This window comes from Castanea sativa, chromosome 4 (genome assembly GCF_040712315.1).
Source record: "Castanea sativa cultivar Marrone di Chiusa Pesio chromosome 4, ASM4071231v1".
Taxonomy (NCBI): domain Eukaryota; kingdom Viridiplantae; phylum Streptophyta; class Magnoliopsida; order Fagales; family Fagaceae; genus Castanea; species Castanea sativa.
Window position 1 is genome coordinate 28577923 of NC_134016.1, and position 72089 is coordinate 28650011.

The window sequence follows — 72089 nt, forward strand, 5'->3', positions numbered from 1 at the left end:
AGGGGTCCTACTACTTGGAAGCCCTGGACGGGCGAAAGTTAGAGCATCCTTGGAACGTGGAACATCTACGAAGGTACTATCAGTGATGAGCAGGGACGAGGGAAGTCAGTGGCAAAATTACAGTTGTGATTTGCGTGTTTGCTTATATTTACTTTTGCTTTTACTACTGTTATGGTGTGTTATGAATAAAAGTGCACTAGTTCTTAAACTTTTGCACTACTTACAAACTAGCTTATGAAAGACGATGCTATGTACTTGAGTATCTTAATAAGGCACTAGCTTGTAAGCATGTGCCAAGTTTGTGAACAATGTTCATGTAATAATATGGTTTGGATTTTTTATGTATTTGAATTCCAGTTTCCCTGATGATACCCACGGATGAGGCAAAAGCCTCAGACAAGTAAAATCTCTGGACGAAGACAAACTCGTCTAAGATTTCCTTCAAATGAGGATAAAGCAAAGAAAAAATGCTAAGGCATGCTCGTCCAAGCTTTCCTTAAAAAAAAAATGAGGATAAAGCAAAGAAAAAATGCTAAGGCATTCTCATCCAAGTTTTCCTTAAAAAAAAAATGAGGATAAAGCAAAGGGAAAAATGCTAAGGCATGCTCGTCCAAGCTTTCCTTAGCCAGGGCCTACTCGTCTAAGAAGGAGAGTAGGCATTAACACATGCATCCCAACGACGAGCATATGGTTGAGATGATTATGAACTCGCGAAAATACTAGTAATTGCCTAAAGAGCAGGCAAAATGATCATCATCGCCCTAAGCTAGTCGTCCATAAGGGCATCATGTAAACAATCACCCAACACTTGGGAACATTGCTTAAAAGGAAATTGAATAAGAAAATAATACACAAACCCGTCCATGGAACAACAATAATGATAAGCGAAGATAAACATTCATTAGACAATAAAGGGTGAACGACCACCATCCAAAAACCCTTAAGAAATAAGCCTTGAAAGGCACTGTTTATAAGCTCGTCAAAAGTACTCCAAATGAGACAAATGTACTCTTATACATTTTTTTTTTTTAAAGAAAGAAAAAAAAAAGAGACAGGAAGAAAACACTTGAACAAATAATGAAAATCTTCAAATAGCAGGCATCAGGCATCAGGGTCGTCTTCAGCGGGCTTGGTCGAGGCATCGTCTTCAACATTCACATCTTCAGAGCTAGTCTGAAGAAAAGAACTGGTAGCACCTCCTAGTTGAAGGACGATGGGGCTGAAATCAACTTCTAGATACTTTTCTTTCGCCTCCATGCGAAAATCTTCAAATCTAGCTGCATAGTTGGCGTCCAGAAGGTCCGTGAATTGCTTCGAAGCCTTAAACTCCTCCACAGCTTCGCCCTTAGCCCCCGCAAAGGAGTTGCTCAGCTCATCGATCTTCCTCTGAAAGTGATCAAGACGAGAGTCTTTTTCCACTACGTCAGCCTTTAGCTCCTCGACGAGGTTGAGCAAACCCTTGGCCTCGTCCTTAGCCTTAGCAGCAGTCTCAGCCCAGCCCTTGCAATCATCTTTGACCTCCTGGATCCTCCTCTCCAGTAGTAGCCTCGTCCTGTCCAGCTCAGTAGCCTGCCTGGACGCAGCTATAAACTTGGACATGGCCTGCACAAACATAAGAGTTTTCGTATTAAGCAAAGTCAACAGTCGTTAAAGTAAAACCAGTGATGAGAATAAATACATATCACTTACCTTGAAAAGATCGTGGACACCTGAGTGTTCAAAATCTTTCAAGGACATGTTGTAGCATGCAGCCACGTCCTCGGCAGACACTGCTTGTTGAAACCTCTCCCAGGCCAAGCCTTCACTTTCAAGAAGGTTGGGCGCAACGTCACCAAGAGGTTGGGACGAGGTAGGGATGCTGGTTTTGGACGGAGGAGGGTGAACAGGCTCAGACGACTCCACGTCGAAAATCTGGACGGACGGTGACTGAAGAGGAGGAACAGGGATAGCAGGAGAGACGACTCCAGGCTTGGACGACCTCCTATGCTTGGCTCTCTAGCTGGGGAGGTTTTCAAGATTGATGGCCTTTGACAGGCTCCTCTTGTCGCCAGCAGCAGGACGAGCCCTAGTCTCGGTGTTTTGCTTAGGACGCTCGTCTGCGACTCCCTTGCCTTTGTTTTCCTTCATTGTAGCCATCCCTAAAATAAATAATAATAATAATAAGTGTAAAAAAAAAAAAAAAAAAAAGGAGAGGAAGTGCAAGATGAGAACTCACGTTGACGGACTGTAATTTCGTGGGCTAAGGCTTTTGGCGAGGGCTCGGGGCCAAGTCCCCAAGTCGCAAGATGCTGGAGAGTGACCAAGGTATGGAAGTCCCTCTCTGGGTGAAGAGGAGCCTTCTGAACGCGTCCTAGATAGAACTTGCTCAGCGACGGCCTTCTAACACCTGCAACAAGGACGAAGAGATTAGCCCAGAAAGATATGTAATAAAGGTGATGCTATGGTAGTTATGAGCATACCTTCAAGACGAAGGTTCCCTAACTCTCCTGTATATGGGGGAAATGAATCCCTGCTCACATCAACAAGGCGTCCTGCCCAAAAACCTGAGACGAAGAAGAACTCCGTCTTCCAACTCCTATCTGAGGTAACCAAAGATTTTATTATCCTACAGTCTTTTCTCCTGGCCGTGAATTGATAAAAGCCACGGGATTGACTAATTTCAGAGGGTTTATAGCAAAAAAGGAACTCGTCCACGGTAAGAGGACAATCCCCTTCGAAAACCTCTCTCCACAAAACTTGCATAGAAACAACTAGTCTCCATGCATTAGGATTTAGTTAACATAAACCTATACCTAACGTAGTAAGTAACTCCCTAGCAAAAGCGTTAAGAGGAAGCCTAAGACCCCCTAGGAGATAGGCTTCGTAAACCCCAATGCCAAAATGAGGTTGGCAACACCACTCATCACGGACGGCCAATCTAGGATTTAGCTCGTCTGGAATTTGGTACCAACTTCGAAGAGATGCTAATTTTCTCTCATCCGTCCTGGCCGGGACCCCTACAGCACAGCTATAAACCGTCTCAACCTCGTCCTTCTGAGTGGACAAGGGCGCACTAGAGGGGCCAGCCTTAGACCCTGACATCACTCTCGTCCTAAACTCCTCCTGGAAAACTTCTAAGGGAACCCCAGGAACCCCAGAAACATACTCATCCGTAGTATTGCCACCGCTACTACTGCTATCACTACTAGAACCACTATAGCTAGTTGTGTTGCGATACTCGTCTATCTCCCTATTAACACTATTGCTAGATGAAGAAAAAACCTCGGACATTGTAGAAATGTAAGGGAAGTCTAAAGACGAGCGTAGAGAAAATACCTGGCTCTAGACGACAGAAACTAGGGACGCTGGAATACTCCTAGACGAGGCAACGGACGAGAGATGTCAAACAAGGAAATTTGAAAAATGGAGAGGGTATGGGAGGAAATCCACTATTTATAGGCGTTGAAAAGTAAGGCCTGAAACGAAATATCCAATCAGGGAGAACCACGTGGCAACTCCCTCAAAAACTCAAATCGACATGACGGTTAACCAAGTAAGTGATGACACGTGGCACAATTTGGTGGCCGTTAAAGCCCCACCCTCTACCTTGAGGCACGTGGGATAATATGTTGAAGCGTGTCCAAAAATCGAAGAGCTTTGGACGACCCTTAAACAAGGGGGCAACTGATGGGGTACTGATTTTGCCCATCTCCAAGTCGTCCATAAAGGTCGTCCGTGGCCCGTTTGGAATTGTAAACACCCTTCGAAACCTACTTGCAGCTACCTCGTCCAGGTAGGAAGAGCTCTGGACGAGGTAGGCACCACCAGAAAATAGACACTCGTCCAAAGCGCGGATAACCTCGTCCTGAAGGAGTGACTGTTAGACGAGGCAGCCTCTGCGCCTGTGCCGAAACATACTCGACTAAAGAATTCTAGGACGAGAGTATCATACTTAGAAAAATCTCCGAATATAACGCGGTAATTCCTTATCCCACGCATAACTGCCAGGTATCCGTTGTGGAGACAAAAGCATAACTTCTAAACAGTTATGCAAGTTACGTTTGATTTCTACCTCTCCTTGAATCCAGGAGAAGTTCCAATTTTGGTAACCGCCTATAAGAACACTATATAAAGGCTGTTTCAGACAAGGCCAAGGTATGTTCATTTTATTACTCCAAAAAAGTTGGAACTCAGATAACATAGAGAGAAAAACTAACTTTGCCATCGGAGGGTTTTTGGCCGACAGCCCCGGTCGCCTTTGATTCGCTTTTCTTTCTTTTTCAGGCCGCAGAGAGAACCAGTAGTCCTTTGAAGTCCGAAGCATCCAGCGTACTGATCTTCTTTGCATCATCAAGTATTATCTATACTACTAATAACAAGATTCTCCTGTTTGGATTTCATTATTTTGTGTATCAAAATATTCTCACACAAATTTTTAAATTCTCTAAAATACCCATATATTTTAGTTAAATATTTTTAAATTTAAAAATGCAAACAGGTTAAAAGAGTAATTTACTATTTGTTAAAAAGTTCCTAAATTTTAGGTTTTTTCTTTTCTCTTCTCCATTCTGAATTACTACTTTTTATTTTAAATTCAAAATTTCAACCTTTTATGAGTTTATCACACACATAACAATTAAAAATTAACAAAGATAATGGGAAATATAAGTCATATTTACTAATTTTCAAAATCCTTAATTTTAGATAAACTTCTTCTCTCCCACATACCCACGTTCACCACTTCCAAATCTCACGTTAAGGCTTCATGTTTTCTTTATCTTTATCTTTTTTTAAAAAAAAAATTAATCCAATCATCTTTTAACCAAGTGTTTCTTTTTTATTTTTTAAATACTCAATCCTTATTACATCTCATCATGCTATTAAAAAACTACTCATCCTTATCCATCATCATCTAAATTGCTCTTCTCATAACTTGCCACTAATCTATACTACTAATAATAGGATTCCATGTTTGAGTTTCATCATTTGCGTATTAAAATATCCTCACACAAATTCTTAAACTCTCTCAAATACCCCTATCTTTTAGTTAAATAATTATAAATTTAAAAACACAAACCGGTCAAAAAAATAATTTACTTTTTTAAAAAGTTCCTAAGTTTTAGACTTTTCCTTTCTCTTCTCCAATCTAAATTACCACTTTTTATTTTAAATTTAAATTTTCAAAATTTTATCAACACTCATGTAGAGAAAGATCCTAAAAATTAGAACACTATCTCTATTTTTATTTTAAACATTATTCCACGATACCTTACCTCTTTCTTAAATTTATTAAAAAAAAATAGAGAAAGATCAAGAGTTTCAATTTCAATGCCTCTACATGAGAGTTGGAAAAAAATAAATCAAGAGTTTCAGTTTCATTATATAGTTATAAAAACCGTATCAAACCATTAGTTAAACCGTGAACCAAAGCATTATCCGGAATGGTTTGATGTAAAATACCAAATATGCAATGACCCATTATCAAATCGAGAACACTGACAAATTGCACGGATTAATTTTTTTAACCCGCAAATAAAACCAAAAAATACCCTATATTTACTAAACTATTGAAAATTGAAAAGATAATCTGATAAAGACATAAAGTGATAAATATTAAAAACTAAAAGACTAAAGAGATAAAGTAAGAGTTGTGCGATGATATGAGAGTTGAGATTAATGACATTAAGGGTCCGTTTGGATGCAGCTGAAAATTGAAACTAAAAACATTTTAGCAAAATAATTTTTAAATGTTTGAATAGTATCGTGAGACCGATTTTTAATGAAAAAAAGTTGCTGAAAAGTGAAGTTTGTGGGTCCCGTGAACAATGCACGGGACCCACGGATGTGATGAAAAGGGACTGAAAAGTCAACAATATACTGTTACTGTTCATGAACAGTAGAAAAAACGTGAACACAAAAACGCTCAGTTAAACGCATAATCCAAACAGGCACTAAGAGATAGTGATAAGACCAAAAGAGATAAAGAGATAGTGATAAAATTATAGGTAATGTGGGTGATAAAGTGATGAACTTAAAAAAAATTTAAAAAAACGGAAGAACTTCTACAATAAAAGAGTCAAAGATTTTCAAACTAAAAAGTAAGAAAGCAATCCTACAACCTACTCCAGTGAATCAATGAACCAATTCTTCAGCCGGGTCAACCTTCGGTACAGTTTTTATAACTATTTCAAATAGTTTCCTCCATTCATATCAGCCACTAACTCAAGTACAAATAACTAATTAGAAGGAAAAAAAAAACTCATGTAGAGAAAAATCCTAAGAATTAGGACAATATTTTTATCTCACTTTTAAACATCATGATACTAAATCCAAAATAAATAAATAAAGGAATAAAAAAGAGTCATCACAGTTCATCAAGAAAAAAGAGTCATCACACACACAAAGCACGTGTGATAAGGCTATTTTTTTTTTTTTATATATGTTCTTATGAAAATATTGTACCAATCTCCTTCACTATTGAGAAAGCAAACCATCAACTACCCTATAATCTGTTTACTCACAAGCCTCTGTCAAAAGGGGTGCATGCGCGTGTGGATGGGGCCAATGTAAATGAATAATCTCCTTTAGATTCATAATCCCTCTTTTCTTTTTTTCCCAATTCCATGGTGAATTTTTTTTTTTTTTTTCCTTTAGGAATATGAAGACAAAGTGTCTCATCATTTCAAATTCTAAATAACGTGAGACTATATATCTTTAAATTTATAAAATTAATCCAAAATCATGAAATGGATAATAAGATCCTTTTTTTCCAAACAAGATCCTTTCCTAGTTCAATACTCAAAGGTGTTGTAATGGATAGAAACAAAAAGGTCTGCTTCAAGTTGGCAAAGATTCAAAGCCTAATTCACTCCTCCTTTTTTGTCTTTTTCTTTTTTTTCACTTCAAAAGTCAAAAGATTAATAAAAGTTGAAGTATAACCTAAGATAAGAGCATCAACTTTCATTAACACCAACTCTTCTTTGTCCACCAATAGCACAAACCTCAACCCCACCACAACAAACAATGGATCCCCCACCTCTTCCACCTCTCCCCACCACCATCACCACAGCCCCCACCACCAATACCGCTACCAATGCCAATGCCAATGCAATCCAACTCAACTACCCTGACTCAGTAGACTCCTCTCCCCGGTCCCGTGGCAATGCCGAAACATGGATTGATGAACATCTACCCCCTCTCCCAAATGCCAAGCTCCGCTTCATGTGCAGCTATGGTGGCCACATCATCCCCCGTCCCCATGACAAGTCCCTCTGCTATATCGGCGGTGAGACTCGTATGGTGGTGGTCGACCGCCATTCCTCCCTCTCCGACCTCTGCTCCCGCCTCTCCCGTACCCTCCTTGATGGTCGTCCCTTCACTCTCAAGTACCAGCTCCCAAACGAAGAACTTGACTCCCTCATTTCTGTCACCACTGATGAAGATCTTGACAACATGATCGAAGAGTATGACCGTACAACCTCTGTCTCTCCAGTAAAACCTTCACGTCTGCGTTTGTTTCTCTTCTTCTCAAAGCCTGAGACTGTTGCTTCCATGGGGTCACTCCTCAACGATTCTAAGTCCGAGACATGGTTTGTTGATGCACTTAACAATGCTGGGATACTCCCTAGAGGTCTATCTGATTCAGCTACCATGGGCTGTGTTATAAACCTTGATGGGGTTCGTGGTAGTGACTCTTGCAATGATTTGGAGGCTGAGACTGAGGCTGAGATTCATACTAATACTAACAATAATAAGCAGGTGAAGAGTAATGTTCATGATTTGCACTCCATGGCTGACTCACCTTTGGTGGAGAATACTTCATCATATGGATCGACTTCTTCGTCTCCTTCAATGTCTAACTTCCCTCCTATTCGTGTTCGTGTTGAGGATCAGAAGGTTGGGATGGAGGAACAGTTTGCACAGGTTAATTTTGCGCCAAGTGGGTTGAAGCAAGATGATGGGTTTGGCCTTTTGAATGCTCCTGTTCCTCCACTTCCTACAGCTGTGGCTGCTGCAAGTACTACTGTGGCATCAACTGCAGCTATTCATCCTATGGTTGTTCGTAATGAGACTGTCAATCGGGTTTTCTCCGATGATGAAAAATCGGATCATGGGGTGCCAGTTGGGTTTCGAAAGCCTCCATTGCCACTGCAGACAGCGCATTTGAAGGCGGGTTTTGGAGGTTATAGTTTGCCTTCACCGGATTCGGTAGCCAGGTATTGTCTGTTACAATTTCTATTAACTCTTTACCTGGATTTTGTTTGGTTCTTTGTATTGCTCCATGTATTTCAATGATAGTCAATATGGGGACAAACAAATGTGTTGGGGTTACTTAAAACTTTATGTTTTGTTCACTGTGGAGTTTATTTATTTGATGTTAAGATCTAAATGATAATTTTCATTCAAACATAAGGGAAGATTGGAAATTAACCAATTCCTTATTACTCTTGAAAATAATAATCTAATTTTGAAATGGTTATTTTGATTGTTTTGACTATCTAGTGATGGTAGCGTTGCATCTGCAAGCTCCGTCTCAATACCTGTGTACTATCAAGACCAAGTTCCTGTTGTCCCTAGAGACAACCGAGGTCCTAATAGCCCAGATACAAAAAGTGACATTCCAGATTCAAGTTCTCAAACCCAACGGCAACATATTCAGGATCCTAGCTACATATCCCAATTGGATCAGCAGCAGCAGCAGCAACAACAATTTGTTCATGCTAGCAGCACGCATTATATGCCTCACCCTGCCACAAGTCCAATGCCAATGTCATCATACTATCCAGTGTACACTTCGCCATCACAGCAGCAACTTCATCATCCAATCGATCAGCAATATCAAATGTATGTAATGTCCGTTTCGCAGGCACAACCATACAACATGTCTATGCAATCTAACATGGCTGACACTAGCCGCCCACTGACGCCTCCAAATCCAGCAGCTTACAAGGATGCAATTCCACCCATCTACCCCACAAAGACAACTACAACTGCTAAGCCAGAAATGGCTGCGAGTGGATACAGAACATTAGTGACACCAACTCAGCAATTGGTTCAAGTCCCATGTAACCAATTTCAGCAACAATATGTGGGGTATCCTCAGATGCACCATCCATCTCAGTCCATAACTGTTGCTTCATCTGCCAATCCTAATTATGGTTTTGAATACACCAATCCTCCAAATGACCAAGTGTATTACACTCATCAAGCTGCGCCATTACCTCCTCAATACAAAACCATGACAGCAGCAGCAGCAGCTATAGCATTATCAGATGCTTCAAAACAGCTGCCAACAGACTCACAGCAGCAGAACAGAACGTCACAACCACTCTAATTCAAATAGGCAAATATAAACAATTTTGAGTGTGGTAGATTTTGGGTTGGACTTTGGTTTCCTTCTTTCATTCAAGGGTACAAATATACTTTCTGTTTCTCATATGTGATGGATAAAAAGGGACTGAATCATCTTCATTTTTCTGTGCTGCCATTTCCATGGAAAGATTTAAAAATGATGGTGGTTGAAGCATCAGATCATAAGGTAAAAATCTCCTTTATGTTAGTTTGTTCAATCTATGTATCACAATAAGTTATATTGAACTAATACAATAAGGGTCTGGCTTTAATTGAAGTTGATAAGGTGCTTGTTAATTATGTACCTCTATTTTATTTAATTTTATCATTTTAAGATTGTATTTTGTTTTTAATAAGAAATTAAATAAACAGATAAGGATGAGATAAATAGTTAGATTAGTCTTTGAATAAATCTTATTTACTTGTAATTTTCTTTTGAATTTGAATATTATGCTTTTCTTGTAATGCCAGCTATTTATGGCATAACGTTGAATAAGAATGCAAGCCGAAGAAATCTTATTATTAAGTGAAAATTCACTTTGAAGTTTGAGGTCAGGACTCATGAAACTTGGAGGGCTTGGTTCTCATAAAGCAACAAATAAAAATTGTGGGCATAATACTGCCACTGTTAACCAGGGATAATAACAATTACAAGATATGTGAGTACGTTGATAGCATTTGCAAAAGAGATTAAATTCTATAAGAATGTGATGTAAAACCTATGTTTTATTCCTCCAATTCCAACATGCCACAACATCTTATCATATATTTAAGAATAAGCACAACCATATTTAACCAATTATAATACCCATATAAATCTAACCAAATTAGGAGTTTATTGACGTATTATTAGGTGTGTTAGGATGTATTGAATTTTAAGTCAAATGTTGATCTGAAACCCAATCCTTACCAAATTCGAACTGTTTGCAAAATATTTATTTCTCTTTTGTAACTTGGTGAGATCAGTAGAGTGGCGTGGTAAACAGTGTGGCAAGCGAGCTCAGCAACATGGCATGGTAGATAACATGGTCAGATCAGCGGCATGGTGGTTGAGAGAGAGAGAGAGATATGAGGTGTTAGAATATATAGAGGTTCAAGAAGAAGGAAGCAAAGAGGTAAAGGCTGAATCTGAAGAAGAAAGAAGAAATACTGCATACAGCCCAAAGCTACAGATCGTTTTTGTGTATTAGTAGATAAACTACTTGTCGTTTTGTACAGTGTTAATAGAATTAGTTAGCTGGTAGTTTAGACAGGTGTTAGCTTCCTATTGGTTGATATTTTTGGTTGTTAGTTTGTTAGACTTTACCCGTGTCTCTCTGTTCTTCCTATATAAGAACCAGAGGTTACTATTTATCCATACACGAATTCATTCAGATACAAACTCTCTCTTTTTTACTCTCTCAGTCTCTCCATCGTTGAAGTTTGTTGTGTGCATGAATTCTAACATGAGGAGAGAGCAAAGTTTAATAAAATAAGAATAAATAATTTTAGCAAATATTTATGATGGTGTTGTAGAAAATACCAAAATTTTTTGGCATTTGGAACATCTGATGTTTATGTAAAATGTGTTTTGTGTTTGGTGTGCCAAATACTAAAAATTTAGCATTTGGCATATGATGCCAATGCTCTAACAAAATTTACTTTGCACTTGAATAAATAAAATACATGGATTATTAATTTAACAAATTTACACTTTTTCCTACCACCAATTAATTACATGCTTGTCAATCTTAAACTTTATGTATCGTTTGCAGCAAATTGAATTAACATCATTTGAAACAATAAGAGCATACATAATTACATATCCAGATATCCTATATAACAGCAAGTAACAATAAGATTATTTAATACCAAAGAACAGTTTACCAAAAAAAAAAAAATACAAGGAACAAATCCTGAGAACGAAATTGAAAGTTCAATGGTAGTTGTAACTCTATATTATATTACACCACTTATTATTTCTTTATTGGATTTGAATTTTAACAAATTCACCGTTGCATTAAATTCTATTTTTATAATCTACATGCTTGCAAAATTTCAAGATGATCAGAGATCAAAAACTATGTGATCAATCATGTGTTTAAATCTTAAGTTATATATATATATATATATATATATATATATATATATATATATATATATAATTTTTTTATATATATATATATATATATATATATAAGACTTAAAAGCACTTTACGTCGTTCCTAAGCCTCCCATTTTAAGATTCTGCCATGTGGATTTTTGCACATGGGATAAAGTGGATTTTTTAGTTAAGTAGCCACATAGCTAAATCTTAAAAGGGGAATCTAAAGAACAACACCTAAGGTACTGTACATAAGTTTTATCCATATATGTGTGTGGGTGTGTGTGTGAGAGCGCGTGTATGTTTGAGATTTAGATATAGACTGCAAATTGAAATTTTAGATGCCTTTGCAGTTTCAGATGCCACAAGCTCAACAACTTTTATTCTTTTTTGACAATGAGGTAGAAAAATAGTGCACAAATCTGTGAAGGATTTAATTGCTCTTAATCTTAGTGATTTAAGATCATTGAGAAAGCAAAATCTCAACTTTTTTGTCAGATATCTCAAAATAAAATAATGAACACAATATGATCTCATTAACTATTTTGTGATCATTACTACATAAAGACCAGTTTTTCACTTTCATCGTTCCTTCTTGATCTCTCCCAAATGATCTAAATTTTCCTCTTCTTAATATTCTTTTATAGCAATTAAACCTTTAATTAATCATAAGTACCAATTGCTTTCATTAACATGAAATTATATTAATGTTCATCACAATGCTAGACCCTTATGTTACATTGGAATTCTACCTCGAAAAAAAAAAGGTGTGTACAACTAGATTCTTGATATTTGCTATGACAGAAAAATTTTCAAAGCCGTAAAGCAAATCAGTAGCCTCTAATATCTGGAAAAGGGAAATCATAGAATAGGATTTGGCAAACTATTCTCTCTAAATATAGGTAAAAGAATGGGTTAATAATACAAAATCATTAGTGTTGCTTTTGTCAAGCTCTTACTTTGGCTTATGCTATCTATTATTGACCAGTTGGTGGCATAAACTAAAGCTCAGATACATTGAGAGTAAAAAAGGGGGAGAACTAGACATATTCCTTTAACAATTGTTCAATCTAAACTTTCATTGATACAGTCAAGTGTGAAATTGATTATGTGATTAATTATGTTCTAATTACATGCCAAATATTCAACCTTAAATATGTAGTTCCAAATTGGGATGACTAAAATATCAGTATTTTATTGTTTGATTAGCAAGAGGTTTCAAGTTTCAACAGAAAGCAATTTGATTGGAAAATTGTAGCCATCAAAGTTCTCTTCTCTGTACTCAAATGAGTGAGATTTGGTGATGTGATCATTTGATTAGTCTAAACTAAAACTCCAGCTTTCTCTTTTATTTGTAAGCATATTAATGTGGATTTGTACACTATTATCATGTAGATGGATATGGTAGTGAAAGGTAAATTCCCCATATGCAAAAACTCTAATTGAAGCCACATAGAAAATTTTAGATAACACAATAAAAAAATAAGAGCAACATTCAATAGAACAAAGAAAGGATGCCTAGTAAGTAATCAAGGCAAGAAATTTTGTAAATTTTGGTGTTTGTGATAGTTACAAATCTAAAATTAAATAGAGAGCATAGAGGAAGAGAGAGCACATAAATTACATGGTGTTGATACCCGTTTTTTCATCTATTGTGGGCCCGACAAGAGGAGTCCAAAATCCTAGTAAAAAGCAAGGCCTAAGGGCCTAGCAAGAAAGTCGAGGGCAAGAAAAATCAATGGGCCAAGCCCAAAGGTCCAAGACGAACAAGAGAAAATAAAAGCCTAAGAAAGAGAAATGTAAGAGAAAGCAACATGCAACAAAATGCCCTAGAATTGGATAATAAGTCGGACCTAAGGATGGCCCAAAATCCCTTGAATGGGGGACGGAGCAAGAAGGGTGACCTCTATAAGGGGCATCTTTCAAGAAGGGTAAACTTGGGCCAAGCATAGCCCAAATATCATGAGGAGAGGACAAACAAAATAGGTCTTTCGTAGGACGACCTAAGCAATTTGGGCCTAAAACCCTTTTTGATCCAGTATAAAATATTTGGCCCATAAAGATCCAATTCCCTTTGTATAAAATATAAGAACTACCCATTGTTTTCAACAAAGAAGGCATGACAAAAACAAAAGAAAAGAAGAAAGAGAAAGAGAAAGAGAAGTACACGCAAAGAGAAAAAATGTATGAAACAAAGTAACACCAAGATCCAAGACATGCGAGCAAGAAAGACAAGGGTCTTACCCTTTTGCATCCCTAACCACACAAAAGAGGTAGGACCTATTGTCATGGTCTTAAAAACTAGATCATACTAGCTGGTTCAACTGGTTCAATCGGGAACCGGGTACTGAGTCAGTTCGGTCCGGTAAAAATGTCCAGAACCAGTAAAAGTCAGGAACCGAAGGCAACCGATTTTTCCCCAGTCTGGTTTTTAAAACCATGCCTATTACTGATGAAGCTTAAGAGAAGTGATTTGGTAGAGAGGGAGAAAGACCTTAATTTGGAATCTTGCCAAGGCTCCTGTTCTAAAAATGCTTTTCTGAATAAGCATCATTACCATAAAAGGAAGGGCTAATGGAAGTCATGTAATGCACATTTAGGAATCCAAACAAAGAGCATTAATTGCCCCTTTACCGCTTTAGGAGGAAACAGTTAGGCGATCTCGCAACAGATTAGGATCTACCCAAAAAATAGGAAGACCACCAACTTTGAAGCAAACAGAGGCTCCTTGACTAAGTTGAACAACAGTAAGAAATGTGGGTGGTGGAGCCTTATGGTCCAAGTTTGATTAGGGAGAAGAGAAAGGGGAAAAATAGGGAGAATTGTTATTCAAATTTGTGTATAAAAAGGGGGATAGGACTATGAACAAGTAGATGGAAATCAAGGTAGCCTAATTGGAGAAATGAAAGAGAAAAAAAGAAGAAAGAAAGTAGAAAGTGACATCTGAGAGATACTTAGAGACGTTTATGGTAGAAAGTGACAGGAGAGAAACACTTAGAGTACTCATGGCTAAATAGCAGAAAGTTAGCATGCATCGCTAAATGAATCTTTCCCTCTCCTATTGAGAACTATTTATACCTTCTGCAGGCTATTTGGACTAATACTCCAAACTACACAACTTTCATCCAAAGTTGGTAGTAAGGCTATGTGAGTTGGTGTTAAGATCTTCTTAGTCTGTTTTTCTACAGAGAGCATTTTACAAATTCTTATACTTATTTGGCACCTATTTTCATATTTATTGATTTCCAAACACTTTTTGGGCTAAGAATTATTGGGTTATCTTGTGTATTGTTCTTTGTTGTATTGGAGTGTGTTGTTTGTGCATAAACTGGATTACAAGGCCCATCCTGCAGAGAGGGTCAGGCCTAATCTCCTCAAGCTTGAAAAGCCTTAGCCTAAGTTTGTTGACAGCACACAAAAAAAAGGCACCCACATATGGTTTGATCATATGGTCTAGGTCAAAGAAGGAAAGTTTTTTATGGCTACATTTTTACCATACTGAATTACATATTACAATGAACCCAATGTGAGATATTTATAGGATATTAAACTAAATATTAACCATAAATTAACTCATAGTTAATAAACTAGTAGTACAAGCAGAATACTTTGCTTGGATGCCAAGAGCCTTTAATCTCAATTGACATATCTTTGTTTGTCTAACAAAGACATCCCAGATTCAAATCTTACCTCCCCCATTGAAAATATTCAATTAAAAAGAAATAACTACTTTGCTTGTGCACCAAGTATTGGACTTGGATTTTGACTAAGATTATGCTTCTCTCTTCCTTTATACTATCTATCTTTGACACCCCCTTCAAATTCAAGGTGAGAGTTTAAAGACAACTAGAATTTGTAGAGAAAGCTAGTGAAGATGAAGATGCCTTGAATATGACCATAAATTCCCAAAATGGATGGAGAATAGACCATGTAGATTGCAAAAATTTGACTTTCACTCTTACATATAGTTAAATTTTTCAAAAATATATATGGATTGCGCTCCTAAAACACCTCATATTTCATATATAACCTTATTGCATTAGTTAAAATTTTATCTTTGGCCCCCCATTCTTGAAATTCTAGTTCTACTCTTGTTTATGACATTGAACAATACCAATGGATGAATGCCAGAAGACAATAAAGGCCTAAGAAGGTTGCATCAACGAACAAGGAGGAGTTGCTATGTAAACATGTTCGGATAATTGAATTTTTTTATTATTTTTTGATCATTGTAGTCTTTTGATGAAGATTTATTGTCTAGTCAAATTATAATCTTTTATGATATGATATGATACGATATTTTGTTTACTTTATTGTTGCATTCTAGTTCTTGAGTTTGTTTAGGGTCTTTTGTTATAGAATTGAGAAGGAGGGAGATTGTTAGGATATTTATAGTATGTTGGATAAGTTATGTGTAAAAAATTTTACTTGTAATGTCAAAATTTCATTGTAATTGTTTCTTAACTTATAAGAAAGCTATCCATGGTGCATATCAAGGAAATTCAATTAAGTGAAGTTGGGACCAGTCAAGCAAAGCTATACAATTCAAAATTCTATTAGACAAAGAGTTTCTTCTAAAACTCACACAACATTCAGTCAAGCGAGTCTGTTATGGAAATTCACAAATCGGGATTTTCTTGGTTGTTTGTATAGCTAATCACTCCTCAAGTTTTACCCATATAAGAACGAAATTAAAACCCTAATATCCGTGAGACAAAAAGCTTGATGGCCAAAGACTGTATCGTGTGAAAACCTAACCAAGTGCCATCTATTTCTTCACCCAGTCCAATTGACCAATTTTTGAGAGGAGATTCACACCCACAACACAAAGATCACTTTATTGATATTAGAGTGTTGCTAGAAACCATAGAGGCAATGATCAAATCTTCAAGTAGCCTTGGAGTAATGAAGAGATCGATTTGCAGTCAGCGATCGAATTATAGCGTTCAAAAATTGTGAAGACAATGGCTAGATTAGTAGTTGCAGTAAGAGCAAGAAGCTTAGATACAATGTATACGGAAGGTCTTGTAAGTTGGTAGTATTGCAACTTTTTCATAGTGGATTTGACGAGCTAGGCATGGCCTTCAAGTGTTTTTCCTTATTGGGTATTCACTTCCTGAACAATCCATCATCTCTTGTGTGTGTGAGATTGTTCATGTGATTGTTTGATTTACTGATTTATCTAAATAGCACAATAATCAGATTAGTTAACTATTTGGACTGTTAATTGCAAAATCGATATAATTTGTAGTAAAATGTGCATAAGAGTCTAAAGGTAACTTTTGGATTCCGTAAAACACTCAATTCTAGATATTCTATTTGCCTATGTGGGAATCTAATAACATGCATAGCCTTAAAAGAAGCTCTGTGTTGTGTGTCAAGTCCGGTAAGCACGTTTTATCCCCAAAGAAAAAATTCCAATAAGCACGTTATTTTGTTAGTTGATCTTCGAATCTTGAAATATTCACGTGCATTTTTCTCAAATGAAAATGTTTCTAACAGTTAACCTACATTATAATGACAATAGAGAGACTATCTGGTGCGAGAACTTAAGAAAACTGTATATTGAATATAATTTGAATCACATTTTGAAAAGTACAAAAAGGATTTGAAGAAAACTATATATTGAATCACACTCACAATAATACAAGGGGTCACAATCTAGTGTTATTTGAATTAAATAAATTCAAGAAAAAGCTTTAATCAATTTAAACACTGTCTAACGAACAGTCGTTTTTTCTTATTTTATTTGAAACTGAGACAATCTCGAACAAACAGAATTATCTGTAAACCAGATGTTTTCTTTATTGAGCGATTTCTCTACCTCCCTCAACTTCAAGTATAAGCAGAATTTGTACAGTCCAGTTATTATACCAAAAAAGTCATCTAAATTTTTTCCATCTTACTCAAATAAGTTTTCGTTGCATAGTGTGTACAAATACAAACTGCCCATTATAAATGAAAGCATAATTTTTTTCAAGTTTTAAATCATGATTAAAAGTTGTGTTTTTAGTTATAATGGGCGATGAATGGCAACGGAGTGGAGCAGGGTCAAAGGATGAGGATTTCATCCACACTCCGCAAAGTTTTATCTTACTCCATCCCCACCCCACCCCACCCCCCCCCCCCCCACATGATAGGGCAAACTTCCTTTCTACACCCTCATCCCTTAAAACACTATTTGTGTCGATTTGCCTTGCCCCACACAGGTTACAGTTTTTTTTTTTTATATAAAATCGATTTCAATAATATAAATATACTAAAAATTATAAATAAATTTATCACATCAAATAAAAACTAATTTTAAGTAATAATTGAATAATATTATTCAAAGTGTTTAATAAGAAAATATCATAACCAAAAAAACAAGTTTTAATATATATATATATATATATATATATATATATACACATTTAAATACTTTTTTTATAAAAGAATATGCATTTAAATACTTAGTAATACAAACTAAGTTTTTTTAACACCAACAGTTTAATAGTACATAAAAACTCCTAATCTATATATATAATAATAGGTAAAGTTGAGAGAAAATCTAATTAGATTTCAAATTAAAATCTAATTTTGTACCACGTGTTCCATCTAATCTAAACTTTTAAATTTTTGTGCCAAATGAGTTAATTCAATGTAAAAATTAGATTTCAATTAGAGTTTAATTTTACAACATGTGTCCCAATTAATCTAAGTTTTTTTAATTTTTGTGTCAAATGAATTAATTTAGTGTAAAAAACAAAGAGTCTAATATAAATAAACCATAAAAATACATAATTTTGGATTGATTTCATATTTATGAGCCTTTTTTTTTATAAAACTAAAAACAATTCAAGTTTATAAGTCATCTATATATATATATATATATATATATATATATATATATATATATATATATATGTCCCATCTAATCGAAATTTTTTAATTTTTGTGCTAAATGAATTAATTTAGTGTAGAAAACGAGGAGTTCAATAATCATATATCTAACACTATATATAAAATTAGAGGAAGAGAGAGTTTGAATAATTTTATATTTATGAGCTTTTTTTATATCACAAAAAACAATTCAAATTTATAAGTTATATATATATATATATATATATATATATATTAATAGGTAACATTTAGAGAAAATCCAATTAGATTCTACAATTAAAGTCGAATTTTGCGCCATGTGTCCTAAATTATTTATTTTTAGATAGAGTTTTATTTCTTAATTTTGGAATCAAATGTGGGACCATATCATAAATATTCAGTCAAGTGAGCTATTGTGTACAAAAACCAAAGAGTTTAGAATTAATAAACATAAAAATATGTAAAAAAAAATGACAATTTACATTTTTTACCTAATAACATTCTTAGAGCATCCACAGTAGTGGAGCTAAGAAATTAGCTTTTTAGCTCTACAAAAAGTTACTTTATCTATTTTACCTATTCACTTTACAAAATATGCTACAGTAGTGGATCTATTTTAGCTTTCAACACAATAAAATAATATATCAACTACAATAAAATAATATATCCCCCACAAACTTCTCATATTTTCTTAGAGTTTCTTGGTAGCCAAACATAGCAACCCACACCCAACACAGCACAAACATCCACCACCACCACCACCAATCCATAGAAAAAAAAAAAGAAAAAAAAAAAAACCAAATCCTCAATCTAGACCAAACAAAATCACCAACTGGAGACAAACCCACGCGTCGATGCTACCCACGCTATCAACATCCTCGCCGATGCTTTGGTTTCTAATTACGCTACATCCCTCTCTTGGCTTCGATCTCATCACTCTACCTGTGGGTCTGAGGCGGATGGTGGATCGGCGGCGTGGGTTTGAACTGATTGGCAGCTTAGGACGGCTAGTGGATCGGTGACGTTGGGCTTCGGTGGCGGCGACATTAACGATGAGTCAGTCCGGCGACAATAAACAGAGTGAGCTTGAGAGACCGGAGTTGAGAGAGTGAGCTTGAGAGAGATGAGCTTCAGATGAGAGATGAGCTTCAGATGAGAGATGAGAGTGAATGAGAGAGAGAGGTACATGTATCTATATATGTGCACTATAGCTGAAAGCTAAAAAAAAATAGCTATACTGCTATTGCTGCAAGGTGATTTTTTGTGTTTTGATGAATCTAAAATAGTTATATAGTTATTTAGCTCCACTGTTGCAAGTGCTCCAAAACTTTTTAAGGAATTAAAAAAAATGACTATCAATAATATTTAAATTATATATGTAAGAATTATACTAAGCACTTTAATATGTATCTTTTAAATATATTCATATATATGAATTTAATTACAAGCTATTACATATTAATATACATATTGCCTAATTCGTAATTTCCACTTTATTTCACCATAATGCGGGATGAGACTAGGCGGTACAAAATGGTCATCCTAAGTCGTAATCACGTGCAAAAGGTTGAGCCTATGCTGGACTTACAATTCAAAAACACATGGATGGCTTATCAAAAAAAAAAAAAAAACACATGGATGGACTATAGTGTCAAGAGACGTTTTCAATATGGAGGAGAAGTTGGTCCAGTTCCAAAAGCAGCATCCATAGTACAGCAACTCTCTCAAAAGTCAAAACTCAAGTATAGTTAAGACTCGACTAGGAGGCGCCAGTGCGCCACTATTAAATAGTGTTTGTTTATTAAACTGTCTTTCTCAACTCCCATTACTTGGAACTCCCTCCCTCAAGTTCTGCACCCCCACCAGTGGAGTTGAGTCTGAGATACCCACTTTCAACTCACCACCCAGTCCCAGTGTTCTTTCTCAGACTCTTTACTCTGACTTACAATACATAAGTCCACCCTTCACCAATGCACCCATCAATATTCCTTCTTCCCCAGCTCTAATGGCCATTTCCATTTCTCCCAAACCCCCATACTTACCATTCTACTCTTCTCTCCCCTCCTCCTTTTCTCTCACTCTACCACTTAAACCCAAATCCAGGCAAGCTCTGCATCTCTCTCTCTTTGACAAACACACACACTGAGTTTACTGATCTCTCTCTGTTTCTTTCCATTTCAGGTCCCTCAAGCTCCTCTGCTGTCTCTCCCTCGAACACCAACAACCAAATGAGCAAATACCCACCACGCAAAATGATGCCACTGACACTCTCCGTGTGGTCTTCGCCGCTGGTGGCACTGGTGGCCACATATATCCTGCAGTCGCCATAGCCGACGAGCTCAAAATCACCGACCCCAACGTCCAAATCCTCTTCCTAGGCACACCCGATAGCATGGAAAGCGCCGGAATCCCCTCCACTGGCTATGCCTTCGCCCCCGTCCCCGCCTCTCCCCTAGCTCGACCTTTTATCTCCCCACGAAACCTCTTGCTCCCCATCCGTTTGATAAAAAGCCTGACCCAAAGTCATCGAAAACTTTCGGAATTTGATCCTCATATTGTTGTTGGTACTGGCGGGTACGTCTCATTCCCAATATGCCTAGCTGCTTGGCTGAAAGGCATTAAGGTTGTGATCCAAGAGCAGAACTCAGTTCCAGGGATTGCCAATTGGGTTCTTTCATTCTTGGCTGAGGTTATTTTCGTGGCGTTTAATTCGACCATTGATTGTTTTCCAAGGAAGAATAAATGTGTGGTGTGTGGGAATCCGGTGAGGATGGCATTGAGGCATTACGTGCCAAAGGCAGCAGCAAGGTTGAGGTTCTTTCCTAAGTCAGGGAAGGAGGGGGATTTAAAGGGAAAGGTTTTGTTGGTGCTTGGAGGGTCTTTGGGTGCTAATTCTATTAATATTGCTATGTTGAATTTGTATTATCAGATGCTGCTACAAAACAACAACTTGTTTATTATATGGCAGACTGGAGTTGAGTCTTATAATGAGATGGAGAGCCTTGTAAAAACTCACCCACATTTGTATTTGACGCCGTAAGTAGTTTTCTGTATGAATGAGATACAATCTATTTGTTAGTCTATTGATGATTCCATCACTTTTGAGTGTTTCTGTAAATGCAATTTCTTGCTGCCTTGTTGGTTTGAAGTGAACTTGGTAATATATTTAGTTAACAATTTTGTGACAAAAAATGGTGTGTAACATGCCAGATTTTCGCTGCTGAACAATAAGATAGTGAAAAGCACACGATAGAATCAAACTGGTTTTTCTGTATGATCATGAAGAAGCATGAAATTTTACTCTCTCGTATAGAATGTATTTTGTTTAACTTTTTAGGATCTTTCTACATCCCAATCTTAGTGCTAAGGAGCTGCTTTGCATGATGCATTATGTCTGCCTCCCCCCCCATCATCAGTTGAAAAGGTCTTTATATACAGGCATGTAGCCTACAATTTTTTAGATTTTCCTGTATGTATCCAATTTTGTATCCTAAGTCAATTCAACCAACCATTTAGACTTCTGGGTTGTAATATCTCTTTTCCCTACGCTCCATAGCTGCTGCCCTGGCCTACCTCTGCTAATCCTCTCCTATTTTTTTCAACTCAGTATAAGTTTTGGTGGAAAGCAATGAATATGACCAATATGGTGAAATCACTTAAATTGGTCAAATTCATCAAATGGTGTCCAACAATGCTGATAGATTCAAATTTTCATGAAGCACTCATCAGACAACTTATATAACTACGGGATTCTTTCTTCTTTCCATTGTCTACTTTAAGGTCTAGACATATTCTGCTTTAGTTGTAATGATCTATAACATTTATTTGCACTCCTGTTCCTACTAACAATTTTCTCACCATCATTTTAAGTTTGACTTCAATAATTATGATCTGATTTATAAATTTATGACCTGCTTTTAACTTAGGAAGCTCAAATAGAATGGTTGTCTTCAGGAGTAATTCATAATCTACTTGGTTATTAGTTCTGTTTAGTCTAATATGACTCTGTTTTATGAAGGTTTATGCACTCTATGGATTTGGCATATGCAGCTGCAGACCTTATCATTTCTAGAGCCGGTGCTATGACTTGCTCTGAGATCTTGGCCACTGGGAAACCTTCTATTCTGGTAAAGAAACTTCATTTTTCATTTCCTTTTTGAATTTAAGAAAAAAAATTTAAAAATTTTTTTTTTAATTTTTTTTAATTTCCTTTTACATTGTACTAATTTTCATATATGAGGTGATAACATTTTGGGATCTAATTTGACAAATCAAGTAGGATAGTGTTTTTATTTTTTTGCATTTCATGATGGGTATCTAAATCTGCACCAACAATTTACATGAAAAGGAAATGTTTTGAAGTTTGAATTAATCATCTAATACTTTCATCTTGTCAATTTTGATGATTTGATCTTAGTGATTCATGTATTCATTTATTCATTTATTAGTTATTACCTCTCAAAAAAGATGATTTATGATTATTTAAGTGGTTCTGCTTCTTCTAGGAAGATTCGGGGAGATGGAAGAAGTAAAATCAAATTATAATAACAATGGTTAATTTTTTTTTTTTTTTAAAGGTGCTAACTACCTTTATACTTGTTGGAAGGTCCAGAAGATATTATCCTTAAAAAATCTATTGACGTTAGGCACAATGCAGCTCTTTTTGAATGCATGTGCTCTAATGATGCTGATCAGGTTTTTTTCTGTACTGAATCTAGGAACTGCATCTGACTGACATACATGCCTGATGAGCATATAAAATTAAAAACTTAATCAATAATAGACATGTTTGAGTTTTGGATATGAATCTAAGTTTTACTGGGGAAGTCTCAGTCTTTATAATCGTTGGAAGGTCCAGAAGATATAATCTCTGAAAAATCTATTGACGTTATGCCCACTGCTTCTTTTTGAATGTGTGCTCTAATGATGCTCCTAATGATTTTTCTGTGGAATCTAGGAACTGCATCTGACTGATATTCCTTTTTCTTGATTCTTGAAATCCATCAGTCATAACTCATAACTAAAAAATATTGATCAAGTATGAATACATAACTATGTAATTATTCATGATTGTGTGCAGTACACTGCATAAAATGCACATAGAAGGCACTGTTAAAACCGATCATAATGATATGATGGCAAAATAAATCCTGAAGAACAAAAGTATGAGGTCCCAAGTTAATAATTTCCAATCTCTCTCTCTCTCTCTCTCACTTGTCCCAAAAAAAAATGGCGTCTCTATATTTTTTCCATTTCTGCTTCTAAACCCATGCCTATATGTCACCTTATATGGCATTTTATCACCCTGCGTGTGAAACTCACTTTCCAGCCATGTTTTTAATTTTTTCTCATGTCCTTAATTGGATTGGTTTTATTGCCTGAGTGAAAAAAAGATATACTCCCCCCATCCTAAAGTAGATGGGAGTTTTGCAAATGGCACATATTTTATTGACATAAAATGAAGACAACAATTTTCATTAAATGCTCTGAGGGGTGCCAAGACAGGTGGGCTGAATTCTAAGGATGATATGGTAAGTTTTGTGGGTAAAAGATTTCAACTTTTACGCTCCCATGCACTTTGGGGCAGTGCAAGAAGGAAAGCACCCCTTCTATTTTGGGAGGAGGGAGTAATTATGTCTTCCTGACTTTGTAGATACCATCTCCAAATGTTGCTGAAGGACATCAATTCAGAAATGCTTCTTTACTGGCTGATTTAGCAGATTGCAAGGTTATAACTGAAGATGAACTTGATTCAACCACCCTTGCCATTGCAATTGAAGAGATATTGGGTATGTTGAATCTTTTGCCTAGATTTGTGGTTATTATTGGATGTTCATTCATTACTTTACTGTACTGAAATTTAAAAACTCTATATTTGACTTCCAAATCATAATGAGATCTTGATTTTCCAGATTTTCACATGATGAAACTGTAGAGTACTTTATCCAGTTCCACTGTCCATTACTAAGCTGCATAGATAATTTTAGTTCTAATGAAATCCTAGAAAGATGAATGCAAATAGAATGGCTCCACCACCCCCCCCCCCCCACCCCCCCACCCCACCCCCTCCCAAAGGGCAAAACAATGTGGGAATTGTAGAAGGGAACTGACAGTTAGGGCTCTGACAATTCTTACTTGTGAAGATCCATCAATCAGGTGAGGTTGCTCCATCTAACATTTTGGTACACAAAACTTCAGTGCCATTGTCCAGCATTGGTTTGCCTGAAGTGCTTGCTTGAATATTTTGTCTGATGATGATTCCCCAAACATTTAGCCCAATTGGTTCTTTTTGTTAAACAGATACAGAGGCCAATACCCAGTATTGCTTCCTCTAATATTTTACAAAATTGAAACTCAGGACTTTATTACTTTGAGGCTTCCTCTAATATTTCCTAAAATTTTTCTTAGGACTCTTTAAAATGCATCTGGTTGAGACATGTAATTTTGGTTGTCAGCATCCTTTTTGCTGTTTTCTTTGAACATGCCACCTTCACAGTATTATTATTCCCAACTTCACATAAAAGCATTGAGAATATATATTCAAGTGTATTACACTTTTGAGTGTGTTTCTATTATTTCAAATATGTCATATTTGGGTTTGAGTGTGTATAGTCATGTTAGATGTGTAAAGTTATGTTAGAGATAAGTTGTTGATTTTTTTATTCTTATGGCCACGTGTCAAAAAATTGTATAAATAAACTTGTCCTGGAAGATGTTGGATGTCATTTGTGGGTATAGAAATTAATAATGAAAGCCAAGATAACTAAAAAGCTCTTTGTTCATTTTTTTTCCCTAAAATTGTCTTCACGTTTGACAGGAGATGAGAGCAAAATGGCAGATATGTCTGAGAGGGCTCTCAAAGCTGCAAAGCCCAATGCCTCTGCAGAGATTGCACAACACATTCTATCTTTAGTCAACTTATCAACAGTGAAGGAGATGCAATAAAGTTTCTTCATGGCTGAAATATAAATATTCTGCTTCTCAAACATGCCAGGCTGTAAATTTTACTCTTGGCATTCAATTTGCTGTCCACCGAGGCAGTGAAAGTCAGATGCATTTGTGAAGGAAGTCTAGATCAAATAATTGTTTGAGGGTTGGTCAAGAGAATAGAATCATAAACTCTCTCTCTCTCTCTCTCTCTCTCTCTTTGATAGAATAGGATGAAAGAAAAGAATACATGTAGCCGACCCTTACTAATATGTTAAGATCTATAACCGATCCGAAATTTGAGACTAAAGCTTTATTATTGTTAAGCTATAATAGGAGAGCCACTTGTTTAAGAGTACATGTAACATCACTCTCACATGGATCTCACAATGTTATATAATATCTATGTCTGACTCAACTAGACTATGTTTTATTGATTGATTAAAAAGAGGATTCAACACAAAGCAATTTGATTAGATGAAGTTCTTTTCTCTAAACTCAAATGAGTGAGATTTGTTTATGTGATGACTTGATTAGTCTGAAGTCTAAGCAAAAATTTCAGCTTTCATTTTAATTTGCACACTGCTATGGTGTAGAAAAATGTGATAGTGAAGGATGAATTCCACGTCCCCAAAAAACTTTGATTTAATTTAAGAAGGCCATAGCACAACTTAAAGAGAGTGCGGTCTCCAGTCATGTGTCGTGAGCATCCATTATCAAGGTACCACAAATATGTGTCCATTACTTTGAATGCAGATTTCATTATAAAGCACACCTCATGCTTTGATGACAAATCTGTAGGAATGGTGTTCTCTTTCATCCGCCATTTGCAGACAAAGCCTTTAAGCTTCACTTTTCTCAGATAAACTCTTCTGCACATATTCATTCTGAGGCAATCTAGTTTCTTCTTTTTCATGTCAAGATCTTTTTCAAGCATCATCATGATAACTTTCAAATAACTTTTAGATGCATTTTCTAAGACACTCAATTAAATAGAGATTAGAAAAACAAAATGTATTTGAAGCAAAAGATATTTGCTTGCCAAAGGTAGCCATGACAACAGGGGTTAATGGATCATACAGCAAAGATTAAAACCTAATCAGAATGTGCCCACTTTGATACCACTTGATAGACCAAAAATGTATTGACCCATTGTGATGAATTAATTGATTAATTACTCAAGTTTATTAATTAATCAAATTAACATACAATGTACGTGGCAGCACAAACAAATCACCAACTAAAAATAAAAATGCATCGAAAAATAAAATTGACTCGGTGATTTATTTACAAATGAGGAAAACCTCCGAGGCAAAAACTCCACCGAGTGATTTTAAGATTACCACTCCTGAGAATTCACTATTATCACAACAAGCGGTTACAAGTAAAGGAATCTCAATACCTTATACCAACCTACAGTTGAACCCTTACCCCAATACCCAATAGGACTTGTTCTATAGTGACAATCTCTCCTTTTAATGCACAACTCCCAGTACATGACTAACCAATAGATGTGCGGATCTCAGTACGCGACTTGATCACCAACTTGAGAAGGATGTTGGCTGCAAAGTTCTTTAGTTCATCACACAATAAAGATTATGAAATTGTTTGGTCACAAAACCCTACGATGTACAAACACAACAGCTTCTTCAAGATGAACTAGGGCAAACTAGGTTTCCGGTCACAATTTGCATGAATACAAATTTGCTTCACACTCTTGCAACTATGCACACTATGCAAACCAGTACCGGAGCCGACAAGGTCGATCGGCGCTGACCTTCCCGCATCGCCATTGCAACCAACCAACAGAGCTGATGCTAGCGAACGGAACGTAAAGAGAGTTCCGACTCCGGTGTGGTGCAGTAATCGGAGCAACAAATTCGGAACCAAAGCCTCGCCGAACCAAACCGACCCTTGTTTCAGATGTTTGGAACTTTGGATACAGTGTCGTTTTACCGAGATTTTGTCTTTATAAAAGCCAAAAAAAAAAAAACTACAAACCCATCAATGGTCTCCAATGTTGCATGCCGCCGTTCTTCTTCTTCTTCTTCTTCTTCTTCTCTTCTTCATTTTGCACTGGTTCTTCTTCGTTCTGTAGTGCACTGGTCTGGTCTTTTATTACTCTTGTAATTTCTAGTTTCTATTGTCTTCTAGAGAGATTAGTACTCTTTTAATGTTTTAGTCTTTTAACGTTTCAACTTTTATGACCCCACATGTGTCTAGCTTTGGAAATGACAAAAGAAAAGTTTAAAAGAAAAATCCAAGTATCAGACTTAGATATTACTCTATTTTCCCATCATTGCCTAGGTATAATGGTGTATAATATATATATTTATATTTATTTATACTTAGAAAAAAAGATGAATCATTATTAATTCTACGTTTACAATATTTTAACAATAGAAGCTATAAACTAGTAAAAATAGAAGCTATAAACTATAAACTTAGTAATATTTATCATTTTTTTTTAGTAAAATGTTTTTTTTATCAATTTTTCAGCACTTGTTTGGACTTTGTAGTTTTAGATTGTTACTTTAGTCCCATTGAATACTGAATAGGTTGAAAGGATTTTTTTTTTATAAAAAAAATATATATATATATATATATAATTTTTTATGTTTCAAACCAACCAAGCCGAGCTGACCAAACCGCATCGCTATAGGTCGGAAAACGACCCTAATTGGTATGAATTGGTTTTAATTATGAAAAAACTGATCCCTATCGGTTTGGTAACAATTTTGAGAAAAAATCGAGCCGACCGAATCGCGCACACCCCTAACTATGACAGCCCTTAAAATAATCCTTATATATGTTTAGGGTTGTAAAAAAAAAAAAACTCAAACTCAAACACATACTCATGGATTGGAATGAAATCAGAACTAAAAATTTGGTTTTCATAATTCTAGATAGATACCCTATCTATTGAGCGACTGTTGAGTTTTGGGCTGAAACAGTTTTTTAAGCCTTAATAGATACTAGCTGTCGAGCTTTAATGAATAACACTTCTTCACTAACTTCTTGGACTGACTTGCATGGCTTTAACACTTGAACTTGAAACCTTGTTTCTTGAAGTATTAAACACATCTTAAATCTATCCAAATACAAGTAAAGTGCATTTTGTCAAAGGATTAGCCAATTATATAAAATATTGACATATGCTCCTAACATAATTCACATATGTCCTGACAGTGTCTAAAATGGCCAAACCAAGTTCCAAAAACCCATTTCATTTCAAATTGTTGCCCACTAACAACATTCATTACATATTCCAACTAACAACATTCATTACATATTCCAACTAACAACATTCATTACTAACAACTTACATAACATTTACCCACTACTCACGTAAACTTAGAAATTATGACAACCTCAATGGCTTTATTCCAACCCCCTCAAACCAACCACAAAACATAAGGAATAACATAAATAAAATAATAAATAATAAATAACCATGACACAACCAAGGCAACTCCATATTGTTTTACTCTTTCTTTGAAAGCTATTTCTCTCAATCTTGCCTTTCTTCTCTTCTCTTAGCTATTCTTTCCCTCTCCCTTGCTTTTTCTTCCATATCATAAGCTAGCTTCTCCCTATTACTAGCAGTCTTTGCCTCCTTTTCCAACCTTTTGAATTTTGCATCCACAAGTGCTGCAACTTCATAATATAGCTGACAAAATTTTTTTTTTACTTGAAGTACTTGCAAGTCTTTACTTCTTCCTACAAACAATGGACAAATAATAATTACCCAAATTTTTACACTATTGCATATGTTGAAAATAAAATCTTTTTCCAAAATAATTCACATCATCTTAAAAGCATCATCCAAAAGACCTTGTCCCAAAGTTAGATAGTGTCAGAGAGGTCCTTAGTGCACTTCTCTCTCTAGAACAAAAATGCTAGCTAGAACTCAAGTAAAAATCACTTGAGGAAGACATAATGCAAGGAGATCTTTGATTCCTACTAACATAAACATCAAAAAAATGCTAAAACTTAGACCAAATTTTTCGAAAAAATGTTTTAAACCCTATAACACTGACTTATCGGTGTGAAAGGACAATGATGGTCAAAAATTGTATCCCCTTACTTGAAATCAATACCAGAAGCTAGATCTCACATTCTATTGAGCATGAAATGCGATTTTAGTAGCTTTTGTGACCAAATTTGTTGTTCTCTTGTGTTCTTCTTCATGGATTTTTTTTGAGCAGTGTCTTGAGTCTTGAGAGGGTGTTCTAAAAGTTGGATTATATAGTAAATGATGTTTACAAACAGAATGGGTGAGGTGGGTTACGGAGGGATGATGGAGGGTTCCACTGGTGGATTAAGTGACAAACTCCAAAAATAGGAAGGCAATGATAAAATTGGCCTAACTACAAGTGGGTTAAGTCTAATTACCCCTTAACAAATATGCTCTTAGTTCTTTATGAGATGTATACATGTTGATTGTGATATTTCTCTACAGAATGATGAATAGAATTGAGATGGAGAAAAAATTGTTTAGGAGCCACTGAGAGTAGGGAAGAAACCATAAAGTTGCTGCATTTGGATGATTCAAAAGTAATGTAGACATGTACTTATGCATTAATATGTTCTTTTTCTTTTGGAAAATTTTACATTTTTAAGGTTCTTGAGTAAAGGATCTATGGGTTTTTTTTTTTGGTTATGTGTATATTTGTGTTTTGATGTGCTACGCGTTCCAATTTTTGGTATTATTCAATTTTGAGAGGTAGATGTTAAATTGTGTTTATGTTTTAGCAATCTAACATTGATAATCTTGAATGTCATTTTATAAAATATAAAAGGAATCTATCTATTCATTGCAAGTACTTGCTATATTTATTTTTTTCGTGTTTGTAGTTGTACATAATGAAGCAAGGGTTACATATGATTTTTTCTTTATTGATTTTTTTTATCCTTTTTTTGTAATAGGCTTAATTTGATTTCCGTATTTGATTTTTTTTTCTTATTTTTTATGTTGTTTTTAGCACCAAAATAATGCACTACTATGTATGTACTTTACCAAAAGGTATAATTGTTTTAATGAAATAATATTGATTTTGTTAATTTTATATTGTAAGCAAGTTATTCCGGGTTTTAATACATAAATTTAGCAGTTAGAATGGTGTGTTGAATTTGGCGAATTTATGGTAATGGAATAATGTGAAAATTTTAGAAGCTTCTCTATGCAGGAAGCCAACTTGAGTCCAATAATAAGGTCATGAACATCTAGGTAGTCTCTTGGCATGTTTTTGTTCCAATTCTTTTCCTTCCTCTGATATAGTTTTGTTGTTTAATTTGTCAGTTGAAATTGAAATAACAAATTTTTCTTATTCTAGATGAAATTGTTTATGGGTTTGTATTTTTTGATCGTGTTTAGTCTTTTCTGTGGGGACAATTTTGGGTTTTTTTAATTTGAATGATGTATGACCCTGAGTTGCTAGTGGTTTCTATGATTTTGATGAGCACCTTTTGGGAAATCTAGGCTTTTAGTTTAGTTTTTTTTTTTCATTTTTAATTTGAATTTTCATAATTCTCAACTAATAGCATCATTGAATTTTATGCATGCATATTCTCCTATTTGAAAATGTAAAACGCCTTGTCTTCATCTTGCGTTTTTCAGTTCATAGCATGTCATTAATATTTGGGCTAGAGTTTGTTGGTTTAGGCTTGGTTACAATTGCATTTGTTAATCTTTTTTCATGAGATGTCTCGATAAGAAAATGGGACTATGTGCCTCTTGCAATATTTAAGCATGCGTTGGAGGTTGTGTTCTATATAATTGCATGTTTTTGGTATATGATTTTTGTTCATATTCATTGTAGCATAATAATCTCCTACTTTTTCCCCTCCCCAATTTATAGTTCCATGAGTTATTGTTCTTTTTGCTTAATAAATATCTTTGATATTGTTAGATCTTTCGTATGTGGTCTTCTAGGGTAAATATGAAGGTGAATTTCAATGGTTCAAACAAATTCATTGATTTAAACTGTGCAATTATATAAGTTAGATTTTATTTCTTTTTGTTGTCTTATGCTTCTTTCCTTTAAAAAAAAAAAAAAAAAAAGTAAATAGGTGTGTAGGGTGGTATACCATTGTTTAACAAGTTTTCTTTGGAGCAACTTCGTGAATTCTGGAGGAGGAAGGTCATGGATACTCTGCTAATGCTTGCTATACGTAGGGCTAAACTTGGACATTGATGCTAAAATATATCTAAGGAACTTCATCTTTGAGACTTATTAAGTTTTTATATCTCTCCTCTTTCAGATAATGATTCAAAGTAATTGTTTATTCAAGTAATTACAAGTAATTGTGATTTTAATGCTGAATCCGCTTGACACTTTTCTTAGGGTTCTTTGATTCAATGTTTTTGTGTTGCTCACAATTTGAATTTTATAGAATTAATGATTCATTTCTTTTGTGTTAGTATTATTTTTAGTTGAGAAAGAAAAGAAAAATGTTAATGGATTTTTAGTTGTACAATTAGTATTTTATTTTATATTTTAGGGCAAATTATAACTTATCCACATGTGGTTTGACTGAAATTTAAGTTGCTTACTTGTGGTTTGAAATTTGACATTATACTCACCTAAGGTTAGCTCAGTTAGAGTTTCGTAACTCACTTCAGTTAAAAACTAAATTAAATATGTAATTTTGTTCCACTTTTATGTCTCTTTCCTCCAAAAACACAAAAAACATAAAAATACAAGATCAAATAAAAAAAAATCTAGCGAAACACTTGCATCATGAGATTTCAAACCACAGGTAGGCAAGTTAAATTTCGATCAATCCTCAAGTAGGTAAAATGTCAAATTTCAAACCACAGACAAGTAACTTAAATTTCGGCCAAACTACAAGTGGATAAATTATAATTTTCCCTATATTTTATTTATAGTTTTCAATGCAACTGATATCAATTCAATAGACGAAGGTGAAAATGACAATGCTTGATGATCTTTCTCTAAATTTTCCCATGCATAGCACGAATTGGCAATTAGGCAAATTTAAATTATGGAGCAAATGTTTAGAATGGATTTTTTTTTTTTTTTTTAAATCTGTCTACAATATATATGAAGTAAAATTTGGGTGGTTGTGATTTGTGATTAATCTGAAACGCAAGATTTGTAGCACTTGGTTGTGATTTGTGGAGTGGTTAACTGAACATCATTTTCAGGCTCATGGAAGATTACAAATACGAAGAAGACTAATACGTTTCTTATTTAAAACTGAAAGTGAAAGTGAATAGGGATGTGTATGATGTCACCTTCATTCTTCACAAACAATAAACAAAAATCGATTAGATACAACTTATTGCTAAAAACTGAAAATAATATAGAAAAATAATTTTTAAATGTGTAAATAATATCGTGGGATCTAGTTTTAAAATTAAATTTATATTTTTTTTCAAGTTATGGTTCTCATAAACAGTATGCATAGACCACAGGGTGCACGCATGAATAGCACAAAATCCACCATCCAAACGTGCACAAAGTCATCACATCATGACTTGTGGATGAAGTAACAAAAAATTGAATAATAGTTAGCGTTTAAGCTTCAATCCAGACACGTAAGGAAGCTAATAATAAGCTTCATCATCATTTTGTAATAACTCCTAACATTATTAAACTCCTCATAATAAATTCTCTTTCCGAACTTGGCAATAAGCGACCAAATCAAAATAAAATAAAATACTAATAAAAATGTTTGTTTCCCATTCGGATCTGTGGTCCATGACCCGGGCCACCACCGGATTAAGCATGCGATCCGACCCGAGAAGACCCGGAGGAATTTCTTGGGGCCCACATTGGGTGCAGGTGAGGCCTCGGGCCGTATACGGCGTCGCATCGGAGAAGAAGAAGAAGTCGCCGATCTGTACGGCAGATGAGTTGCACTACGTTTCTGTTCCCAACTCGGATTGGACACTCGCTCTCTGGCGTTACCTTCCTTCTCCTCAGTCGCAGGTTCTTGTTTTGTTTTTCTTACAAATATATGTATGTTCTTTTATTATTATTACTTGGTGTGTACTATGTATTTGGATTACATGTAAAGTGAAAACAACAAAAACAAAAACAAAAACAAAAACAGGGAAAGCCGAGAAGGAACCATCCGCTGTTGCTGTTGTCAGGAGTTGCCACCAATGCTATTGGATATGATCTCTCTCCTCAGGTCTCTTGTGTTTTCATTTTTCTTTTTATTCATAGGAGGAGTACTATGCAATGCAATTTTCTTAACTTATATTAATACCTTTTTTCTCCTTTCTTTTCCTTTTTTGTGTTTTTGGTGTTGGGTTTTTTTTTTTTTTTTTTTGTTAAGACAATTTTCATATCTGTCTAACGCATGTGTTTTTTACTATTTATATCCTTGTTCTTTCCTATAAAGGATGGGGATACTGTTGGGATTTTTTCTTTTCCCATTTTTTTCTTAGATTGTAAACAAAAATTTGTAGGGAAGAAAAGTACGCAAAAACTCAGAACACTTATTGACTTTACTCCCATGGTATTGTTTTAATTTCAAAACGGTTAAACATCTGCTAAAATAAACCTGAGTTTTTCAGGTCATGACTCATGACATGTCCATGTTTAGAAGTACATTTTCACAAAATGATAAGCGTTTATGACTTTATGTGTTACACAGCTAACTGTTTACGTATAAAACAAACCATGGAAATTAAAGTGTTTCAATCAAAACCGAAATGGGTTTCGGTTTCTAACAGGAATGAAGAACTATTAATCCTATTATCAATGAGTAAAAAAGAAATTAAGAGTAGGACAAAAACTATTCATTCATTTATTCAGCATAAGCATTGTCAAGTTTGTGCTATTGGTTGGTTTTGACAAGAACCTCTCCAAGAGGTTACAAGAAAAGAAAGTTACAAACCTAATGGAATTCAATCCTGCTTTATAATTATATGTATAGTATGGGTCATATGCCTAAAATTGCAATGCATAGCTCCTTTTTTTTTTTTTTTTTTTTTTCTTTTTCAAATATTAACATGCACGCAAAAATCACTAACAAATATGTTTGGAAGAGCAACAAGCTTCTTAGTTCTGAATGGTGAATGGTTTGCATGATTCATTTTGTTCCACCTAGCTTCAATATGATAGGGCAGTCTTACAATGGCTACTATCTATCTAACTATAAAAAAACATTCAAAAATAATTTCATCATTGTGATGCAAATCAGAGTTTATCCATCTTTTTTATATTCAACCTCTGTAGTTTCTAATTATAAGGCCTTGTTGATGAGTGTGTAAATTGTTTGCAGTCCTCTTTTGCACGGTACATGTCTAGCCAAGGATTTGATACATGGATTCTTGAAGTTCGAGGGGCTGGGTTGAGTACATACAGGATGGACTTTGGGAAAGTTAAGCAGCCTGTGGATGCCACGAGAGATTCTTCAGTTGAGCATGGAATGGATGGTATTTTTCCTTCAGGTCAAGAGTCTACCTTAGATTGGTGATTTTTCTGATTTTGACATCTCTAATGTTAATGGAAAAAGTAAACTGACTGTTTCTAAATCTCATGACTTGAAATTAGTTACCAAATTGATGGAAACTTTTTTGCATTTATCAGAGAAACTCTCTGGCTTTGTAAATGAATGTTGGTCCAACTGTCAACTGATTGAATCAAATTTTCAACTTTTTTTTGTCTATGATCATTATATGAACACATAATGATTTTGGACAAACCTTGCAGGTTTTCTAGAAGCAAGACAAAACTCTGATATTGTTAGCCAAATAAGAGATGTGAGTCAAAGGCTTGTAAATATCGTTGAAAAAGGTCAACTGCCAGTTCCAGAACAGCTTTTGGACTTGCAAGGGCGTTTTTTTACTAGATTAGAAGAATTCCAGAAACAACTTGACCTGATTGTAAAGTATGATTGGGACTTTGATCACTACTTGGAAGAGGATGTACCTGCTGCGGTGAGGTGACATTCCTTCAATACAAATGACATCATAAATCACATTTTTCTCTTACCATTGTGACATATACTTATAGCGCACTTGTTGAACGGAATGGTTATCTCAATCTTTAATCTGTCATCTTAGATGGAGTACATAAGGACTCATTGCAAACCAAAGGATGGAAAGTTGCTTGCAATTGGTCACTCAATGGGGGGTATCTTGCTATATGCAATGCTCTCTCGATGCTGTAAGTTAATTGGCTAAACTGGTCATTTTGTTCGTCCCACATTTGTTTCTTAACATTGATGCACGCTTATCCTTTATCATTTCCTTTTGTGACATTGTTATTTAGTTGCCCTAAATTCTGGCTTTGGTTTTTTTTATTTCATTTTTTTTTCATATTGGTTGCTCTCTCTCTCTCTCTCTCTCACACACACACACATGCTCAGACACACAATGAAAAAGAACCTTTGCATGTATTCATTTTTTTTTTTAAAGGGGGACACACTGGTGTGATGGTAAAAGTCTTGACCTATGAAGTTCAATAGTCTTGAAGTCTTGCAAAATAGTGTTTTTGTTTATTTCTGTGTGTCATTTAGCAACTTTTATGCTCTGTCACAGCTTTGAAATTTAATTTATATGCATCAAATCACGTTAGGTTCAGAGACATATCAGTTGTTTATGAACTTTCAATTTTTTTTTACTCACATAAATTTTATGTTTCTTGATACTTCCACCCCCCCCCCCCCCCCCCCCCCCCCCCAACCCCAAGAGTATGAATTTTAGTTCCTTTAACATTGTATTTGCAAATCTGGTTCTGCGGTGCTATATCACTTCTTCAACAACATTTTAATGCTAAAATATGTTATTTCATAAGGTTCTGAAGGAAGGAATTTTGGGTTCACATCAATTGCTACTTTGGGATCATCACTTGACTACACAACTTCAAAGTCGTCGCTCAAATTACTTTTACCTCTGGCAAGTGATATGAAAGACTACTTGTTTTAAGTTTTAAGTACCTCTTTACTGCTTCACTATGAGAATTCTGTACAGTATACTAATTATCATGAGGAGTTGATGCTAGTTCACTGTGTTATACAGGCTGACCCTGCAGAGGTTCTAAATGTTCCTGTTATTCCAATTGGGGCATTGCTTGCTGCTGCTCATCCTCTTGCATCTCGCCCTCCTTATTTTCTGTCTTGGTTGAGTTCTCAAGTTTCTGCTCAGGGCATGATGAATCCAAAGTTGTTTGATAAGCTTGTTTTGAACAACTTCTGTGAGTACAATTATCTTTCTTCTACCAAAATATTACATAACTTATTAGCAACACAGTGCATTTGAAAATGGCTAAGAATGTTCCTAGTGATTTGATATTTGATCCTTTCCTGGTTAGATGTTCCCTTTAGGAGTTATGCTGAAATATTATGTTCGGCTATTACATTGTGATAACATTGTCACATAGTTCATTTTCATAATTGCCAAAAGAATATTTAATAGACTGGGGAGGCATCTTCCCCTGGGATGGTTCAGGTAGGTATGAGGCTATCCATGGGGGGACTCGTTACATTCTTAGCTGTTTTCTGTAGGGAATATACACAAAATTCTTAGATAGATGCAAAAATAGAGAAAAAATATGCATCAAAGAAAACAATCACACAAGACAATACTTACGTGGTTCGGCAATTTGCCTACATCCATGGAATTACAGTGATTTCACTATTCACAGGAAAAAAAATACAAGATGCGGCAGCATAATTTTTTCTCTCAAAACGATCTCACCAAATCCTAATCTCCAAACAACAGTTTTTTTATCTTGCGCACAGGATTCACAATAGGCTAAAAATGGGCCAAAGTTTCTTTCCTAGGGGCAATCCCATTAAAAAACCGTAGCACCTTTATATTGGGTCGGGTCATAATCTGGACCAAATACAACTAGGCTCCACATAACCCAACATTTATATGTCAATGATATTTTTTGTACATCAATTTCAATTTTATGATCCATTTTTGGTAAGGAAGTTACAATTTTGGCAAGGATGTTATATTCAGTTGTAGATACAATGTCAGCTTATGAAAATTATAAATTGGCAAAGAGAGAAGAAGCAAAAAAAGGTTGTCCAAGAGGCTAGATTTAAGGCTTGTGATAAATTATATAGCAAGTTGGGGACTACGGATGGAGAAAAGAACTTTTATTAACTTTATAAAACAAGGGAAATGAAAACAAAAGACTTGAATCGTTTCAAGTGCATTAAAGATGAAAATGAAAGAGTCTTAGTAAAGTAAAGGAGATTAAAGAGAGAACCAAAGTTATTTTGATAAACTTTTTCATGGAAGCCATACAAGAGAATAGAGGGAACTCAACTTCACAATTAAGGATAGAAACCATAGATTTGTTCGAAGAATTAGGATTACCAAGATGCAGGATGCATTGAGGAAGATGAAAATGGGAAAAGCTGTGGGACCTGATGAAAAGCATGTCGTGCCTGTACTGTTGTTTATCTCTGCTGTCAGTCTAATGTCCTTTCATCCTTTAGTAATTGCCTAGCCCCCTGTTACTCTTGTGCTGCACTAGTTCAATTTTGGCTTTCCTTATTTAATATCTGTGTATATTTCAATTGTTAGAATAACAATAAGTGATTAAATTCATCATTTCCGATCAGTTTAAGTTTTGGGGATAAGTAGTAGTAGTTTATAACTAATAACCATGAAATCTAATCCATTTGAATGGTCTTTTCTCCAATCTGTTTGCACAATTCCTTCTGAAGTTGGTCCATCAGTGTTGTTCTCATCATGAGTTTGTAATCAAATTCTTTAAAGTTTTATTTTTAGCTTAAGTTCAGAATTAGTGACTAATTTCTCTCAACATCATTTTCAATTGGAAAGCATTTTCAGCATTCTCTCTCTTTCTCCTTAATATGTGACTGCAGGCTGATTCTCATTCTGATATAATTTACAGGTACAGTTCCTGCTAAGCTTCTCTTGCAGCTAGCAACTGCCTTCCAAGAGGGTGGTTTACGTGACAGAAGTGGAACTTTTTTCTACAAGGATTATTTACGCAAAAGCAATGTCCCTGTGTTAGCACTTGCTGGAGACCAAGACTTAATTTGTCCACCTGAAGCTGTATATGGTAGAATTTAGTTCATATATTTGTGCCTTTAACAGGCTCCAGTTTTCAATTATATTCCTTTACTATTTTTTTTTTCCTATTTTCTCTCTTCGTACCTATGATGATTGATATTTATGGAGCAGAAACGGCAAAGCTGATTCCTGAAGATTTTGTTGCTTACAAAGTTTTTGGAGAACCCGGCGGGCCACATTATGGTCACTATGATCTAGTTGGAGGTCGTATGGTATGAGTAATTTATTTTTTTACCCTAGATTGATAAAATTTTCTTTCACATAATGAAAAGAATAAAGTTTTGCTATACCAGTTAGAATTTGTTCAGTTAATTCTTTTGTGCAACGGATTGTTTAACTGTTCCTTTCTCCCTCTCTCCCTCTCTCTCTCTCTCTCCTTTGGTGCAGGTTGCAGATCAAGTGTATCCCTGTATAATTGAATTTCTCAATCGTAATGACGTGATTTGATTTACTCGTCTCATTTCTATACTGGAAGTTTTAGTCAATTTTTTTTGTCCATATAGAAGTTGAACTGAATGAAGATCCCCTAAGAAAGAAGCCACCAAAGAAGTAGAGGAAGTTGGTGTCTGCTTGTATATTGTTGTACAATGTTCCACTTGTGTATATAGTTGTAAAAGAAATAGCAAATATTACAATCGAAAAGATAAATTATTATTATTTTTTAAAATTACTCGTTAGATGTCTGTAATACAAGAATTAGATTGTACCTTTCTCTTATTAAGGTGAGAGACAAAATGAAAGAGCTTGTTGTGCTTGCAACTTCTGGTTCATCTCAAGTTCTCTTACCATTTGCATCTTCTAGTATAAAATTCGTCTATACTGCCCTTCTCATTTCTTATTGTATTGTTATCATTTTTTTTTTGCTTTGCGTGAAAATGATATGAACGGATGTGTACTGACTTGCATGCGTCTTGTCTTGTTTGTTAAGTTTTGTTTCGTAACTCGTACCAATTAAAATGAATGAGGCGTTTAAGCAAGCTCTTTTGCAATCATTAAAAAATATCCTAGTATCTCTCGTTTTCTTCTTCACGTTCATTAAAAGAGTATGGGGACTATTGGATTAAAATGTTGGGATTTCTTTTTAGTACCAAGCCAAGTTTAATTCTTGCCTTCTTCTTGTTCTTCTTTTTTCCCCCCTTGAGTTCGACCTGCCCAATCCCGGAGAGAGAGAGATTAAGACTACAAAGTTTCTCCTAATGTCTGTACTTGCTACTCCCTCTGAACTCTGCTTTATGTATGATGTTAAACACCCTTATTTCTTCTAGGACCAGCATTTTTCAGGATAAGTCTACTAAACACCAATATAGGAACCTTCCAAAACAAGAGTACAGAGGATGGTGGGCACTACCAAGTACCAACTCTCACTTGTTAGTTAGTAATCACATCTAGAAAGAGCTCCTAGACTCCAATCTAACCCGTGACATAGTAGAGGAAAATTGTACACCATGTGGGATGTATACCCTAGCCTACCAGAACTACGAAGATTCTCAGCTCTGTATGATAAATAGAACAAACAAATGTCAATCAAACTTTTACACAAATGCATTTGGAATACCCCAAAAAGTCTCCCTGTTGGACTAGGGGAAAAAAAAAATTATCATTCCTTTTCTATGGTACCTTCAGCAAACGTACAATTAGCCAAACGCACATCAACCTTAGAACAGACAGCTAATGCATTCCACTTATTGAACAGTGTTCTATGGTTGGCCCGCATCACTACCAATCCAATCTATCAAATGAAAGACAATTTTTATTTTTCAATTCTAATTGGCATGCCTAAACCACAATCATGATCAGACACCATCTCCTACCTAATACATTGACACCAACCTTTTCTCCTTCCAGAAAACTCGTCAGCACGGAGATTTTTATTAATATTCCAATTTCTTAAGCATGATTGATAATCTTCACTAAAATCACAAGATTTCATATATTGAGCTATACACTAAAAAACCACTCGTTGCATTCAAATTTCAACCTGAAAACTGAATTTAGCATATAGGCGTTGCAAGTTGCTACTCCAGCATCTATCAAATTGAATATGTTCAGAGAAAAACAATGTGTAATGTATATATATAATTTAATGATCCCCATTAAATTTTAGATAATTTCAATTAACATGGAACTGCTTAATAGTCAAAGAGGCCCGATCATTTCAAAACATGCAAAATAGGGATTGAAGCTTCAAAACCAAAGAATTAATTCTTGATCATGTATTGGAGGAAATGAAATCTATACACCAAGTAGGGGAGGAGTAAAATGAGAAGCAGTATCCAAAAACCACCAGCATTGAATAAGCCAGGACAAGTCCGCCACCAGTCTCAGCATCGAGCCACCACCTCAGTCTTACAGACAGGGCAACAATTTTTCTGTGCAAGCCACTGTTTAATACATTGTAAATGATAGCTGTGTCCGCAATCCAGCTTCCCCATCTCATCATCTCCTTCGTATTCCTCCTATATGCACAAATAAGAATTTTAGGCAAATTCAAAGGAGAACAACAGTTTTGATAGCAAAAAAGTGAACAATTTATTACAAGCTCACCTGACAAATGCTGCACTTCCTATCTACTTGCTTAGTAAAATGTGGGGACAGATCATTTACAAGCGAATGCTTAATATTCCGGAGGCAGCGGCCTATTTCCTCTTCTTTCAATCCAGTACTCACATAACCAATTCTATCACCAAGCTCAAGCAATTCCTGTTTGCCATAAAACAAGGGAATTACGGGAATTACGACAGGATGCACATCATACAATATAGACATGATTCCCAGAATAAAAAGAAAAGGTAAAACAAAAGATATAAAGATGCATTTTACAAGGAAAAACAACAAACCTCATATGACATACTATCAACATCAAGTCTCAAGTCTCTATATCGATCGTGTGTGTCTATTCTTCCCCCCATTAGCAGACTATTCTGAAGCATCATAATCTGCATCAGCCAGCACTATTTTAAATGCCTCCTAAATACCACATGATCTTTGCCACAATATAATCACATATAAGGTGAAGTTTCCCCTCAGAACCTTATCATTTCACCAAGAATTATGTATAATAAACATTAAAATCCTTAATTTTACATTTGTAGCTCACAGAGTATTCATGCAACTCCATAGCAAATAATTGTTAGCTACATATACGCATAAGATGGATAGACAGACAGACAAATGCGGTAATGAGCTTACCAAACAATCTACAGTGCTGAGCGGAAAAAATATATATATAAGTAGTTTTGAGCAGAAAACTAACACCCACCATTGTATTCAACCTATTCGTTGGACCATGTATTGCATTTAGCCAATTTATTGCACTGACCTAACCATCACCCAACATAATTTACAAAATGCTCTTACTTTTAGTTTCAGGAGCACTACAAAATTCTCTTGAAGAACTTCCAAGTTATACCTTTTGAAGAATAGATTACACATGCACCTAGTGAGTCTTGAACCCAAGAGCTCACCCCCCCCCCCCCCCTCTCCCATTATTATGGGAGGAGGAAACGCCAACTTTCTCTCCCTCTCTCTGAAGAGGGGAAGGAGGGGGGGGAAGGGGAACTAGACTTCATGTCCTTTATATCATTCCCTACACAGAGCTAGAGTACAACATGTGTCTTAACCAGGTTTCCTTTGCACAATTTTTTAACATTGACTTATGAAAAAATAATGGCAATCAGAGGATAAGTAGGTGACCTAACCCTTCAAGCCTTATCTCTTTCCTGCACCGATTAATATATTTTATTAGATAATCTATGAAGAATTATCCAATTAGCGAATGTGACTCTCGAACTTAATTGTCAGCAATTTCTTTTTATTTTTATTTTTCATGTATAGCAATCAGAATTTCACCAGCTTTCTCCCAGTAGTTTATTGTGCAAAGGGAAAATCAAATCCATTTGACACAAGCAGACTCAAAGCCCGTTGACATTAATTTAAAATTGCAGTCTTAAATATGATAATAACAAACTACAGGAGGTGCTTTTTGGCAAATAAAAATTCTCAACAGAAATCACATCTAAAGAGCTCTCCATGAGGTGATTGTTAACACCAATTTCGCAGCATCTACCATTTCTGTTTTGCTTGGTGAACCAGAAAGTGGCAACTGACAACAATATTCCACACTACTAAAATTAAGCTGTACCAATTCATTATCAGCTCAAATAAGTAAAGCAAAAAAGAGAGCAAGAAAAAATAAACCAGCATCCCCAAAAATCTTAATGCAGAGTTGCTCTTTCAGCAAATACAATTATTTCAGAAGAAATCACAGGAACTTTCCATGTGAAGGTGCATGCGGGCATGGATTAAACTGCAACATCTATAATTTATGTTGAGCATCTTCTGGTCATATTTAACTCACAAATAGTTGATTGAGAATTACATCACTGGAAATACTTAAATATATTTGATTTGTCAAGATCCCCCCTAATCCTATATAGTTAAGAACTCAATTATATATAAATGAAAGCTATGTTTTACCTGCCAAAACCAAACCCAATAACTACCCAGACCATTTAATGGAAAATTGGAAAAAGCTACCAAAAAGTATAAACAATATCCCAAACTACCAAAATTAAGCTATAGCCTGCGGGCCAAATAGTACAAGAGGCACAAAAGTGCAGTGTATGAATAAATAATAGATATATACTAAAATAAATAAATAAGCATAAAGTAGCATCCTTGAGAATTATATTGACAGAACACATGGAGAGCATGGACAGACCTCAGCAAAGCCCTCAGGAGAAGGGTGTCGAGCATGTCGGTAGTACCTAGTTCCGAATACCTCCAATCCAGGACGAGAAGATACATAATCCGAGTCGGAGTCCAGAAATGAAATGGGTTCAGGGTTCACTGCTCGCCTTCCTAAACATGGACGCTGCCAAGATTTGATGAAAGCACAATCAACCAAAATGATAAAAAGTCGGCATATACCCCATAAATACAATTTCTTTATAGATAACAGAAAAGAAAGTCCCTCTATAATCCAACCACTGAAGCACTTATCTAACACTCACACCTAGGAGTCTCCTGGTTTAGGTGGGAGTCTTAATATAAGGAGGGGTCTAATCAAAAGTGAATTATTCATGAAAGAAAATATTATGCGTTAGCAACTATACAAATTTAAACGTGCACGCATTGAACCAAAAAAAAAAATTAAACACGAGAAAATCAGTGACTTAGTTCCATAAAACACTGTCACTGAATGTCACACTCACACAGCCAATAAAATATTGGTCAAAACTGTCAAAGGCAATTAACAAACACCCAAGAAATCAGAAAGTTCCACAAAACAAGCAATGAAGTATTTCCTACAAAGAAACAAAACCAGCTGAAGAATATGACAATCCTAAGACTTTGGGAACTCAAAACAAGAGGCTTTTTTGAAAAATTTTAACAAACCCTGACTTACAAATGCACAGGTGCAATGAAAAATAAGCACAATTAGAGGTAAATTAATAATCTAGCCGTGAGTTGTTTTACTTATAAAAAAAAATAATAAACACAATTTTATAAATATGTGAAATATTTCTATTTAACAAGTACTACACATTCATAGTATTAAATTAAAGCATAATAAATTCAAATAAAATCTTTTGATTTTCTCTAGGTTCAAATGCGTGAATTTGTATGTAACGATGCAATTAGAATGGCACTTATCACGAAATTATATTGAAATTGGAATCCTATTTGTATATTATATTAATGATTGGGCTTCCACCTTGATATAGATATCCGATACCATATGATAGGTTTTAAAATAAATAATTGGAGCAATTGAAACATCATATGGAAATGAATAAGGATAGCACTGAGGAATGCAAACAACTCCAGAATCCACAACCAAAAGGGGAAAATAATATAAAACAAAACAAGCAAACAAACTCTGCAAGCAATATTTATTGTAAAGACTAAATTATTTGAAGATTCAGTAAGCATTTATAGTTGGCCACTCCCAGACTCTAACCCCAGTATTAATTTAACCAGTAAACGAATAAAAAATTATTACTACTTACAAAGCAGAACAACTAGTAGACAATTTTCCATTTCCCAAAAGACAGACTCAAAATATACACATTATTTCCTCTGGAGACCATCAAAATTCTCTTAAATTCACACAGAGAAAGAGAGATGAGATTTGGAAGTTTAGCCCCCCAAAGATCTTGTCTTTGCTCTTCTCATCTTTTCTTCTGTAAATTCTGAATCAAATCCAGAGAAATACTAGTTCCAGACAACCCAAATAAACATACATATACATTATAAGAAGAAAAAAAAAATCCCAATTCAGGTTGAACAGCATAATGATCAAGATCACTATTCAAACACCAAACCCAGATTAAACACCTAACAAATGGCCACTTCTACCAAATCAAACATTGAAAAAAATCTTGACAAAAGTACTAAACTCTGACCCCCACATCCTATAAAATTAGAGAAATTCAGCATCACAACCTTAAAAGTCAATAACATTAGTAAGAGAGCCAAAAAGAGAGTAGTACCTCCCTGTGGGTATGGTTGATTTTAGTATCACCATCAATCTTGCCTCTCCCATTGCCATTCCTTCTGGCCACTACACAATCCTCTGCAGAGAACCCAATTCCAGGTCCACACCAAACATCTTGCACATCCACACAACTCATTATATTAGGCCCATCTCCTCCATTATTGCTATTACTATTACCGTTGTTGTTGTTGTTGTTGTTGCTGCTGTTGTTAAAGTTCTTCTTTTGCTTCTTCTTCTTCTTCCTGCTCTTCTTAGCTTCCCAGTCAGCTGACCCTCGAATCACTGCCGGCACCGACACTTGCTGTGAAGCTGAGGCCGTACACCCAAGCCCCCTAAACGTTGCTGAAGTGAAGTTGTTCTTTTTCTTGGTGCTGGAGTTTGTGGGTGTGGCTTCATTTGCGGTGTTTGTGTTGGAAAAAGTGGAGAGGAGGAGGGAAGAGATGGTGGATTTGCATCTACTGGATTGGATTATAGATGGGATTTGTGGGTTAGGACTAGTTGGAGGATCCATCTCTGAAATGGGTTGGTGTTGGAATTGGTTTCTGGGTCTTCTCCATTTGATTTGCTCTAGGCCTGTGGTCTCATCAACGACTGGCATGGTCTCTCTCTCTCTCTATCTCTGTATGTCTCTGCCTCTGAGAGATGAATGGATAGTAAGATAGAGAGGGAAAGTCTGTGTTTTTTTCTTTGTATGTATTATGGACTTGATGAGAGAGAAGAAGAAGAAAGGAATAATGAATGGGATTATGAAATGCAAGAAGTCATTAAGCTTTTAGAAAGAGAGAGGGAAGAGAGCGTGTCTTTTTGAGTAAATGGAGAGAATAGAATACATTTTTTGTTGGCTGTTGCTTGCTTTTTTATTTCTTTTCCTGTTTTTTAAGATTTGAAGAAATGAGGTTGGGTAGTGGTTTTTTTTTTAATGATACAAATCTTTTTTTTTTAAGTTTTATCACTATATATGTAATTTATTGTATAATTAATGAATAAAAGAATAATGTTTTTGAAAGGATGGAGTTTCAATTTTTAAGGTCAATTTTATGAAAATCGTTCTCTATTATTAAGTTAAAACATTAGAAGACAAAATATTTGACTAAAGCTCACATGTTTAGAGCTTTTTAGCTCTTAATTTCTTTTATAAGGAGTTCTAAGAAAAAATCATTTTTTTACGAGGAAAATTATGATTCATATCTTTCTCCCTATTTATTATATTAATTGAATTAAAAAATTGATGTATAGTGAATTAAAATAAAATTGTTGTGATGAAAAAATAATAAAATATAATGTATTCATGTCTCTTAGGTATTATTTTTTTAATTTTTGATTATATCTTTTTGGTGTTTTATGGAGTTTGTTAGGTGGGCTATGGTTTGTCTTCTTGTTGGGATTGTGGGTATATGCCATCATCAAAGAGCAGGGTTCTGAAGATAGGGCACTCTGGAATCTGTGACTAATTAACTTTATCTTTTTCTTCATACACTCTCTTTTTGTTTTTAATTTTTGCTTTAAGCGAAGGGTGATGCTTACTTATCACTTATCAGAAGAAAGGTTTTTAATTCTTTTCCCCTCCTCTCAGTCTGTCTCTTCTGTGCAATAATATCAAAATAGTAAAGTCATTTGAGACTGAAGAAGAGTTTGATGTATTTGTATTATTATTGGAATAGCCATAGCATTATATGGAGTCCATGAAAAGTCAGATTTGTGGACAGCATTTGAGGGGTGGCCCTACATTCTACAACTACTACAAGAGTAATCACAGGGTCAAAATTCATCTCTGTATTGGGATTGCAACTAATAAACTACTAGTATCAAGCATTCCATTAAGCTACAAGCTAATAAACAGTGGTAATCATGTGAGAGAAGCTCTAATTTTGACTCAAACCATTTCTTCAGCATAAAGCTTTCAGTGGTGGGTCCATGCTGGCCCTTTGTGTTCTATACTCTTAAAAGAATCATTTTTTTGGCTAGTATTTCAGATTGATTCCATTTTAGAAGAAGGAAATTTGCCCTCACGTCCCTCGAGGTCTGACAAAATGTAACAACTCCCTCCTTCTTCTTGAAATTTGCATTGTAGGCTTTATAGCTGTCTTTTTTTTTCATGCTATTTTCTTTTTAATTTGAAATTATTCTGTTTTATTTACATAATTAAAATAATCACATACCATAAGAACCAATTTTTTTCCAATCAATTTTAAAAAGGAAAAATATAAAAATTAAGTCCTTATAATATTAAAATAAATTGAAATTTTTATTCAAACTGATATGAGCACTGAAAGCTCAATTAGTGTAAAAATACTAAAACTTGTTCAGATATCTAATTTGAAATTACGGCTTAATTACTTTTACTTATCTAAGTACAAAACAAGAGTAAAGCACACGCAATAAACGTAACTACTCTCTAAGCCAAGTCGAAATCGATCTACTAATGAATAAATTGGAGTACTCGAATATCAAAGAGACCCTTAAAACTTAATCTATCCAATATACTTGAGCCCTTCAAGTTCTTGCTACCAACAGACTTCTCAGGGTCTTATCTTCACTAGCTTTTCGGATCCCACAATTCCGCCTGATTGCATCCGCCACTCATTGGCTTCTTTCAATACTTTCCAAAAACACCAAAACTTCTCTCATCACTCAAAATGGATGAGGTAAGTGTTTAGGCTAAGAATCTCTCAATGATGTATAGATAGAAAGATAGGAGTAGAGAAAAACCAAGAGAAACTGTGTAGATGATTGTGGGTATGACAATCTCTAACTCTTAAGTGTTTTGCTATGGTTTTTTTTTTTATTTTAAAAACACTTCTTACAATTTCGTGGGTAATGGGGGGTATATATATAGTGTGGGTAAAGAATTTAGTAAAAAACTTTTCATTTTTGCCAAATAGAGAGTTTTGCGGGTACCTCACGAGATGGTGTTTCTCACAAAGTACTTGCAAAATGACAGGCTAGCATGACTCTTCAGCTTCTAGTCATGTACTTCACACATGGCCTTTTTGCGGGCTGCTTTACTCGCGAGCTTTTTGCAAGCTAGTCGCGAACTACACTAATCTTCTTTTGCAAGCTTGATTCTTCACTAATCTCTCACACTCATCCCTTACAATTAAACCCACATAAATATAGGGAAATAATTGAATCAATTACAACAAAATTTGACACGGAACCAACAAAGACTAGTTGAATATCACAACTTTACAAGTATTGTAAAATATAATTTACATCTTTAATTTTTTTAAGTAACTATGATTTTGTCCTTTTTAATTTTAAAACTTAGATCAATACTTCTAAGTTCTAACATTACATAGCAGTTGAAAAAATGACCTTCCATTCATATCCACTATTGAAGTGGATAGTGTCTCATAACATAACTGACATAATTTTGTTATGCAAAAATACGTCTTTTTGAGTTCGTATAACTGTATAAGCCCTATCAATATATAGATTACCTTGTCAGGTACTAGTTCTCCTCTCTTTTTTTGAATAACAGTGATATTATGGGTGTATTTTTTCTCATAAATAGAGGAGGGCTGTTAATATACCCCCCTCCCCTCTCTTTCTCCTTATTTTTTGCCATTTTCAACATCATGGGCGCTACAGCACTATGGTCATGCTTGGGGTTATTAGCTCCCTTTGAGGAGTGAAACCAGGTACTACGGGCCATCGGCAACCCCAACATCATGGCTAGTGCTAGGCGTGATTCTTGTGCCATAATTAAGATCGTTCTTGACTGGCGATCGTCTATTGGTTTGCGGTTTTAAATTTTTTTACACTTGTATTGTGGCTGGTTGTCTTGATAGTCTTTCCAAATGGATGTTTTTTTATCTCATCAAATTCAATTGTTACATTCGATCCCATAAGATTTGGATTAAAATAAAATCATTCAAATTTCATTCAAATTAACCGATTATCTTGATAAATTATTTACCCCTTTGTGGTTTATCATATCACGAATCAATCCCACAATCTTTTTAATAGATACATTTTCACATTCTAATGTTTGGGATTAAAATGAAACCTAGATCCCATTTTGAAAAACTCCAATGATTTTATTTTAGTCAAATATTTCCAGTGTGCTTGGAAAGGGGGAAAGTAGAGAGAAAAGAAGAGAAGACCGGTCCTTTCTTCAGTTTGGTTGCTTTAGGAGAAAGGAAAAGAAGGGATAGATAAAAGCCCCACTGGGCACCCATTTTTCAATCCTCCCATTTTGGACAGAATTGAAGAGAAAACTTGACACTTTGAGCAATTAAAAATAAAAAACTAACACTTGACTTTTTATGACAGGAAATTTACATTTTTGTCCAACTTTTTACATTCATCTCTCTCAAATTTAGGTGGGTATAAAAGTAAAAGACATATCTTTCTTACCATTTTCTTTTCATTTACAAGCCAAACAAAGGAAAGCAAAATAATTCTTCTCTTTTCTTTTCTTCTTATTTCAAAACATACATGAGAAAAATGTTTTCTTCTCCCTTTTTTTTTTTCCTTAGTTACAACCAAAAAAAGCGTTAGAGAAATCATTTAAATTTACCCAAAAGAAAATTACTAGACAAGCATTTGCTCATTCATTAACAAGAGATGAGAAAGAGTGCAAAGTTTTTTTTTTTTATATATATAATCTTTATTTTTATTTTGTGATTGACTAGAGTGGAAGAGGTGGCAAAGTCAAAAAACCATGCTATATTGATAAAAGAAAAAATGGTACACTATTTGTATCCGTTGTAATGATGACACATAACTAAAAGTGAATATATATCACCATAGAGCATTCGCAGCTAGCATGGTATATGCCATATCTTGCCAAGATTTACCATTTCAACACAAAAAAATGTCTACAACCGATCGCATCTGGCATGGTAAAACTAAAAATATTTGCAATACTGTTACAATACCATCGCAAATTTCCAGTACTGCAAATCCAAAAATTAGTATTTTACTCTCTCCACGATCTTATTTGCAAGGTTTGTAGAAGTACTATAGCAGTATTGCCATATTGTAGCACTTTTGCATGGTCTCATATCCTCTCTCCACTGTCTCATTTTCTCTCTCTCTTTGTTCAGAATATATTATTTTATTTTGTAGATATATTATTTTATTATGTAAATATTTTTTTTTAATGTGTAGTATGGAAAAATAAAAGTTGGGGTGCTAAGTGTATTGTAAAATGGTATGGTATAATGGATAAAATAATTTTTTGAGATGGTAAAATAGGATATGATAAGATTCTGGGATGTGGACGCTCTTATGATGCCATGATAGGCTCATTGCAACTAAATACTAGAACCAAGGTTTGCCCTAAAAAGAAACCCACACACTGCTATATAGTTTGAAAAAAAAAAATTTCTGGTAAAATAATAGGTACATGACCCGTAATCAAGTAATTTTCTTCCAATTCATAATAAACAAAATTTTAAGAAAAGAGTAATTTTCTTCCAACCAAAACGAATCATAAAAAGAAATAATAATAATAATAATAAAGTACATAGAGCCTTTCGTTTTTGTCATGAAGTCCACGGAATCTTCCGAATTGTCAAAACTTGAAAAATCAAGCAGCTGGATGATACTCTTGGACAATGCAAAGAACAAACCCAAAACGACAAAAAAAGATATGGTATTTGCTGCAATTTCTTCTGTGACAAAAGTCCAGCTTAGATGTGTTTGTTTGTGGACCATCTGATCATGTCAGTTTTAGCTTAGGGTCATGTTTTTTTAACAGGAATCATGACTTTAATGTGCTAAAACTTAAAACCAGCTGTCCATATGTAATTATTCCAATATATCTAGTAATTGCATGAAATAAATTCTTTTCTTTTTGGATTATGCATGAAATAAATTCAAAGTTAGGAGTTATAATCAATTATGTGATTGAAATTCAAAATCAACTTAATTTCCTTGACTAACATATATATATTTCGGTATTTGTAGCGCAAATTGTTATAATTATGATTAAATTCATTACTTCATAATAGTTGAATTTAAGTTTTAGAGTCAATCGCCAAGGGCCTTGCAGCTAGCTGAATTGCCACCTCCAATGCATAAAGTGCTTAGGGGTCTAGGGAAAAAGGATTTGAGTTGCGAAGTTAGCAGCATGCTGTAATTATCTCTAAAAAAAAAATTTAGAGTCAATCACTCATTTAATTATTCTTCTAACACATATAAAACTTTTTTATTATGTACCATTATCTAAAGAACTGATCAACTAAGGACTTAATTTGAGTCAAGAATAATTCCTGTAAATATGCACCATTATGAGAAAAGCATACGCAATAGTGTCAAATGTAAGGAATTAAAAATTAGCAAAGTCGGCCATAAGCCCTTGTGTCCATTCAATTTTTCTAATCCAATTACCTCTTTTGACTCTTTGATTCAAGTTTTTTTTTTTTTTATAATAATAATCCAATAAAGTAAAATCATTTTTAGATTTTATTGACAAGATCTCATATGAGAATGGTAGTTTGCTAGTGACCTTATCTATTCTTTGGTAATATTAGGGAAGATTCTGCTTTTTTTGTTTAAATGGAGGACCATGTTATAAGTTAATTGGACTTCTTTGCCAAAAAGAAGTATGAAAGCAATTGAAGCATCTCTAAATTTTTTTTAAAAAAATCATCAAAGTTAATTATATTTAAATAACTAGTTGATAAATAAGAAAAAAATAAAAATTGTGTGGTTAAATGGCGAGAATGTCATGTACTGGTGAACAATCAATTGTCCATGGCACCAAATGGTAGAAATTGATCACAGTTGTTGAATTGTTTTAAAGGTAACAACACCATTGAGTAAAGGGATACAGCTAACAACTCAAAGGCCTTCAAACTTGAAGTTACTTCGTCAACCTATAAAAAAAAAAAAAACATGCACCTAACAAAATTTTCTTTAATAGAGTTCTAGCTCAAAGAATATGACTGGTCACAGTGGTCAGTGGTCAAGAGTCAAGACTTATGATGAAAGTTGAAACAAGAGAAGGATGCAAACGTAGAAATGCTAGCAAATTGGGTTTCTGGTGATTTAATTAATTTATTTTATTAGATATGATAGAATTTTAATCTATGATATCTGCTTTATAATATATATATTTTTTATTATCGAGTAAAAAAATTAGTTAAATTTTAGTATAAATGAGATTTAAACTCAAATATTTTACTAATTGAATGAACTAAAACCCACAGATCATTTTTAATTAGGGAGGAAAAAATTAATTCCAAGAGACATCGTCCCATAAGACCACAGCTTGCCAATGTTTGATGAAGTCATCTATTTAAAATTACGAATTGCGGTTTCATCTTGGCCTTTCATTAATTCTTTCGCTAATCCATCAAGGCTCATTAGTTAATTAGCTAGTTAAATTACATGCATCCTATGCATGTTTTTTTTTTTTTTTTTAAACTTTTCCTTTACAACAAAAATGGAATTGAATAAAAGATATAGAAGGTAAAAAAAATATATAGGAATTGAAATGAAGTGGATCTTGTTCCAAAAGTTGCTTTCAAACCACCTTATTAAAAGTTATTGACAGTATGACTTGGTATACAAGAATAGATTCAATAATGGATTTGTAATCATTATTATTATTATTATTTTTTTTGCATTTTCATTATTAGGATTTAAAATGAGAAGTAGACATTCCTTACCAAAAAGTGCATAATAGTTATTCCTTGAATCACAAATAATACAACAAATAAGTAAATAAGTTTTTCGTCAAAAAGTTAATTAAAGATTTTCAAAACTGGAGTGACATCTGTGCATGTCGTCCTCTTATTAAGAATTTTGTATGTTTTAAACTAGATTGTGTTTGGTTTGGCGCGAGAAAAAAATATTTTCAAATATTTGGTTACATTCCTAAAAATACTTTAGAAAATATTTTCAAATGTTTGATTACATTATTGAAAATGCTATAGAAAACATATTTTATACTATTTTTCCACATTTTCTCATCTCTCAAGTACATATATAATTAAAAAAAATTAGATTAAAAATATTGTAATTAGGACCTGCAACGCCACCGGTCGTTGGCGAACTAAGACTAGGGACAATAGTGTGGGTGGTGATTGGGTAGCGGACAATAGGGGATGGAGGGTGGTGATTTGGTTGATGAGTTTTTGTGAGGTAGAAATTGATTTACGGAAAAATGAAAGTGTAAATCAAATTTCGCTATAAATACTCTTATTTTATGATCAACCAAAAAACAATTTACTGTTGACCAAGATTTTTAGTCAGCCACAAATGCAAAAAATATTTTTGAAAATCAATTTCAGTCAAACCAAACACAACCTAATAAAAACTCAACCAACAAATCAAAATCGATTATTATATGAAATAATGAAACAAAATTAAAAACATTTTTGTTTCTTGTTTTAGTAAAATTTCTAATATTCAATTAGTTTAGTAAAATTTATTGTTCTTGAGTAAGACATTTGGGATTCAAACCCCATACACCAAAAATTAATTATTGTCTTAATATGATGATAAGAATAATTATATTATGGAGTAGATGCCATAAATTTAAAATTCTATCTTATTTATAAAAAAAATTAGAAAAAAAAATTAAAGTACCTGCATACAGTTACACTTATTTAATTTTTTTAATGGGAATTAAACTTTTTCTAATTTTATAAATCCGACATTCTCACCATATGAAGAAGTTCCAACTTCCAACATTATATTGAATGAATTAGGTATATGACAAACCATTAACCAACTGAAAATTGCGACAATTCTGCAATGGGAATCACGTTTTTATTTTATTTTATTTTACATAATTAGGTAGCACATATTATTTTCATAAGAAGTGGCACGTTATATATCATTATCATTGATGATTGATCTACCTTTTTTTTTTTTTTTTTTAGCAGGCTGGTTTCTAGGTATAAAAAATAATAATAATAAAAAAGGCTTATTTGTGAGTTTTGAGTTGTGACACCATAAAGTAGTATATTGATTTAATTCAACTGTCCCAATTTTGTTGATCATTATTTAGGTTTCTAAGTCGTTCGTATACCATACTAAGTGACTCTATTTTTTATTTTATTTTTTTGTGATTAAATAATTTAGGTTGACCTACTCTTTCATGAGGTAGAAAATAGTAATTTAGGCCCTCCTTTTTATTTAATCCTTGTTTGAAGAATCCTCAATCCCTACCCTTGGCAAATGTGATTTTCTCTTTCGTCGATTCTAAGATGTATAGCTGTATTAATGTTGTATTATTAAAAGAAAGGCTGTCCTAGTTTTTAGTTTTTTTCTAATAAAAAAAAACTTTATTAATGTTGAAAAGGGATTGAAATTGTGCAAATTTCAACAAGTAATTCATTAAGCATAGCTTAGTTCCTTAAGTCACAATTTATAGAAGCCAAAAATAATAAAGAAGTATTCTAATAATACAATATATATATATATATATATATATATATATATTTTTTTTTTATAACCCGTTAGAGTATTCGTATCAGTTAATGCAAAAATTTCTATTTATTTTAGTATAAGAACCTAATTTTTCTATTTTACATACTTATTTTTGAAAACACTCCATATCAAATTATCTATTTTACATTATATTTAATTCAAATATAATTTTTCTTGATTTTTAAAATTTTTCTCTTTTTTTATACACATTAATCACCATCCATTTTTTTTCTTTATCACATAGAAAAAAAAAAAAACTAAATGAAAAATTAATGGCATCAATGTAAATTTACAAGTTTGCTACATGATTACTACTATAAATTTGTAAATTTACAAAATTGTACTTTAACTATCGTAGGTCATTATTATGCAAAAATATATAAATTTTACATTTTTTTTTATTATACACCCACTCCTATGAATGCTCTTGAGGTGTTAAATAGTGATTGAAATAACAGCTTTCATTTGTATTCATTAGCACTATTTTTATCATATATCAATTATAACATGAATTACTAATTTTTTCTTTATAAAAAAAAATCATAACACTGATTTCTATTATTTTTTTTAATATTAATTATTTTGATCATAGGTATATTTTTGGAGGCGGATTTCCCATTCCTTATTTATACTTATAAAAGGAAAAGGGTTATTGCTTTTTTGACTAACTGCTAATCTGGTTTGAGAGAATTTTAGCGTATTCGATTTGTTCAAGTCGGCCAAGATATTTTAGCTTTTAGTCATTTTGCTTTTTGTCTCAAAATTTTCTTTAATTTAATGAAATTAGTCCTTTTGATAATGAATTAGCTTCAAGCATATGTTTTATATAAATATTATGCAAATAAACCACCGAAACTTACAAAATTTCGAAACGGATTAATTTCTAATATTTAGATGTAAGTATAACTGGGTTTTTATTCAACTTGTTAAAATCCAATAAATTGTATTTTAGAACATTAAAAAAGAAAAAAGAAATTTTTTTACAGTCGGTTGTCGCGCAGAGAAAAGGAGGGACAACTTTCGACTTTGTTTGTTTGAGTATCTTGACTTTTGACCATAAAAACTAAATATTTTTACACATATTTCCATTTTGAAAACAATGAGAAGCGCTGAAAATGACCCCGAAGTCGAAGTCGAAGTCGAAGTCGATATGCGTGCCGTGTAATCAGCCAAAGAAGAGAAGTTGATTGGTACTTTTTTTATATTATTGTTTAGAAAGGTAATTACCACTTTTGACTTTTTTTACTTCACCTTGCTTTTATCCTATCAAAACTGGACCCACCCTACCTTGTTTTTTTTAAAGTAAATTTATCCTTGTATAGTAAACCTAAGGATTTTCTGGTATTTTTAAAACCAAAAAAATAAAATAAAAAATTCTTACCCTATTCATGAACCAATGTTTAGAGCATTCACCGTTGGACTTACAAATATATATATATATATGTAAGCAAATTTTAGTATTTTGGTCTTGTATTGGTCTGGTATCTTAAAAAAGTTTAAAAATGTGCTACAGTACCATCTAAAATCACAAATTTATGATGGTATTGTAACACAATTATAAAAGAAAATAATTTTTTTTTATGTTGGGAGAGAGAGAGAGAGAGAGAGATTGCATTATATTATTTTATTGGATAGTATATATTATTTGAATAAGTATAATAGAAAAAATAAAAGTTGAGATGTTGAGTGTGTTGTAAAATGGTATGGTATAATTGATAAAGTAACTTTTTGAGATGATAAAATAGAATATGATAAGAATTTAGGATGTGAAAGCTTTTCGTAAGAAATAAAGATATCATTTGATAATTAAAATATAAGATATTATACCTCAAATTATTATATAAAATAATTATCAATTTATTGAATAGTTTGCAAAGAACTAGGTGACAAGATCAAAGTATAAATCAAGTCACTCTTTTTTGACAATTATAAGTAGCCCTTTGGTAAGATTAGGGATGTATTGATGTTATTTATGTACCATCCCTAGGATACAATAAACAAGATCATTCACTGAGCATATTATAAATTTGAAATTTTGAATATGCCAGTTATTAGCTCATATAAGTAAATTGCAAATTACACTCTTGACGTTTGGGTTGCTTGGATTTCACACCCTAAAGTTTTAGAACTTGGATTTTACATCCTAAAGTTTAGTTCTGTTAGCAATTTACCCCCTACGGTTAGTTTCTGCTGTTAACTGACATATCACCATGCTGACATGTTTTGTTTTTGCCAAATCAACCTCAAAACTAGATAGTTTCAATGAAAAATAAAAAACTGACCTGGCATACACAAAACTAAAAGCCTAAAACTACACCGTTTCAACCTAACTTCTAAAAATCCCAAACCAAAACCCACGAAGGCAGCTCCGTCCCACCTTGCACGGCAGAGACCCATCGTGAACACACAGCAGAACAGCTCCATAGCAGCAGCCACAGCGGCGGTCAAAGCGGCAGCCACAACGACGGCCTCAGTGAGAACTCTTTCTCTCCTCTACAGCTCTATTTCTCTTTCTTTGACAAATTTTTGAACCCACAACAATTATTTATTTCTTTTAAATGGAAGAATTGTTGTATTGGCTAAGGTTGAATCTGGGAAAAAGTTGTAAAAGCTAAAAATAGTGGAAAAAGATTAAAGAGGGAGAAAGTGATTTACCTATACAGATTCTGCATTTTCAGATTTGTTGGCGTCAAAGCACTAGCCAATTGCCAAAGCTTACTTATTTCTTAGTGATTTACTTAGTGATAAACCGTAAACTCTTGCTTCTTTTAAAAGCATGGTAATTTTTGTATCATTATCATCCACTTTTTCTTTTTATCAGACCTTCATACCCTTTAGTTCCCTTGACTTGATTGTTCCTTCAAATCTAATGGGTTTCACTAAAGAAGTTTAACCTGTACTGTTTTCTTTGTAAATTTGTTGCAATGATACTCACTGTGGTTGCCACTGCAGCTGCTGCTGTGACCACCACTATGGCTGCTGCTATGGAGCTGTTCATGATGGGTCTCTACCGTGCGAGGTGGGAGGGAGCTGCCTTCGTGAGTTTTGGTTTGGGATTTTAGAAGTTTGGCTGAAACAGTGTAGTTTTAGGCTTTTATTTTGTGTATGTCAGGTTGGCTTTTACTTTTCATTGAAACTGGTAGGGCCAAAATGGGCAATTAGCTACAGTTGCTGAAGAATATAGTTAGTAGGCATTGATGCGAAAGTAAACATAATTCTAACATCTTGAGTTTAAGAGAGTCGATTTTGGGGGCCAAAATCGAGTCTCAAAGACTCGATTTCCAAGGTCTATCACGTCTGCTATGGCATTTTATCCACATGGTGACCACCTGGAAATCGAGTCTTAGAGACTTGATTTACAAACCACCAAAAAAAAAAAAAAATCCCAGAAATCGCGACCTGGGTCGCGCCTCCTGGGTCTCGCGGCCTAGGTCGCGTCACCTGGGTCGCGCCGCCTGGGTAGTGCTGCCTGGGTCACGCTGCTGGTCGGCGGTGATGGGCCTATGGTGGCTGACCTTGTGCCAGAAGACAGATGCAATGAGTAAATGAAACTCAGGAAAAAAGAGAAGGAAAATAAGGAAAAATAAGTGAAAGTTATAAATCGAGTGTCCGATACTCGATTTTCAGGTAGAGTCCACGTGGAAAAAATGCCACATCAGACTTGATCTGACCATGAAAATCGAGTCTTTGAGACTCGATTTATAACCTAAAATCGACTCTCTTAGACTCGAGATGTTAGTAAAAAATATAGTTTAGAAACATTACCTACTAATTATAATGTTTAAAAATTAATGCTAATGGGCCATTTTGGCCAAACTGGTAGTTTTGAGGTTGATTTGGCAAAAATAATACATGTCAGCATGATGATGCGTCAGTTAAAAACAAAAACTAACTGTGAGGGGTGAATTGCTAACGAAACCAAACTTCAGGGTGTAAAATTCAAGTTCTGAAACGTTAGGATGTCAAATTTAAGCAACTCCAAATGTTATGGATGTAATTTGTAATTTACCTTTAAATATACTTTAACTTATAGTACAATGTATCATAAAAATTACTTGTTTAGGTTGAATTTTTCTAAAGGCCAAACAAGCTACTTGTTTAGGTTTTATTAAATATACTAAAATACTTCATTTTATACAGCATGTTGCTATCACTTTTCAATGTTTATATGACACAAATGTTCACTTATCACTTTTTTTTTTTTCTTTATCACGTGCTCATTTTTCTTGATCCCATAAACACTAAGTATCTTTTAGTATATCTAATGCAATTTTGACTAGTGACTAAGGGTACCTATTAACAAAAGCCTTAATTAAAACGTATGAAGGGTCTAAAAAAATAATTCAAGGAACATAAAATTATCATTTAGAGATAAGTAGATTGTGGAGATTATTTGGATCATGTTGTGGTGTCAAAGGTTGTGTTTGCACTTTCGGAGGGAAAAAAAGGTCATTAATTCATTTCAAGGATGTCTTTTTATTGGATGAGAATTTTGAAAATTTAATTGTTAGATTGCATGTTTTTATTCTATCCTTCATGCTTGCAAAATTTTAAGAAGATCAAAGATTAATAGCTATGTCATCAATCAAATATTTAAATTTCAAATTTTTGTGGTATAAAATTATGCATAAAAAGTAAGTTTATTGATTGAATAGTAAATAATATTCGATTTGAACAAAGTTTGATATGCGTTTTAAGAACATAGAAAACATACAATCTAACAGTTAGATTTTCAAATTTACATTTAATAAAAAGATATAAGATCAGTTTGAATAGTTTTGAGGGAAACTGTTTCCCATCTCAATGACGTGCTCAATCTTTTATAATCCAAGTCTCATTGTTGAGGTGTTAATCGTGGGTGATGGAAGCGTAATGGAGTCTCACTTTGACTAGTGACAAAGAGGATTAAAAGTTTATAATTTTTGGGCATCTTGTTCCACTTAATAAGTTGTCCTTTTACTATTGAAGGTTTCTTTTCTTATCTTTTTTTTTTTGAGAATAGCTATTGAAGGATTCTAGATGTTCAAAATGGTATATTGCATGTTTGATATAATTTATTTTTTCAACATTTTGAAAATGAGTTGTTTAAAAAGTTATACCTAAAAAACAATTTTAAAAAATATATATTTTGGAAACAAAAAAGATACCATTTCAAACCGCTTAACACAAATCACACTCTTAGAGGGCGTTTGGATTCCACTGAAAAATGCTGTGTTTGCGTTTTCAGTTTTTTTTTTTTTTTTTCCAGCCGCAGTTATTGACCCAGTCTTCTGTGAACAGTGCATTCGTGCACTGTTCACGGACCCACAAATTTCACTTTTCAGCAACTTTTTCATTAAAAATGGGTCTCGCGGTACTATTCACACATTTTAAAATTATTTTGCTACAATGTTTTCAGTTTTCAGTTTTCAACAATAAGTTCTATCTAAACAGACCCTTAATCCACAAGGTAGATATGCTTTTCGACCACCATCCTGTGCATTTACTACTTTGTTTGGTATTTAGGGTAAAGAATCGGTTAACTATTAGACATTCTATATGTCAATATGAGTATGACACAATAATGTAGAGCAGTATCTTTGGTCAGAACTATAATTAATACAAGTATGATCTTTTGGTTCTTTAATTTCAACAATAAAAAGAGTATGTGTGTAGTGGCTAAAAGAGACATTTATAGACAAAATAAACGAAATATAGAGAGGTAGTTGAGGGCCTTATGAGTTGAGGCTATGGCTGCAAAATGGGTAGTAATGTTTTTTGATTAATAAATGGGTAGTTATGTACTTAAGTTAGCAAGGGAATAAATGGTGGAAACAACAATTATAGAAGGCGATGCCTGAACTGCACTAGCTATCAATCCCAAATAATTATTCTGAGAGAAGCAAGGAACTGTTAACATTAAATTATTGCGCAGGACATAATCTCCTTCACTTCTTACATGGCTGAGAACTCATAGCAGTTCCAAAGTTTTCTTGGATCAACAGGTCCTTAATGGTAAAGCTCATGACATGGCTAAATGGGCCTCTAGTCTAGGTCCTTGTATATGTTTCTTGTAGTTGTCAACACGGCCTTGCCCAAAGATTAAAAATTATCCCTTTTGCATCGTAACTCAAAGATGTTTTAGCTAGCCCAATGCTTTTTTTTTTTTGGTTGGGTTTATCAGCTTAATTTTATTTTATTTTATATTTCGACAATTACAACATGAAAGGCAGGGTTTGAATCTTGGTGTTTACATTATAAATATCAAAAGATGCCAAAATTTAGCTACAATAGCATTATTTTAGTTATTACATCAACTCAATAACAAAGTTGATAGTTCATCTTAAATAAACTTTGTAAAAATTTTGGATCAAAATAAAACTCAATTTGCTTTTCCGAATTCCAATATAATGATGACGGCCTATAATGCCCATTTTGATTTGGTTTAAAACATTTTTTGAAAAATAGTTATTTCATTTTCAAGAATTTGGGACAGATGAAAAAAAATACACAAATTTAGAAGTCCTTGATACACTATTTATCCTTGAATTTTAGCACCAATGATTTTCATCCTTAATGTTTAAAGAGATTACGTTCATTCCCTAAAAATTTAAAGAGTAAATTTAAAGTGATTGTCCTTAATACCTATTGAGTCAAACAGAATGATAACATGCCAATTTTTTGTTTGACCATGTCGTCCAAGAGGCTAAAAGCAATCACTTTGCATTTCAAGGACAAAAATCACTCAAGGGCTAAAGTTTAAGGACCAACAATATATTTTGTCATATTTAAAATGTGTATAGCTTTGCTTAATAAATATTTTTTATTATAAATTATTAAGGGGTAATTACACTAAACCCACCTGTGGTTTGGGCGAAAATCACTTTGCTTACCCATGGTTTGAAAAATATCACTTAACTCACTTGTGATATGTTCCTTTTGTTTTCCGTAACCCATCTCTGTTAAAATCAGGGGTAAATAGGTATTTTTGCTTAAATTTTATGTCTCTCTCCCCTCAATTCTAAAAATAGAGCAAAAAATGCAAGAGAAACAAGATCAAAAAGTGGTATTTGTCTCTCTCTCCATTCACACAAATTTTGAACATGAAAAACATGCTCAAAAAAATTAAACACAAGTACACAAATTCCGCGAGGGCTCAGATAAAGCCTCAAACAATACACAACCTATGCTTTAAAAAATTAGAAAAATTCATTCATTCCCATATATACCTGCTCCATAACATCATCACTAGGAGAACCCAGTAACTTAACAAAGATCGGAACTGCTCCATGGTCAATCACCACCTTCGTGTTCTTCGAAGTTCCTGATGCAATGTTTGTAAGTGCCCAAGCAGCCTTAAACTACATAACAAACCCAGAAAATAATATATAAAAAAAAAGAGCAAGCAAAAACAACAAAAGAAGATACACATCCTCCTCACAAATTGCAAACAAGCAAAAAAAATAGTATATTCACATTGTAATCGACTCTCCTGAATCCATCAAGCATCTCCACAATCAAATCTCCATGCTCGATGTGGTTACCAACTTGAAAATCCCTCAACGGGACCAAACATTTGGGGTTCCAAATCAGAGAGTGTTGGATGAGTCGGAGAATCTTATGGATTCGATTGAAGAAGCAGGGCTGAAGGGAAGGGATGGTCCTCTGAAATGGATAAGCTTGTGGAGGAGGCAAAAATGTCACATTTGGAGTTTGTGATGGAGTTAGCCAAAGGGTTGAGGGAGGCAATGGGGCTTAGGCTTTTTATTTTTTTTTGGTATGTTTTTCATGTTCAAAATTTGTGTGAATGGAGAGAGAGACAAATACCACTTTTTATCTTGTTTCTCTTGCATTTTTGCTCTATTTTTTGTTTTGGGAGGAGAGAGACATAAAATTTGAGCAAAAATACCTATTTACCCCTGATTTTAATAAAGGTAGGTTATGGAAAATAAACGGAACATACCACAGGTTGGTTAAGTAATACTTTTTAAACAACGGGTAGACAAAGTGATTTTCACCCAAACCACAAGTGGGTTATGCGTAATTACCCCAATTATTAATGTAATAATCTAATCATAGGCTAAAGTTGAATTTGGTCCCTTAACTATTAATTGTATCAACTTAATCCTTCAATTATATTAATTGTGCCTACATACAAATAAATTTTTTTTCCCTTTTTTAAATAGTTCAATAGTTACAGCAAAGAGACGATATTTGAACTGTAGATATTTTTGAGACATATTAGGAGGTGCTAACCAATTGAACTACATAACTCTTGATAATTAAAATATATAATGAGCGAAACTACACTACTGGTCTCTAAAGTTTACCTATTGAGTGCTATTGGTCCCTAAAGTTTGAATGAACACTATTAGTCTCTAAAGTTTTAAAAATGAGCTTTATTGGTTCCTCTGTTTGTTAGGATTAGTGCCCTAAAATCCTATTGTATGCTATGAATGATATTATGTATGACATTATGTTATATGTAATAAAGTTTTTTTATTATTATCTAAAATAATGGTAATATGAATATTTGGAAATTATCATATAGTCATTGAGATGCATATTATGTGATTTAGTTACACAAGATATAAATCACAAGTTCTTTGTAAACTCAAAATCTTAGTTTGTAGTCGGTGATGAAATTGGACATTTTATTTGTGAAGACTATAACATGTCAATTAGGATGATTTGTCTTAATCATAGAAGTGAAGACTTCTAATTGATATGTTAATATGCTTTAAGTGTATAAAACATATTGAACTGGACTGTTATGAGATTTATTATTTTATTAACGATTGTCAAATGAATAATAAATCTTATGACTTTCATTTACATAAACTCTCAATCTTGAGGGAATAGCAAATCCGATCATGAAATGTAAGTTTCTTTAATATATCAGGAGTGAGATCTGAACAAACGGTTAAAACCTTAGTATGTTGGGTAATCACATGTAATTTTGAAGGAACACATATTCTCAAGATGAAATTTATAATCTCTTTATAGAGATAAAATATTATCTTGAGATAAGTTTAATGAGTTTGGTTATTCAGAGTGTTAGGTTTAACCACTTTAGTAGAGAGTTACTAAAGTTTATATTTTATGAAATTAGATTTCATAAAATATATATATGAATAACTTTAAATATAAACCGGGTACTCAAGGATTAAGATGTAGTAATTTTCAAAGTGAGAGTTACACATTATGACTCTGTGTTACAATGAATATTTTCAGGAATGGGTTAAATATTTAATAAAGTCATGAGATATAATGTATTAATAAGGCCTAGAGTGTAATTATATTTATATAGTGGTATTAAATATAATTAATGGTAACTTTGAGCTTGTCAATGGTTGACAGATAAGTCCAAAGCCCATTGGAGCTAAAGCTTTATTTGTCTCTTTTGCTCCCACTCCAAGCCATATACTAAAACCCAATTGGATTGGTTCAAAAAGCTAACCCAATTAGATAATCAGTTATTTATTTAATAAGAGTTATTAAATAAAGTAACTGTTAAGCGCAGAAATATATACGTATGTTTAAAAGAAAAACATTAAGTTTTGGTTTTTCTCTTGAACAAGTACGTATAGAACTAATTGAGAAACTACATGCCTTGGGCACATTGTGGAATTGGAGTGAAGATTGAAAGTTTTCACAAGTTCAATCTTCATTTGTTTTGAATTTTGCTGCATTAAGGTATGCCTTCTTGTTCTTTGTTTCTAAAATTTAGAAGTTACATGTTATCTCATATGAACGAAGTAAATCCATTTATTTCCGCTGCGTGTTTTTGTATGATATACAAAATTGTATTTTCCATATGTTTTTCTAACACTATTAACTTCTGTTAGTTTTTTTTTTCTACGTGTCTAACAGAAAAATGAGGTGGCATTTTTTTATTTAGGTTTTTATTGTGGGTGATGGAAGCCTAATGGAGTCTCACTTTGAGTAGTGACAAAGAGGATTAAAAGTTTATAGTTTTTGGGCATCTTGTTCCACTTAATAAGTTGTCCTTTTACTATTGAAGGATTCTAGATGTTCAAAATGGTATATTGCATGTTTGATATAATTTATTTTTTCAACATTTTGAAAATGCGTTGTTTAAAAAGTTATACCTAAAAAACAAATTTAAAAAAAAATATTTTGGAAATAAAAAAGATACCATTTTCAAACCGCTAAACACAAATCACACCCTTAGTCCACAAGGTAGATATGCTTTTCGACCACCATCCTACGCATTTACTACTTTGTTTGGTGTTTAGGTTAAAGAATCGGTTAACTGTTAGACATTCTATATGTCAATATGAGTATGACACAATAATGTAGAGCAATATCTTTGGTCAGAACTATAATTAATACAAGTATGATCTTTTGGTTCTTTAATTTCAACAATAAAAAGAGTGTGTGTAGTGGCTAAACGAGACATTTATAGACAAAATAAACGAAATATAGAGAGGTAGTTTAGGGCCTTATGAGTTGAGGCTATGGCTGCTAAATGGGTAGTAATGTTTTTTGATTAATAAATGGGTAGTTATGTACTTAAGTTAGCAAGGGAATAAATGGCGGAAACAACAATTATAGAAGGCGATGCCTGAACTGCACTAGCTATCAATCCCAAATAATTATTATGAGAGAAGCGAGGAACTGTCAACATTAATTATTGTGCAGGACATAAACTCCTTCACTTCTTACATGGCTGAGAACTCATAGTTCCAAAGTTTTCTTGGATCAACAGGTCCTTAATGGTAAAGCTCATGACATGGCTAAATGGGCCTCTAGTCTAGGTCCTTGTATATGTTTCTTGTAGTTGTCAACATGACCTTGCCCAAAGGTTAAAAATTGTCCCTTTTGCATCTTAACTCAAAGATGTTTTAGGCTTTTAGCTAGCCCAATGCCTTTTTTTTTTTTTTGTTGGTTATCAGCTTAATTTTTTTTTTTAATAATAATTCGACAATTACAACATGAAAGGCAGTGTTTGAATCTTGGTGTATACATTATAAATATCAAAGGATGCCAAAATTTAGCTACAAAGCTCTTGGTAGCATTATTATTATTTTTTTTGATGCAAAGCTTGAATTTATATTCAATCAAGCCAAGAATAGGACTTACAACAGAACAGAGCATAGCAACAGAGCACAAGAAAAACAAGAAGAAAGAAAGAGTCACTATTTTATACAGTCAGATTGAATAATTTCCTGCACTGCTGTAGGAAGAGCTCCTATCCACACCTGCGGGCCCTCATTTCTTCTTGCAAGATGAGCAATCTCATGAGCAGCTCTGTTGTAATTTCGATTCACGTGATTGACTTTCCAGCTGGTGAAGAAGCACAGTAAAGCAAGGATACCTTGAACCAAGTGGCCTAGGCTGCCATCAATGAACTTTTCTTTAATACTGTTAACTATTGTTAGAGCATCAGATTCAACAATAATCTGAGTAAGCTTCAAGTCTCGGGCAAGAAGAATCTCGGATTCCACGGCAAGAGCTTCAACCTCTGCAGTAGAGAACCGGCCCTGAAGGTAATTTCCAGAAGCAGCAACAACAGCTCCACAAGAGTCATGTATGACAACTCCAACACTGGAATTTCGTCCATCCTCCAACGTCGCACCATCAACATTGATCTTAAAAACTCCAGGCGGTGGAGGAATCCAACCATTACACTTCCTTGCTGGATTCATGTTCATAGTTACCAAAGCTCCCCTATAATTTTGTAAAAAACTTTTTGCAAAACTCTAAATCTGACTCGGCAGATGGCATTTAGATTCAAAGACAGCTTGGTTTCTATTGTACCAAACTGACCAAGCAGCTCCAAAGAAAACCTCCAAGTCACGATCAGCTCCGCATTGCAGAATAGTTAAAGCTACATCAGCTATGTCAGCAAGCCCTTGCCAGCTTTCCACAAAACTGACTTCCCAATTTTCCCAAACTCTTTTAGCCACTTCACACTTGATTAGTGAATGAAAAAGAGTCTTAGACTCGTAGCCACAGCAAGGACAAAGAACACTTACCTCAATACCCCTTTTTTGCAAATTCACCTTTGTTGGAAGGGCATCCACACAAGCCCTCCAAGCAAAGATTTTTATCTTCGATGGGATATTCAAGTGCCATATCTTCCTCCATAAAAATTCTCTCGGGTCAATATAAGAACACTCACCCTCCTCAGATGATTCAACCATACTAAGTGCAACATAATAAGCACTCTTAACAGTGAAATCACCCCTCTTATTACCAACCCAAATAATTTTATCTTCCGGAAGACTATAGCTAATTGAGATATTAAGGATTATCCTTGCTTCAAAAGGTAAAAATATAGATTTCACAAGATCTACTTTCCATCTTCTAGTATCACAATCAATAAGAGTTGAAACCATAGGAAAATTATCAAAATTTTGAGGAGGGGGAGAAACAACCTTATACGTTGTGGGGGAAGGCAGCCATTTATCATCCCAAATATGAATTAATCTTCCGTTGCCCACTCTCCATCTAGATCCATTCCTCACAACTTCAAGCCCTTGCATTATACTTCTCCAAGTAAAGGATGGACTAGACCCCAATTTAGCTTTAAGAACATCACCATGGGGATAATACTTAGCTTTGTATATTCGTGCCACTAATGAGTTTGGATTCATGAGGAGCCTCCAACCTTGCTTTGCAAGCATGGCAAGATTGAACGCTTGAAGATTTCTGAACCCCATACCACCTTTAAGCTTGGATTTGCATAACTTCCTCCAACTCACCCAAGCGATCCTAGACTTGACCACGCTGACCCCACCAAAACCTTCTCATCATGCTTTCAATCTCATCACATAAACCCTTAGGCAGCTGAAAACAACTTATAGTATACGTGGGAACAACTTGGGCCACCGCTTTTATCAAAATCTCCTTACCACCCATAGAAAGAATTTTTTCCTTCCATCCGGCCAATTTCCTGCCCACTCTTTCTTTGATTTCAACAAATACATCATTCTTTGATTTGCCAATGATTAAGGGAAGACCAAGATATTTAGCATGACGAGAATCCTGCATCGGTCCAAGAATTTCCAAGGTCTCAACCTTCTTTTCCTTAGGAGTATTGGCACTAAAGAAAACTGAGGATTTATCTGTATTGACTTTCTGACCCAAAGCAGCCTCATACAATCGGAGAATATCAATTAGATGCTGGCATTCCTGGCTGCTAACTTTACAGAAAAGCAAACTGTCATCCGCAAAAAAGAGATGAGATATCATAGGGCAGCCTCTACATATCGAAAGTCCACTCATAACTTGACATCTTATAGCCTTATTAATAAGCGAAGAAAACCCATCTACACATAATAGAAATAAATAAGATGAAAGAGGATCTCCTTGATGGAGTCCCCTAGAGGGAACAATATTACCATGAGCTACCCCATTAATAAGCACAGAATATGAGACAGTTGTTATACATCTCATAATCAAGCCAATCCACCTTTCATGGAAGCCTAATTTTCTCATAACTTTTTCAACAAAGCCCCATTCTACCCTATCATAAGCTTTACTCATGTCCAATTTTATTGCCATATAACAATCCTTACCCTCTTTCTTGTGTTCTAGGTAATGCATCATCTCAAAAGCAATAAGAACATTATCTGTTATTAAACTCCTAGCAATAAAAGCACTCTGGTTTTCTGATATTATTTGGGGGAGGATCGCTTTGAGATGATTAGCTAAGACCTTAGCAATGAGTTTGTAAATAACATTGCTCAGGCTAATAGGTCTAAATTCTGTCATTCTAGAAGGATTGCTAATTTTTGGAACAAGAGTAATATAAGTTTTATTTATATCAGCCATGGACATATTAGAATTTAAAACATTAAGAACCATACTCATAACATCATTGCCCACAATATCCTAGAATTTTTGATAAAAGACTGCAAACATACCATCTAGACCGGGCGATTTTGTAAGGTGCATCTACTTTAAGGTTGCTTCAACTTCTTCCTTTGTGAATTGCTTGATGAGATTATGGTTCATTTCAGCAGACACCTTAGAGTCCATAGTGTCAATGACCTCTTGAATTCTGCTCAGGTGGGACATTGTATAAAGCTTCTCAAAATAAGATACTGCAACTTCAGCCACCCCAAGTGTAGATTCTCTCCATACTCCCATGTCATCCAAAAGTCTGGAAATTGTGTTCTTCTTTTTTCTCCCAGAAGCCTTTGAATGGAAGTATTTTGTATTGCGATCTCCAAGACCCATCCATTGAACTTTTGACCTCTGTTGCCACATAATTTCCTCACAATCCAATAAATCATTTATCTCCTTTCTAATCTTATTTATCTCCCTACCATTGCTTCCATTCTGATCCCTTAAGACTAGGTTATTTAAGAGTTTTTTTTTCTTTTGAATCTACCTTGGAATATGGCCGAAAACAGTTCTATTCCAGCTTGAAAGATCATCCACACACCTCTTGAGGCCAGCCACTATGTCACTTGGGGCAGCAGCTCTCACATTTCTAGCCCAAGCCTCCTTGATAATATCCCTGCATTCTTCTATTCTTGTCCACATAGCTTCGAACTAGAATCTTCTTCGGGGTTTTTCTAGAACCAAGGAATCAGACAGCAAGAGTGCAACATGGTCACTAGTTGATTCAACCAAATGGTGCACTCTCATGTCTTTATAGTAATTAATCCAGTCTTACGTAGCCAAAGCTCTGTCCAAGTGAAGACATATTCTATTCACACCCTCTTGCATGTTGCACCAGGTGTAATCTGGACCACAATACCCCAAGTCTTTGAAACTACAACAATTGATTGCTTCTCTAAAGCCTTCCATCTGTCGCTGTGTTCTTCTGGCTCCCCCCAGTTTTTCTCTTAGCGATGTGATTTCGTTAAAATCACCAAAACACAGCCAGGGGAGACTAGACTTTCTACCAAGAACTTTAAGCAAATCCCATGATTCTCTTCGCCGATTAGTTTTAGGATTTCCATAAAAGCCTGTTATCCGCCATTTGAAACCTGACTCCTCAGTAACAATAGCATCTATGTGCCTACTTGAGTAGCTTTGAACATCCACTGTGATATCCTTCCTCCATGGCAGGGCTAAACCTCCACTTCTTTCCCTACTTGGAACAATTAAACCATTAATGAAACCAAAGTTCATTTTCTTCTTCTCCATACTTCTCTCTTTTAATTTTGTTTCTGACAAAAACACAAAATTGGGATCCCATTGTTGCACTAAGTTGCGCAACTCACAAACTGTCTGAGGGTTCCCAAGCCCTCGGCAGTTCCATCCTAGGGCCCTCATTGTTCTCGGCGATGCTGCCACGCAGCCATCACCATTTCATTAAGAGATTTTGGACTGATGCTATCAAGCTCCCCACATATACATTTCTGCTCCCTTCCCTCATCTTTGGTAAGTGCTTCTATATTTCCCGTTCTCTTTTTTCTGCTCTTTGGGCTCTGGTTTATTTTGTTTATCTCTTGGGCCACATTTTTCTCTCTTGCTAACTTCTTTAAACTTCCTTTTGCTAAAGCCTTTTTATCCGCGTGTGGGCTTAGGCCCTTGCTCTTCCACTTCTTGTTATTTTCTTCAGCCTTTTGAAACTTAATTGGGCTGCATACTTCAGAGACTTCAACACTAGGCCCACCCATATTGCTATTAGTTGCTGACATGGCACATTCTTTACTTTGGAACAACTCTCTAACCAGGCCAGCATTAGTTTCGTTCTCTTTGCACCAGATTTCTTGATTTTTTTCCCTTCTCACGTGTGGTCTCATCCAACCCGTCCCATTTGTCAAAGGTGTGTTGCTCAGAGAAAATTAAAATTTTTAATTGCTCTTCAGAGCCCGAGGCATCCATCACTTCCAACCCTTGACTACTATTCCGACCATCTCCTTCAGTCACCTTTGTTTGCACCGATGAGTCAAAAATCTTAGCTGCCTCATGTGACTCAGCACCTGTAGCTTCATTTCCCATGAAAACCGATTCTCCATTCACCTTTGTTTTTGCTTTTTCAGCTCCATTTTTAATTACACTACCTGCCTTTAGCCATTCCCCATACTGCCTTTCCTTTAAACCTTCCAACTGACTCTTACTACAATGTTTATCATGCCCAATTAAACCACATATATAGCAAAAAGTGGGAAGACGTTCATACTAGAATGTGAGCCAGCAACGTTCTCCTTTAGCATTTGTAATGTTCCCACCACGGCGAAGAGGTTTATTGATGGGGATGTCAACTTTGATTCTCAAGAATTTTGCTTGTTCCGCCTGCAATGATCGTCTGTCCACCTCAATTACTTTACCAAGTTTGCTTCCTATATCCTTCCCTACTTCCACAGACATGTACTCAAATGGCAAACCCCACACTTGAACCCAAAAAGGAGCATGGGTAAAAGAAATATTTGTTGCAGTTAGATCCTTCCTCCACCGGCAAAGCAAAAGAAGGTTATTTTCAAAATTCCACGAACCACCTTTTTCAACCCACTCCAACTGACACATAAACCCAAACTTAAATTGCAGAATGTTGTTTCCTACCTCAATAATTCTTAGATCTGACCCCATTTTCCATGCTGATTTCAGAGTATTCTTGAGAGCTCTTTGGTTCTGCTGACGATCAGTGAGAAGACGCCCAAAGAGGCTTAATGAACATTCCTCCAAAATCTCTAATCTATTAGCATTTGTTAAGACTATATCCTCTTCTTCCTCTTTTGTGAGTTGAAGTTTTTGAAGGCTATTTACCACTTCTTGCTCCATAAAACTCTGTGATGGCTACTACCCAACCAAACGCAGAAGAGTAGGACAAGAAAAGACCCTCACTGGAAGTAAAAGGGAGAAAAGTGCTCGTACCTTCGAGAGAGAAAGGCTCCTACAGGGGAGAGAAACTTGGTAGCATTATTTTAGTTATTACATTAACTCAATAACAAAGTTGATAGTTTGTCTTAATTAAACTCTGTAAAAATTTTGGATAAAAATAAAACTCAATTTGCTTTTCCGAATTCCAATATAATGATGCCCGCCTATAGTGCCCATTTTGATTTGGTTTAAAAATTTTTTTGAAAAATATTTATTTCATTTTCGAGAATTTGGGACAGATGAAAAAAAAACACAAATTTAGAAGTCCTTAATTCACTATTTATCCTTGAATTTTAGCCCACCAATGATTTTCATCCTTAATGTTTAAAGAGATTACGTTTATCCCTTAAAAATTTAAAGAGTAAATTTAAAGTGATTGTCTTTAGTACCTATTGAGTCAAACAGAATGATAACATGCCAGTTTTTGTTTGACCATGTCGTCCAAGAGGCTAAAAGCAATCACTTTACATTTCAAGGACAAAAATCACTCATGGGCTAAAGTTTAAGGACCAAAAATATATTTTGTCATATTTAATATGTGTATAGCATTGTTTAATAAATATTTTTTATTATAAATTATTAATGTGATCATCTAATCATAGGCTAAAGTTTAATTTGGTCCCTTAACTATTAATTGTATCAACTTAATCCTTCAACTATATATTTTTTTATTTGATAAACACACACACACACACACACACACACACACTTATACAGGGAAATGGGGATGAGATAAGAGAATACACTAACACGCCAATACAAAAACTGCATGCTCCTTCAACTATATTAATTGTGCCTACATACAAATATATTTTTTTCTTTTTTAAATAGTTCAATAGTTACAACAAAGAGATGATATTTGAACCGTAGATGTCTTTGAGACATATTATGAGGTGCTAATCAATTGAACTACATAACTCTTGATAATTAAGATATATAATAAGCGAAACTACACTACTGGTCCCTAAAGTTTACCTACTGAGTGCTATTGGTCCTTGAAGTTTGAAATGAACACTGTTAGTCTCTAAAGTTTTAAAAAAATGAGCTTTATTGGTTCCTCTATTTGTTAGGATTAGTGCCCTAAAATCCTATTGTATGGTATGTATGACATTATGTTATATGTAATAAAGTTATTTTATTATTATCTAAAATAATGGTAACATGAATATTTG

The 72089-nt window shown here is 34.4% G+C and overlaps 4 protein-coding genes across 7 annotated transcripts; 3 read left to right on the forward strand and 1 right to left on the reverse strand.

Moving 5' to 3' along the window:
• Window positions 1-6941: 6941 nt before the first annotated feature.
• LOC142630827 (uncharacterized) lies at window positions 6942-10700 on the forward strand. 2 transcript variants are annotated; one of them, XR_012843452.1, is made up of 3 exons: window positions 6942-8195; window positions 8482-9517; window positions 10297-10700. XR_012843452.1 is itself a non-coding variant. In XM_075804879.1 (2 exons), exons 1-2 carry the CDS (start codon window positions 7003-7005, stop codon window positions 9311-9313), a joined length of 2025 nt encoding a protein of 674 aa, XP_075660994.1. In that variant the 5' UTR covers window positions 6942-7002; the 3' UTR covers window positions 9314-9607. The 2 variants fall into 2 exon arrangements, 1 of the variants encoding a protein (XP_075660994.1); XM_075804879.1 differs by lacking the exon at window positions 10297-10700 and having other exon boundaries at window positions 8482-9607.
• Window positions 10701-19993: 9293 nt separating this feature from the next.
• On the forward strand, window positions 19994-25665 carry LOC142630344 (uncharacterized). Its single transcript, XM_075804333.1, has 5 exons — window positions 19994-20377; window positions 20456-21310; window positions 22293-22401; window positions 23928-24063; window positions 25092-25665. Exons 1-5 carry the CDS (start codon window positions 20280-20282, stop codon window positions 25217-25219), a joined length of 1326 nt encoding a protein of 441 aa, XP_075660448.1. The 5' UTR covers window positions 19994-20279; the 3' UTR covers window positions 25220-25665.
• A 7154-nt stretch (window positions 25666-32819) lies between these two features.
• Window positions 32820-38999, forward strand: LOC142630967 (uncharacterized). Of its 2 annotated transcripts, none has more exons than XM_075805022.1 (10): window positions 32820-33159; window positions 33284-33364; window positions 34463-34631; window positions 34894-35120; window positions 35247-35349; window positions 35980-36080; window positions 36204-36378; window positions 38059-38229; window positions 38352-38452; window positions 38628-38999. In XM_075805022.1, the coding sequence occupies exons 1-10, from the start codon at window positions 32899-32901 to the stop codon at window positions 38685-38687; spliced, it is 1449 nt and encodes a 482-aa protein (XP_075661137.1). In that variant the 5' UTR covers window positions 32820-32898; the 3' UTR covers window positions 38688-38999. The 2 variants fall into 2 exon arrangements, with proteins under 2 accessions (XP_075661137.1, XP_075661138.1); XM_075805023.1 differs by having other exon boundaries at window positions 34463-34616.
• Window positions 39000-40282: 1283 nt separating this feature from the next.
• Window positions 40283-45585, reverse strand: LOC142631311 (uncharacterized). Of its 2 annotated transcripts, XM_075805454.1 has the most exons (5): window positions 44735-45585; window positions 42961-43113; window positions 41078-41176; window positions 40785-40940; window positions 40283-40696 (listed from the first exon to the last, which is right to left on the reverse strand). In XM_075805454.1, exons 1-5 carry the CDS (start codon window positions 45335-45337, stop codon window positions 40562-40564), a joined length of 1146 nt encoding a protein of 381 aa, XP_075661569.1. In that variant the 5' UTR covers window positions 45338-45585; the 3' UTR covers window positions 40283-40561. The 2 variants fall into 2 exon arrangements, with proteins under 2 accessions (XP_075661569.1, XP_075661570.1); XM_075805455.1 differs by lacking the exon at window positions 41078-41176.
• Between the last annotated feature and the right edge of the window lie 26504 nt (window positions 45586-72089).

What these genes read in the sequence shown, in the direction of transcription:
- LOC142630827 (XM_075804879.1), top strand. Translation starts at nt 7,003, where the DNA reads ATGGATCCCCCACCTCTTCCACCTCTCCCCACCACCATCACCACAGCC. An exon ending in TCACCGGATTCGGTAGCCAG is followed by an intron (nt 8,196 to 8,481) that starts GTATTGTCTGTT and finishes TTGACTATCTAG; the next exon opens with TGATGGTAGCGTTGCATCTG.
- LOC142630344 (XM_075804333.1), top strand. Translation starts at nt 20,280, where the DNA reads ATGGCCATTTCCATTTCTCCCAAACCCCCATACTTACCATTCTACTCT. An exon ending in CCACATTTGTATTTGACGCC is followed by an intron (nt 21,311 to 22,292) that starts GTAAGTAGTTTT and finishes TGTTTTATGAAG; the next exon opens with GTTTATGCACTCTATGGATT. An exon ending in CTGGGAAACCTTCTATTCTG is followed by an intron (nt 22,402 to 23,927) that starts GTAAAGAAACTT and finishes CTGACTTTGTAG; the next exon opens with ATACCATCTCCAAATGTTGC.
- LOC142630967 (XM_075805022.1), top strand. Translation starts at nt 32,899, where the DNA reads ATGTTTGTTTCCCATTCGGATCTGTGGTCCATGACCCGGGCCACCACC. An exon ending in GATATGATCTCTCTCCTCAG is followed by an intron (nt 33,365 to 34,462) that starts GTCTCTTGTGTT and finishes AATTGTTTGCAG; the next exon opens with TCCTCTTTTGCACGGTACAT. An exon ending in TCAAATTACTTTTACCTCTG is followed by an intron (nt 36,081 to 36,203) that starts GCAAGTGATATG and finishes TGTGTTATACAG; the next exon opens with GCTGACCCTGCAGAGGTTCT.
- LOC142631311 (XM_075805454.1), bottom strand. Translation starts at nt 45,337, where the DNA reads ATGCCAGTCGTTGATGAGACCACAGGCCTAGAGCAAATCAAATGGAGA. An exon ending in TCAACCATACCCACAGGGAG is followed by an intron (nt 43,114 to 44,734) that starts GTACTACTCTCT and finishes AAATCTTGGCAG; the next exon opens with CGTCCATGTTTAGGAAGGCG. An exon ending in CTCCTGAGGGCTTTGCTGAG is followed by an intron (nt 41,177 to 42,960) that starts GTCTGTCCATGC and finishes TGGCTGATGCAG; the next exon opens with ATTATGATGCTTCAGAATAG.